We start from the raw sequence: 72,089 nt of genomic DNA, 5'->3' as shown, positions 1-72,089 counted from the left end.
AGAAGATTCCGGTTGTCCTGAGCGTGTTCTTTCCGGTGGGAACAAAAGCTCGGGATAACTGATTAATTGTTTGGTTAGAAATTTTTTGAATTTGTTTTGGACGAATGTGGAAACGAGGTTAATGAGGCAGGGAGCAAATAGTAAAGCCAGAAAAATCAGAAGAAGAGGCGTTAGGAAGGGTAATATTAATTTCCATACAGGGTTTTGGAAAACTTAGGAATTAGAGGCCTCATGCTGTTCCCTGCATTTTTGGATGTCTGATTGTAGCTGCTGGATTTTGTTTCTCACTATACTGGATTCATTGATGTACAAGCAGAATTCTTCTTGGAGAAAAAGGCAAAGATCTTCTTTGCCTTAAGAACACCTAGTCCCTGTCAGTTCTGAAGCACCTCTGCTGCCAGGGAATTGATCTGTCTTTGGAGGGAGAGCATAGTTTGGGTCACTTCTTAAAGACCATTATCAAGCTGGAAAGAGAACTGATTGTATAAGATTAGGGAGGCAGTCAGCCCTGCTGTTCCAGTACCAACACCTATAGTTATTCCTGCAGCAACCAGTATGGCACTATTTGAACTGCCCTCTTGTCATGTTGGGTAGGTATTGTGTCTACAACAGGGATTGGTAGAGGCTTTTTTCCATGGCTTACTCCTAGTTCAGGGAAAAGAAACACCAATGTACAAACTTCTGACCAGCTGGCAGGTAGAGAGTGATTGATATACCTGAGTGCCAGAGAGAGTTGACATGTTCTGGACTGTCGGGCACTGTGGCAGAGATGAGGTATCAAGGTTATGGATCTGTTACAGTCTAGGAAGCAATCTTTAAAGTGACCAGGTTGGGTGACGTTAAGGAGTTGGTGGGCCGAGTTCAGGTTCTGAAGCAGAAAGTGAAATGTTAGGTTAGCACCATTTATGAGGGGGTTGGGGAAATGTTAAGGAAGTAAGGACCTTCGAGAAGTGTTTGATTACTTCTATTTTCCTGATTTCTATTGGTTGGACAATTGAAGCATATTTTCTCTGGATGTGAGTAGTACTACTGGGGACCTAGACTGGTTTTTATGGTACAGCTATGAACAATGCCTGTTTCCCACCTGGGAATCCTTAGGTCTTGAGTATAGAAGAAGAGGGTCTTGCATTTTTGATAGAAGGGGTTGGTCTGCGATCCTAGCACATATATCTGGCAAGACCAATATGGGCAGCTCCCATATTCATCTGGTCATTTTTTACAATCATCTTTCTTTCTTTCTTTCTTTCTTTCTTTCTTTCTTTCTTTCTTCCCTTCCCTTCCCTTCCCTTCCCTTCCCTTCCCTTCCCTTCCCTTCCCTTCCCTTCCCTTCCCTTCCCTTCCCTTCCCTTCCCTTCCCTTCCCTTCCCTTCCCTTCCCTTCCCTTTCTCTCTCTCTCTCTCTCTCTCTCTCTCTCTCTCTCTCTCTCTCTCTTTCTTTCTTTTTTTCTTTCGATTTCTTTATTTATTATTATATGTAAGTACACTGTAGTTGTTTTCAGATGCACCAGAAGAGGGCATCAGATCTCATCATGGGTGGTTGTGACCCACCATGTGGTTGCTGGGAATTGAACTCAGGACCTTCAGAAGAGCAGTCAGTGCTCTTACCCACTGAACCATCTCTCCAGCCCTACAATCATCTTTCAAAGAGGAAACAGACAGGAAGGTCATAAAATTTAGATGGAATAGTAGATATAGGGATGACAGCAGTTTGTATTGGCTCCTGGCATACAGCTATGGAGCAATTTCCTGACCCTATCTGGAAAGACTGTTTGTTATCATTGGGGGTTTCTTGATCCTCGAATCTTCAGACATAAGGAAATGAGAAACTTATATCTAATCAAGTGGGGTCGAGTGTAGCTGTTAGAGTGGAGTCTCATTTTTCTGATTTTGGGGGCAAGGTAGGTGCTCTTGATGTCTTCTGGAGCTTAAGAGATCAGGGTCCTGTTGGAGTTGATGTGTAGGAAGAAGAGTTATTTTGAGGTGGTGGGGTGAAAGGTTTGAGGTGAGACAGCTGGACCCAATGAGAGACTCCCTTGAGTTTAGCAGCTATAGGAGTCACAAGAAATCCTTGAAGGGGTCCTGCCATTTAGGCGAGAGAGGTAAGGGCCAAAGATCTGAAGGGGAGAGAAGAACCTGGTCTCCAATGTTGATTGGGAGTGGGCAGGGGAGAGTGTGTGGCCATGGTAGATGGTGGTCAGCAAAGTTTCATAGGAGAGAGCAGAGGTGGCAAAGTAATGGGGAAAGTAGGTAATCCAGAGGGGAAGAACATTTAGGTGAAAGACCAGGAGTTAGGACCAGAGTCCATACATGAGTTCGAAAGATGAGATGAAAAGAGGTCGCTTGGGGAGAGCCCATAGCCTAAAAAGAGCTGGAGGAGGAGTTTTACCAATAGAGGTGAAGTTCCTGTGACAATTTGACAAGAGTGGTTTTTAGGGAGCAGTTAGTTCTTTCTATCTTTCCTGAAGACTGGGGGTGATAAGGAACATGAAAATACCAGAGGATGTTGAGGGCTTTAGATAGAGTTTGAGCAACTTGTCTGACTGGAGGGAGGCTGAGACACCAAATTATGGAATGATCTCTTGAAAGAGGCGATCAGACACTGTCTGAGACTTTTTGTTGATGGTGGGTAATGACCCTACACACCCTGAGAACATGTCTACCAAGACCAGGAGGTACTTGGCACTTTTGACAGTTGGGTAGAGTCACGTTGCTAGTGGGTTCTAGGAAGGGAACCTCTAGCTTACTGGGTAGGAAAAAAGGTGCTATGATACCTGGAGTTGGAGTCTGACATCTGATAGATTTTGCAAGAGGCAGTGATGATTTTAAGAAATGTAAGTCCTTGGGAGTAGGCTGTAGATGGGTTTTAACAAAATAAGACAGTGGTTGGCTGTTAGGATCAAAGAATTGGTGAATATATGACAGAGTTTGATGAGTGTCAAGGGGGTAGGTGTGGGGATGCCTGTTGTAGTGTAAGAATGTCCTGTGGAGGGTTTCACAAGTCTAGGCTCCTAAGGGTCACAGCTCTAGTTGCCTTGTTGGCTTGGTGGTTTCCTTTGGAGACAATAGAGTCATCATTTGATAGGATCTGCAGTGGACAATTCCAATACCATGGCCATAATTTGGTTTGTATTAGTTACTGATCCACCGTTTGTCATAAGTAACCTGCCTTTCTTCAAGTTAGCAGTGTGGGACAGGAGGATATGGAAAGCATATTTGGAGTCTGTATAGATGTTTAGAGATTGTCCCTGTGCCCATTGAAAGGTACAGATAAGAGCTATTAGTTCAGCCTGTTGATTTGTGGTATGGGCAGGGAGTGCCTGTGCCTTAACCACCTCTGTGTCTGACAAAACAGCATAGCCAGCTCTTCTGGCTCCTTCATGTAAAAAGGAGCTGCCATCTGTATATCAGGTATAGTTGGCCTGGGGCAATGTGCCCTCCTGTATATGTGAAGGATGAGTTAGTAATTCCTTTAAGGTTTCAGTAAGATAGGGAGTGGTTAGTATTTGGTCAAGGAATAAGGTTGGAAATACTAATAGGTGTTGGATCCCATTTTGTCACTGGTTTGGGCCTTAAGGACAAACCTGAGCCTGGTGGGGAAGTGGTTATATAGAAGGTAGAGCTTGGGGGATGGGGGTTGACCCTGCATTAGCTTGGCTGTGTGGGTATCCTAACTGGCATAGTTGTTTGAGTGAAATACTTACCTATGTTCTTTGTTACTTCGGACCTCTTGGGAAGCATTCAGGCTGCAGTGTTTGTGTAGGTATTTATCTGCCAGACTGCTGCTCTCATACTGAGCTTTTAAGTAATGTAATCTCAACTGGCAGTTCTTGAGGCTATTTTCTGTGCTCCTGACATCCTGCTAAGAAAGTTCTTGCCTATGTCTATATTTTAAAGTGCTCCCTTGTATTTTCTTCTGGAGGTTTCAACAGTTCAGGTTTGAAATTGAGGTCTTAGGAATTTGAATTGAGATTTGCAATAAGTAAGATACACACACATACACACACACACACACACTCATCATTGTTCTGTTGGTGGGTGTCAAGTTATTTCAGCATCTTTTGTTGAATAAGCTGTCCTTTTTTTCTTCAGTGTATATTTTGATACCTTTGTCAAAGAACTGTGTCTCCATAGATGTGTGAGTTTATTTCTGGATCCTTAATTTTGTTGCATTGGTCCACATATTTGTTTTCATGCCCAATACCATGTAGTCCTTGTCACTATGGTTTGAAAGTATAGTTTGAGGTCAGGTGCTGTGTCTCCTTGATTTCTTTCTTCAGTGTTTTAATGTTTTCATTGTAAATTTCTTTTATGTCTTTTTTTGTTATTTCAATAATATTGTTTTATGGACATTGAAATTTTATTCTTACATAAATTTTCATTCCATTATTTTCAAGTTTCTAAAGGCATTTAAAACATTAAAATCATTCTAGCTTGCAATTCCCACCAAAACTTAATGTACACTTGATTTACTTTTAGTATTGCCATCATAAAACTACGTTGTGATAGATTTTTCTCTTCAAATGAAATCACATATATAAGAATGTTAAAATTACCTTTAAATAGGAGTTTTCTCTCTTCTAATGAAATTATAGATATAGAAAATTAGAGCAGGGTTGCTTTTGACTTCATAATTCTTTTTAAAAATTTTTTATTTATTTGTTTATTTTACACTCCATATTTTATTCCACCCCCCTATCCACCCTCCTACTGCTCCACGTCCCATACCTCCTCCCCATACCCCTGTCCCCACGTGGATGTCCCCATTCCCCACCTCTAAACTCCTTGGGACTTCCAGTCTCTTGAGGGTTAGGTGCATCATCTCTGAATGAACACAGACCTGGAAATCCTCTGTTGTATATGTGTTTGTAGCCTCATATAAGCTGGTGTATGCTGCCTGTTTGGTGATGTTTGAGAGATCTCAGGGGTTCAGATTAATTGAGAATGCTGGTCCTTCTACAGGGTCACCCTCCTCCTCAGCTTCTTTCAGTATTTCCCTAATTCAACAACAGGGTTCAGTCCACAGAACAAAAAGGTCAACAAGCTGAAGTGCTCAAGTGAGGACTCCTCAGTCCTACTTGAGAGAGAGAAGAAAGCAATCACAAGTGGGGAGGGAGGGACCTGGGAGGGAAAGTGGATGAGGGAGGGAAAGTGGGGGGAAAGGAGAGGGAACCTGATCTGGTATTTGATGAGGGAAAAGAACTGAAGCCCTGAGGGCCAGCAGAAAGAATGGAAACAGGCAACCTCGGGAGGTTGAAGGTTGGGAGGACCCTCCAGAATGTGCCAGAGACCTGGGAGGTGAGAGACTCTCAGGACTCAAAGAGAGGGGCCTTAGATGAAATGCCCAAGAGTAGGGAGAGGGAACTTATAGAGCCCACTTCCAGCAGGAAGACAGGGCATCAAATGGGGGGGGGCATCCTATAGTCACAACTCTGACCCATACTTGTTCCTGTCTGAAAGAATTACAGGGATGGAAATGGAGAGGAGCCTGAGGAAAACAAGGTCCAGTGACAAGCCCAAAGTGAGATCCAGCTCAAGGGGAAGGCCCAAGATCTGACTCTATTACTGAGACTATGGAGTGCTCACAAAAAGGGACCTAGCATGAATGCACTCTGGAAGACCCAACAAGAAGCTGAAAGAGTCAGAGGCAGATAGTTGCACCCAACCAATGGACAAAAGCAGCTGACCCCTGTTGTTGACTTCAAAATTCTAAAGCTTACTTCACTAGTTATTTGCCTAGAGAGATCTGCTGTTAGCCCACCTGAATGTTGCTGAGAGCATAATTCCATGATGTTCAATATCCCCTGAAGGACAGAAGAAACATGAAGAAGAAGTAAGTTTGCTAATATATTAGGTTTATTAGGTTCTTTTTTGTGTAACTGTGATTGAATTATTTTTCTTAAACAAATTCATTTTTGGTATATAGGAAAGTTACTTAATTTTGTATGTTGATTTTATATCATGCAGCTTTTCTGAAAGAATTTATCAGATCTATAAATTTTTCATTCAAGTTTTTTAAGTATAGATGGTTGTGAGCAGGGATAATTTGATAGCTTCCTTTCCCATTAAGTCTTTCTCCTATATTACTCTTTTAACTAAGACTTCAAACATTTTATTGTTTATGAATAGTCAGCCTCAGAAGCCTTATCTCATTCTAAGTTTTAAAGGCAATCTCTGTCTGTCCACATCTTCAACACTTAATCTTGATTATAGATTATTCATACACAACCATCATTATTTCTAAGTATGTTTCCTTTCTTCCTAATTTTAGGACTTTATTATGAAGCCTTGTTGAACTTTATAATGTCTTTTCTGTGTCTATTAAAATGGTTATGTAGTTTCTGTCCTTGGGATTATTTATATATTGTATTATACATATTACTTTGTGTATGCTGATCAAACCTTGCATTCCTAGTATTAAACCAACTTGTTCATTGTTTATAATGTGTTGATTAGTTTTTGTTACCTTGAAATAAGCTATGGTCACCTGGGAGGATGGAACCTTAATTGAGAAATGTCTTCATCATATTGGCCTGTAGGCAACTGTAGCTCTCTCTGTCTCTCTCTCCTTTTTCCCCTCCCTCCCTCCCTTCCTCCCTCCCTCCCTTCCTCCCTCCCTCCCTCCCTCCCTCCCTCCTTTCCTTTCTTGTATTTCTTAAGTCTTGATTTGTGCCTGTGATGTATTATTTTGTTCATTTATTGCTGTGATAACACATCAACCAAAACTGCCTGAAGGAGGAAGAGGTTAATTTCCCCAGATTAGCCTATAGCAAGTTTGTGGGGGTATTTTCTTAATCAATGCTTGATTTTGGAGGGCCATACCACTGTGGACTGTACTACACTGGGTCAAGTGGTCTTGAGTTGTGTAAGAGAAGCATAAACTGGTAAGCAGCATTCCTCCATGGCTTCTGCTTAAGTTCCTGACTCTAGGTTCTTGTTTCAGTTCCTTCCCTGATTTTTTTTTTTTCATGATGTACTGTTAATTATAAACTTAAATAAATCTCTTCCTCTAAAACTTTGTTTTGGTCAGGGTTTTATCATAACAACAGAAAATCAAATTAGTACAGAAATTGGTATCAGGAGTTGGGTATGACAGATCTGATCATATTGTTTGAGGGAGAATTGTAGAATTGTTTGAAACGTTGGCTTGGAAAATACATTACTGTTCAATGCTTGGTAAGCTGGTCTGTGAGAACTTGGATGATATTGCTGAGAGCAATGTAGGTAATAGAGGCCTAAGTTCCGAAGTTTCAGAGGAAAGCAAAGACTCTCCTAGGGCTCTTTATGTTATATTTTGAATTAAGAATCTGTAGTTTCTGGCCAGCTGGGGCTGAAGAATCAGCTATAATTAACTGTTGGGAGCTATTAAGGCAATGCTATTGTCCTGATCTCTGAATTGGGCCTCTCCCCCCCCCCCCCAGAAGAAAAGGGGGTCAAAAGCGGGCCACCGGATGCACCGCTCCGAGAAAGTCAGCACCGGATGTCCTGACCTCAAGATGTACCCTGATACCACCAAGTTCCTGCTTCCCCTTGTAGTCGCCAAAAGAAAAATTTCCGCTGCCCCATCCCTCCTGCTGAGAAGTACTTCCTCTTTTTCAGCTGCCCCATCCCTCCTGCTGAGGTGCATTTTCTCTGCCCCATTCCTCCTGCTGAAAGGCACTTCCCCGTTTGCTTGTGCATTTAAACCTCGGGCCTGGCTAATACATTTGGGGTCTTGATGCATTCCAGAACGGTTTCCGTTTCGTTATTCGCACAAGACCCTCATCTCTCTCTACCCCCCCCCCCATTTGGTTATTAGGAGAAGGTCCCCTTGAGACCCTCGAATAACTGGACCTGCTGGATGGGTCAATTAACAAGAGATAAACATCCCTGAAGTAAAACAATAGACCAGAATCATTGAGCCAAAATTGTCTGAGAAATATTTCCTCAGGATCAGCACACAGAAACTACGGTCTAGAAGGACCAAAGCCACAGCTTATGCTGAAATCAGAACTTGGCAATGTGTAAGAGGCTTCCATGTGGTATTGCTGTTGGCAGCACAGAAGCTGCAGGATTGAAGAGTTTGGGGAGATATTGAAGCTTAGCACGATATGATAGGGTTAGAATCTCTGATGAAGGCCCAGTAGTGACCACTAGTAAAGGTGAAGCTTCAGTTGCAGCGTAAAATTCAGAGATATTCAATATTGGAGATGCCAGCATTGTAGGGTGACTACCAAGAATGGTGGCAGACATAGAATGAAGTTAGCCTGAGTCTATAAGACAACTTGTGTGTTCTGTTAATAGTGCAGTTGGAGAACTGAAGCCTAGAAGATCATAAGTGAGTTCCAGACATCAGATATTGAATTATTAACACTGCTGAATTTTTTTGTTTTTTGTTTTAAGTTTCATTTCTGTGAAGTAATATGATGACCAAGGCAACTCTTACAAAGGAAAACATTTAATTGGGCCTGGTTTACAGTTTCAGTTCAGTCCATTATCATTATAGTGGGAAGCATGGCAGCATGCAGGTAGAAATGGTGCTGGAGAACCTGCTCAGGGCTGTACATCCTGATCTGAAGGTGACCAGAAAGAGACCAGTATCTACAAGAAGCCAGGAGGAAGGTTTCATTCTACACTGGGTGGAACCTGAGTATAAGAACCTCAAAGCTCACTTCCACAGTGATGCACTTCTTCCAACAAGGCCATACTTTCTGCAACAAAGCCACACTTTCTAATAGTGCCACTCACTGGGCCAAGCATATTCAAAATACCACACTGTGTTTTACTTCTTCTTTTTTGGAGTAAGAGAGTATTTAATTGGTTTTTTATTTTGAAGGAGTCAATAGTTGAGAGAGTTGGACTTTTTATACAGACATTGGATTAAGAGACCTTAGATTTTTAAAGGTGTGTTTTTAAAAGAAAAACTAAAATTTAAAAAAGTTGTAATATATATTATGAAATTAACATGAGATCTTGGGGATAAAAAGGAAAAGAAAGGTTATGGTTTAATAGTTTTGTGTTCATGTGTCAAGTTAACAAGAGGTTAATTGTGAGGATTTTGTTGCTGTTGTTTGTTGTTTTTATTTTGTCAACTTGACACAAGCTAGACCCATCTTGAAAGAGAGAACATTAGTCAAGGAATTGACTGTATAAGATCTGCATCAGCAAATCAGCAACTTCTTGATTGGTAATCAATGTGGGAGGGTCTGAGACAGGTAGTATTAGAATATACAAAGCAAATTGAGCAAGCTGTGATGAGATGCAGTAACAGTACCTTGTGGCTCCTGCTTGTTTCTGCCTTCAGGTTTCTTCTTTGAGTATTTTCCCTGACTTCTCTTTATGTAGGACTGACTGTAAGCTTTAAGATGAAGTAAAACATTTCCTTCCCAAGTTGCTTTTGATCATGATGGTTATCACAGCATTTGAAAGCAAACTAACAATTTTATGTGTCTCATGAGCCATGGGAAAGACTGTGTATTCTAGCTGTTGGATTGAATATCTAGTAGGTTCTGATCTGTGAAATATCTCAGTTGACTCTCTCTTCTTTATTGTTTTGTTTTGTTTTTTGTTTTTGTTTTTTTTGGTTTAGAAGCCTTGTTTATCTATCTATCTATCTATCTATCTATCTATCTATCTATCTATCTATCTATCTATCTATCTAGAGACAGAGTTTCTCTGTGTAGCTCTGGCTGCCCTAATGCTTGTTCTGTAGACCAGGCTGGCCTTGAATTCAACAATCTGCTTGCCTCTACGACTTAGTGTTGGGATTAAAGGTGTGTGCCACAATGCCCTGATTGGAAGCTTTAGTTAAATACGAGAGTGTTGTATTAAGGTATCTCACTATTATTGTGTCAAGACCTATGTGACATTTTATACTTTTAATGTTTTAGGAAATTGGAAGTCCCAATCTTTATTATGAAGTTATTTACAATTGTTATATTTTCTTGGTGAAACTTTACTTATATGTAGTGGCTTCATTTATCTCATGGACTAGTTATGGTTTAGAGTCTACATTATAAGATACGAGAATCATTATGATTGTTAATGGACTCTATTTGCTTGGTAGATTGATTCCTACTTACTAACTTTCAGTTTTGAAAATCTAAATGCATTTCTTAGAGACAAAAGCTAATTGATCTTGTTTGGTTTTTGTTTTTCAAGACAGGGTTTCTCTGTGTAACAAAGCCCTGACTGTCCTAGACTCCATTTGTAGACTAGGCTGGGCTTGAACTCACGTAAATCCACTTGCCTTCAGAAGACTGGGATTAAATGCATGTGCCACCAGGTCTGGCTGGATCTTGTTTATTTAATCCATTCAGTTACTGTAGATTTTTAATTGGAGAGTTGAGGTCATTTGTTTTAAAGTTATTCAGAAGGATTTGCTATTTCCTACGGTTTTGCTAGTTGAAGTTATGCTTGGTTGGATTATTTATATTTTTTCTCTGCTTTGTTCATGTTAGAAATTTTTTGTGTTGCTTGTTTGCTGTGTTGATTTCTTCCCTATTCTTTGGTTATCTGTTCATTTCACAAAATGTGTTGTTTTATGTGTACTCATAAATGAGACTGTTTCTTTTCCATTCGTGAGTAATATTTCTTTAATAATTCTCTAAGCAATGCTTGGTTTTTATTAATTGCCTTAATTCATGCTTGTCTTGAAATCTTTTAAATTCATCATAGGGGTGGCACAGCCCATAATCTGTTGGGAGCTATTAAGACAACTCTATTGTTTTGATCTTTGAATTGGGCCTCCCCCCCACCCCCGAGGAGAAAAGGGGGTCAAAAGCGGCCACCGACGCACCGTTCTGAGAACAACCACAGAATGTTCCAGCCCTAAGTCAGCGCCGGATGTCCTGACCACAAGATGTACCCTGATACCACCAAGTTCCTGCTTCCCCATGTAGTTGCCAAAAGAAAACTTTCTCCTGCCCCACCCCTCCTGCTGAGAAGTACTTCCTCCTTTGCTTGTGCATTTCTGCTGCCCCATTCCTCCTGCTGAGAAGTATTTCCCCTTTTGCTTGTGCATTTAATCCTTGAGCCTTGCTCAATACAGAGACACCTTGATGCTACTCAGAATGCTTCCATTGTCGTTCCTGCATTTGGTGTCCGTCTCTCCCTCCCCCCATTTGGTTCTTAGGAGAAGGTCCCCTCAAGACTCTCGAATAACTGGACCTGCTGGACGGGTCACATAATCTACAGTTAATTTTAAGATCCAAGGATCATCTGGGAAAATGGAGTCTCAATTAAGGGGTTATATCTGAGACTATATCTTCAGGGAATTAGCTTCATTGTTGGTTGATGTGAGAAGGCCCAGCCCACTATGGGCAGTGCTGCCCCTGGGCAGGTGGTCCTGAGTTGTATGAGAAAATTGGATGAGTATGAGCCAGAGTTAGAAACCCAATTAGAATCCCTGTAGTTTCTGTTCCAGGTTCCAGTTTTCCCTCAAATATGAACTGTGAACTGGAAGTACAAGATAAAATAAATTTTTTCCTCCATAAGTTGCTTTTGATCATGTTTATCCCAGCGACAAAAAAGCAAATTAGAATAGTATGTAAGTTGGTGCCTTTGTGCCTTTGTATGTTAGCTGATTTTTTTCCCTTGTTGTCTTTAATATTGCTTTCTTTGCTTTGCATTTTTTGACATCTTGACTACTATATATTGAGGAGCGGATATTTCTGGTCAAATATATTTCAAATTCTAAATGAATCTTGTATTTGTATAGCAATTTCTTTCTATTAAGAAAACTTTTTCTGTAATTTTAGTGAATAATTTATCTACGATTTAAAAAATTTTATCTCTGCTTCTTCTTCCATCCCATGGAATCTTATGTTTGTTCTCTTGAATGCATTCTAGAGTTCTAGGTGTATTTTTGGCCATTTTCAGTGATTTTTTTTCACTAATATATGTATGACTATTTTGTCTTGACTTTCTCTCTTATCCCCATAATTTGTTTTATCTGTTGATTATGCTTTATTTATTTGTTTGTTTGTTTTTCATCAATTGTTTCATGTCCAGAATGTGTGTGTGTGTGTGTATGTGTGTGTTTCCTTGATGAACTTTGCCTCAATGTTTTTGAATCTCCCTTTCAAGTTACCAGCCCTTTTATTCACTTTGGTAACTTCTGGCATTTAGTCTAGGCTCTGCCCCACAGTTACCTGGCTAGATGTGCCTGACTCACTATAAAAGGGGCTGCTTGCCCCCTCTGCTCTCTCTTGCTCTCCTGCTCTTGCTCCCTTACCCTCTTTCCCCACTCTCTCCATTCTCTGCCCCCTCACCCCACAATGTACTCATGGCTGGCCTCTACTCCTCTACTTTCTCTGTCTCTACTTCCTCAACTCCACTCCCCAGGCCCTGAATAAACTATATTCTATACTATACCGTCATGTGGCTGGTCCCTCAGGGGGAAGGGATGCCTCAGCATGGGCCTGCAGAGACACCCCTTCCCCCACAGTCGACTACACATCCACCAAACATATTCCTTCTCTCCTTATCTTTTTATAAAATACATTTGGTGCTGAGACTCAGACTTAGAAACTCCCTGATGCCACCTCCTCTGCTGTCACATGGAGAACCATTGCTCAATAGCCCAAACTTTGGAGAACTGGTAAGCTCCTTCCCCCTACTGGTCAGCATAAAAGTCCTCTGGTCCCAGGGGAAAGTTCTTGAGTTTAGAGCCACCCCTGTGCTGCCCTTGAGAATGGAAACATTCAGTCCTTTTGACTTGTCTTTCACGACCCTCACTAATTCTAGGACCTCTAACCCTTGGGTGATTCCCCCTACCTTTTGGTTTTTGTGACCCCCTCCCTCAGGTTCTTGCAACTGTAGAACACACTCCTAAGCTTAGATGGTCCACTTTTTTTCCCCCCATGAGTCCAGGAGTCACCAGCCTTCTAGCATCTGCATTACAACCTGGTACATCTAGACTCGCTACACATTTACATTAGTTTTTTAAGTTTGTTCTCAGGACTCTGGTAGGAACATTTTTAATAACTTTCACACCCAATGGGTTGGTCTTTGCTGCCTTGTTCCTACTTATGGGGCATTTCCAGATCTAATTCACAGTACCCAGCAAGCAATACATGGCTACTTAACTGGCACTTTAAATGCAATTCTCTCACTTGTGATATGTAGGCTTTCTCCTTCTCCCTTCATTCTCTTGCCCTGCCAATTGTATCCACTTGCTCTACTCCTGCCTTACCTCAGAAAAAGCAGGTATCACCCTACCCTGCTCTTGCGTCAGCACCATGCTTGTGCACTTCCCTACCTTGATCCTGCCACTGTGGTGCCCTGGGAAAGGGATGACTGTGTCCCATGGCGCCTGCTTCACCCATGACCCACAGAAGGCTCTAAGAGACACTGAGGTCAGCAGGTGGGGGAGTGGAGGAAATGAATCAAGTCGCCTGTCACGGACTCTGGTGGAGTCAGCTTGTGAGGCTGAATCAAGTCGCCCTGTGCCAGTCAGTCCCTCAGGTGTTAGTTGTTGTCTGGCCTATTGTGGTTCCTCGAGGGTTTCGGGCATGTGTTTCCAGCCCTGGCTTGGGCACGCCTCGTACTCCAGCCACACATATGCATGAACCTGTCTCCTGCTCCCCCTTCCTCAAGTACCCCACTTGCCTAAGGATGGGTGAACTGGCCCATGTCAGGAACAGAACATTCTCAGCTCTTTTCCATGGAATCAGTGCTGCTTTGCCCATAGACCACAGCCCAGAGCCAGGCTGCTTGGTGCTCCCACACCCCCAACACAGTCCCACAGATGGATCCCCAGACCATTGCCAGCTGCCCTGCTGCCTGAGTCACTCTGACACAGGCTCAGAAATGGGCCTGCACTCACTCTCACCTGCCTGAACTCGCCTGGACACACTCACTTTCTGCCCTTGCTCACAGCCCAAACCGCCACTCTATACTTTCTGGTTTCTTTCCATTCTGGTCCACACCAACTCTAAGCCATGTGTGCACTGTTGGGGCCGGCCTGCGACTCTCATGTCTGGGTTTGAGCCTGGATGCATCTTGGAACTGAAAGAAAAGAGGGAATCTAGGCGGGTAAAGAGAGAAATGGAGTCAAGACTGTATTCTGATCAAGACTCAACTTTAATGTTGGCAAACATGCTTTATAAAGAAGAGGGGAGGCCCATTCCCAGTCACGCAAAGTTCCTTTGAAGTTGTCAGATCAGCCTTTTAGTAGGAACCCGCGAAAATCACTGTTCATAGCTAACTCTGGAAGATCTAGGAGAACCGGTTCGGCCTCAGGCAGGCAGCAGGCAGTGTAACATCAAAGGAGAGTGATGAGAAGCAGCACAGCAGGTGGCTCCGCCTAAGTGGTGGATGGTCACAGCCAGCCTTGCTAGGCTGGAAGGAGGTAACAGTGCACCAGACAAAGCTCTGCCATTTGTCTCTGTATGTGTCTCTTCATGTGTTTTTCTCTGCTAATGCAACCTGTCAAAGTCACTTAATTAAGATAAGGTTTTCTTTCTATCCTGCCCTGGAAAGATCACTGTCTACTGGACTCTGGACAACAAGCAAACAGCCAACTCTCCTAAGACTGGACCAACATCCCCATAGCCATTTTCTTAGGTTTCCAAGAGACATGTCTCCCCAAAGTCAGGAGGAAGTAGCTAAATATCATGACAACCCTATTCCTGCTTCATCAGGACATCTTTCTAATTTTTCCTTTTTTAAATTAAACCAAAACAGAGGAATTTGGAATTTAGTTTGGGTTCCACCCCACAGTTATCTGGTAACAACCAGGTGTGCCTGACTCACTATAAAAGGGGCTCCTTGCCCCCTCATCTCTCTTTTGCTCTCCTGCTCTTGCTTTCTTACCCTCTCTCCCTCTCCCCATTTCCTTGCCTCCTCTCTCTCCACATGCTCCGGTCAGCCTCTCTCTCTCTCTCTCTCTCTCTCTCTCTCTCTCTCTCTCTCTCTCTCTCTCTCTCCTTTCTCTCTCTCTCTCTTCCTTTTTCTGTCTTTACCCCTTCAACTCCCCTCTCCATGCCCTGAATAAACTCTATTCTACACTCACTATACCATTGTGTGGCTGGTCCCTGAGGGGGAAGGGATGCCTTTTAATCCAGAATTTAAGAGGCAGAGACAGGTGGATCCCCCTGAGTTTTAGTCCAGCCTAATCTACAAAGTGGCTTCCAGACCAGCCATGGCTCCATAATGAGCCCCTATCCAAATACATACATACATACATACATACATACATACATACATACATACATGAGCTACCATGCTGGGCATTGCTTTAGACATAAGAATATTAATATTTAGTGAATGAAGAAGGAATCAGAAGGAGGAAGTAGGCAAATTATGAGGGATAAAGAAAGCATATCAGTTGAAGACATGAGGGGTAGTAGAGAGACAATTATAGGTACAGAAATGTGGGTGTAGAAAAGTCATGAATGTCTTTTTTTGGTGAGACAGAAGTCAAAACTCAGTAGCTTAATGACTCATGTATAATATTTACATTGTAAATGGTGATAAGATAACAAATTTAGAAAAACAGTTAAACCTTAGGCACATTTAAAAAATTGATAATATAAAATTTAAATACTATGCTTTTAGTATGATTTTACCCCTTATTGGAATGAGTCTCCCTTTCCTCCAAGACTGTCATTTGTACCAGTCTCAGTAGGTTCTGGGGCAGACTGCTAGCCTCAGTATTTCAGAGAAGTAAAGTCAGGGTGCCTTTTCCAGACAGGGGTTTCTCCAAGCAGAAGGGTTTTGCTAGAATTTGCTGACCAAATTGCCTAGTGCCATACTCCAGAGAGGTGCAGTTGTTCTCAATTTATCATGGATAAAACTTTACATGGGCGGGGCTTTCTGTAATCAGTATTATGAAGGGATGTGGGAGACCCTCCCATCTGGATATAATGTGTACTAGCATAGTGCTGGACACACAGCACAGCACTCCATTATACTTCAACTTGGCAATGGTGGTGGTAAGGGGAAGAAGCCATTCTGTCTGATTTGCAGTCTCATGCTCAGGCCCCTTTATATACACCTTCATGCTTTTCTGCTCTGGGGTGCTCTCCATTTGCTTTTCGTCAGGCCACTGCTGCTCATGTGTGCAGTCCATTGGCCAAAAGTTAATTCTGATTTGTGGGATGACTGAGGTGGCTGTGGTAGCACAGTAGCAGTGACAACAGATCACTTGTGGCACTGTCCCACAGGAATTTCATTAGCAGATACATTTTAAGATGATCAGTAGGGTGTGTATGGTAGCTGTGGCCTTGACTGCTGAAGCAGCAGTAGTGGGTACCTGAGCCCTTTTACGTATTAGCTTTTTCTAGATGAAATTTGAAAGTATTTCCACAGTGGTGTCAGTTAGCAGATGCCCTGCACTGGTGCTGTTTACAGTTTCCAGGGTGTCTGATAAGTTATTTATATTTTTATTATACCATATTCTCACATTCTCACTAGACTGTAAAAAGTGTGCAGAGAACAAGATTAATAACAAGATTAATAGAAATGATGTAAGATCATTGAGCAGTATACATTGTTGCCTTGCCTCTTCTATGCTTCCTGATGCATAGACTAGGGCTCTTAAGAAATCATTCTTCAGGCAGATCTCTGTGAGTTCAAAGACAGCCTAGTCTACAGAGTGAGTTCTAGGACAGCCAGGTGGTTATACAGAGAAACCCTGTCTTGAAAAACAAAACAAAACAGCCAAAAAACAAAACAAAACAAAACAAAACAAAACAAAAGGTCTCCAAAAACAAAAAAAGAAAATAATTTTCTTCCACCCTCTTCCTATTATACTCTGCTTTTATTTATTTATTTATTTTTTTCAGTAGAACCCAGGTCTTTCCCGGGCTCAGCAAGCTTTCTATCATTGAAAAACATTCTCAGATATTTGGGATGTTACTTAAAGGCATCAGTGGAAGATTGCAAGGCTACCTGAGAAAGTGAGGATTTAGTCTATCCTGTGAATTCTCATTTCCTTCTGTTTGGCTTTGAGTTTCTGTCACCATCACCCAGTGATGCTGTTATATCCCTTTTTTAGAGAATGTCTAGCCCAGAAGTAGCTCAATTCTATTTGAAGTTTTAAAAATTTTAAAGCCAGCTCTATTATATCCTTTAAAAGATGCTGGTAGAGCCAGCTGGGAGCTGTGCCAGAATTCTCCATAACAGGCCTGTGGGACTCTCTTCCAAGGATCTAAGTTCTAATTATTTCCACTTATTCCTTTTGTTCTTGAACACTTGACACTCTTCTAATGTCATTGTCTCTGCAATGACTTTGAATTCTCTTTTTAAATTAGTTAGTAGCAGTTTTCTGCCACCTTGTTTTTTTTTTTTTTTATGTTAAATTCTTTTTGTTGAAAATATCTGCTTTCCAGGTCCCTCCCTCCCTCTACCTCCTGTGATTATTTTGTTCCCCCTTCTATGTAGGATTGAAGCATCCACACTTTGATCTTCCTTCTTAAGCTCTATATGGTTTGGGGTAGTATTGTGGGTATTCTGAGCTTTTGGGCTAATATTCACTCATCAGTGAGTACATACCATGTGTGTTCTTTTGTGTGTGGGTTACCTCACTTAGAATGATATTTTCTAGTTCCATCCATTTGCCTGTGAATTTCATGAAGTCACTTTCATGTTTTAAATATCTGAGTAGTTCTCCATAGTGTAAATGAACCACATTTTCTGTATCCATTCTTCTGTTGAGGGACATCTGGGCTGTTTTTAGCTTCTGGTTGGGAAGAGAGGAGGGAGAGGGAATCAGGGCGCAGGATCAGGTATTGGAAGGCGCAAGATTGAAGTATAAAGGGCCAGGAAATCAAATAAAAATATGTAGCAGAAGGGATGAGGAACTAGGGGTAGCCACAAGAAAGTTCCAGATGCCAGGGAAGTGAGAGTCTCTTAGGGCACAACGGGGATGATGTTAGCAGAAATATGCAACAAGGGAGATAAAAAACCTTCAGAGACCATCACCAGGAGATAAGCATGGTTCCCAGTTGAGGGTTGGGCCACTAACTCATCTCAAGATTTTTAACCTAGAAATGTTCCTCTACAAAGGAAAGACAGGGACAGAAAATGGAACAGAGTCTGAAGGAAAGGCCATCCAGAGACCACCCCACCTAGGGATCCATCCCATCTGCAGACACCAAACCCTAACACTATTGCTGTTGCCAAGAAACACTTGCTGACAGGAGCCTGGTATGGCTGTTCCCTGAGAGGTTCTACCAGCACCTCACCAATACAGTTGTAGATACTCACAGCCAACCATTGGACTGCACCCGGTACCCCAATGGAAGAGGTAGGGGAAGGACTGAAGGAGCTGAAGAGGATTGCAATCCTATAGGAAGAACAATATCAACTAACTGGACCACACAGAGCTCCAAGAGACTAAACCACCAACCAAAGAGTATCCGAGGAGGAAATCCATGGCTCCAGATACATATGTAGCAGAGGATGGCCTTATCTGACATCAACGGGAGGGCAGACCCTTGATCTTGGGGAGGTTTGACGGCCCAGGGTAGGGGAATGTTAGAGCAGTGAGGCAGGAATGGGTGAGTGGGTGGAGAAGCACCCTCATAGAGGCAAAAGGGAGGGGATGGGAGAGTTGTGGAGGGGTAACCAAGAAGGGGGATATCATTTGAAATGTTAACAAATAAAGTGACCAATTTAAAAAAAAAGTTTGCTCGTGTTAGAAAAAAATTACCTGCTTTCAGTTGGGTGGTAGTGGTACATACCTTTAGTCCCAGAATCCCAGGAGGGAGAGGCAGGCAGATTGCTGTGATTTTGAGTCCAACCTGGTCTACAGAGTGAGTTCCAGGATAGCCAGGGCTGCACAGTGAAACCCTGTCTTGAAAAACCAAGCAAGTAAGCAAACATGAAAGCAAACAAAACAAAACAAAAACAATACCAGCTTTTCATCTTCTAACTGAATACAGAGTAAGACGAGTATTACTCAACTCATTTAACTAGCAATAATTCTAAGCAATGAACAATAACCTAGCAAATGTCTCTTATCTACCTATTTATTTTTAAATCATGTGTTTATTAAACTTTTTATAGATTGGAAGTTGAAGGGTAAATTTAAGCAACTTGTTACATTATATAGATATGTGGTATTTGTTAGGGTTTTACTGCTGTGAACAGACACCATGACCCAGGCAACCCTTATTAAAAACAACATTTAGTTGGGGCTGGTAACAGGTTCAGAGATTCAGTTCAGTATCATCAAGACATGATAGCATCTAGGTAGGCATTGTGCAGGCTGAACTGAGAGCTCTACATCTTCATCTGAAGGCAGTTAACAGAATACTGGCTTCCAGGCAGCTAGGATGAGGGTTCTTAAGCCCACACCCACAGTGACACACCTACTCCAACAGGGTCACACCTTCTAATAGTGCCACGTCCTGGGCTGAGCATATACAAACCATCATAGTGACAGAACTTGGATTTGGACCTAGGTTGGCTAACTATGCATTAGGTGTTCTCAAACCCTGGGCTCAATGAGAATTTCAAATTCCGCGAGACTGAGATGTAATTGAGAGAAAGATGAAAATAACTTAGCAGGCTTGTAGTTGTAATGTAAATGGGAGACATTGGCCAAGTTGTCTCTCATGATTAATGCTCGAAGAACTGAGGCTGAAAACCAGGGGACTCAAGGCAGCAGAGCACTTATGTGCAGTTTGCACAACAAAGCTGCTTGTTATTATTACAGCTCTTTTGAAACATAGCTGTGAGTGTACAGATTGGCAGGGAAGCCTGCTTCTCAGGCAGCATACTCAAGGTTGTATAAAGGACAGCAATGTTATCTGTCTCCAGAAACATGTTTGGGGTATGGGAACATCTCTTACCCTAGCTGTATCTAGAGGGTGAGAAAGGCCAAAAGCATTCCTGTTTACCTTCTCATTGGTGGCATTCCAAACACCCTTATTTTTTTTTAAATTGAAAATATATTTTTTCATATAATATATTCTGATTGTGGTTTCCCCTCCCTCAACTCTTCCCAGATCCTCTTTACTGCCCCCCAAAATCCATATTCTTTCTTGTTCTCTTACTCTTTCTCATTAAAAAACAAGGAGACATCTATAAAATATTATAAAAAGAAACAAAACCAGATGCAACAAAAACAAACAAATCTGAATAGGAAACAAACAAATAAATAAAAACAAAAAGCCAAAGATGCAGAAAATGCATATTTATACATATAGAAATCTCATAAAAATATAAAACCAGAAACTGTAATATAAGCAAAAGACCTGTAATGAAAAAACATCCCCAGACTAAGCATTATGAGACAAAAAGCCACCAAATATACCACTGAGTTCATTTTGTGTTGGCCATCTACTGCTGGGCCTGGGGTCTGCCCTTAAGTATGTTTGTATACCCAGTGAGACTGTTTCCTCTGTGAGCAGTTATTAGTCAGAGATAGCTTTTAGGTTAGGGATGGGGGACTGTGTCTAGTTTCCCTGTCAGTGCTGGGACCCCATCAGGCTCACACCCATGGAGGCACTGTGAATGCTGCCACAGTCTCTGTAAGTTCATTTATATATCAGTCCTATTGAGTCTGGGAGATGCTTTTTCATTCTTGAAATTATTCATTCCTTCTGATTCTTAAGCTCTTCATGCCTACTCTTCCACACAGCATTCTGAGCTCTGAGGGGAGGGGTTTGATGGAGACATCTCATCAGGATTGAGTGCTCCTGCACATTGTCCAGCTGTAGGTTTTGGCATTTGTTCCCATTTACTGTAACAGGAAGGGGTGCTTGGTAGTTTTATTTCAACTTGACATAAGCTCAAGTCATCTGAGAGGAGGGAATCTCAATTTAGAAAATGTCTCTATGAAATTGGACTGTAGGCAAACCTGTAGGGCATTTCCTTAATTTGTGATTGATGTCCAGCTCATTATGGATGGTGCCATCTCTGGAGCGGTAGTTCTGTGTTTTATAAGAAATCAGACTAGAAAGCCACGATAAGAGCCAGTTAGCAGTTTACTGCCTCTGCATGAGCTCATTCCTCCAGGTTCCTGCCTTCATTGAATTCTTGTCCTGACTTTCTTTGATGATGACCAGTGAAGTGTAAGCCAAATCATTTCTTCCCAAGTTTCTTTAGGTCATGGTATTTCATCACAGCAGTAGTAACTCTGACTCAGGCAGGAAGTTTCCTGATGATGGCTGATCAAAACTGATTTAAAAATATAGACGAATGTTGTTAGGAGTTATCTTATTGCTATGTTCCTCTAGCAGAACAGTAATATGTTGTTTTCCTCTAGGCACATGATCTACCTAGGCTATATCCTTGGCTACCTGAGCAGCATCAGGAATGGGTTCCATCTCATGGAATGGACCTAAAAAAAAAATCAGATAATGATTGGTTGCTCCCATACCTTTTGTGCCACTATTGCAACAGCTTATCTTACAGGCAGGTCATGATTGTAGGTCACTGGCTTTGCAGCTGTATCAGTATTTATCTTTCTCTTCTGGTAGCATGCAGAGTAAGTACCTTCCAGTAACATGTATACTAGTCAGTAGGGGAGTAGGGGTGAAGACTCTAGGTAGGTACTGGCTCATTTGCTCAATGTTCATTGACTTGTATAGGTGCTGTCTTTAGCAATAGGGCTTTACCACTAATTCTTGGGTAACAATCAATAGCTTTGGCAATAACCTGGGCTCTTTGGGCTGCTTATATGAGCCCCTTTTGACCAAGAGCTCAATTAGATGTACCCCATTCTTAGAAGTTTCATTTGGTGGCAAGAGATATCTAGTTGGGGCTTTGTCTCCCTGTTTTGTTTTGTTTTGGTAATTACACTTAGATTTCTTATGAAATGTCAGCATCAGATGGTCCCATGTCTAAAGTTTATTAATTCTCTCAAACCCCAACAGTAATTATCCTTTTTAAATTACCCCATTGGACTAAAATTTGTCAAGTGTATATTGTACAGGAAAAGAACTAACCTCACATATATGGGGGGATATTTCAGTTAAGAGTATGTCATCTATATGATTATCATTAGCTCTATCTTATAAATGAGAAATCCAAGACACTGAGTTTAACTGACTTGTCTAAGGTCATACTAAACAATTGATAAAAATGAGTTTTAAACTCAGGCATTCTGTCTCCAACTGATTTTCTAACTCATTCTATATTATTACATCTCACAGGAACTGATATGTGGGAGAGTTTCTGTGGATATTAAAATTAGATTTGTCCTTAGAAAGATTGGTGCTTCTCTCTGTGCTCTAGCTTCCCTATAGGAGTCCCCTAATATCCCCCATGAGGATTTTCTTGCAGGCCAATCCAGTAGCATGCTGCAAACGGTGTTACAGCTCCAGGTGCCCACTTTCTGAGTTTTTATTGTTCTGAAATAACTAAGTTGAAGAACAGTATAAAGTTTTAAAAACATATCATTAAAGATTTTGCCTTAAAGTGTCAATAGAATTTTGGACTTTATTCCCTGCTATAGTTGTCTGAACATTCTACATGTGGAGTTTTTCTGTCTACATGTGTGTCTTATGAAGTTGGAGGCCTCCTCCAGTGAAAGGCTTGGGTGAAATATCAATTCATTTCTGTGTCTGCACTGCAGAATACACAGCCTTGACATTTTGTAAATAAAATCAATTAAATTTAACTTTTGGAAAAAGACCAACTTGAAAATCCCCTTTGTTAGTATTCTTTTGTACATGCCATTAACCCAGAAAGGATCCCAAAGATGAAGAAAAAAGGGTACTGTGGTGAAAAGGTTGTATTGTCTAATTTAGACACACAAATGACTTTCTGTAATGATCTCTCATGGGGGTTATTAGGTGAGAAGTTACTATAGAACGTCCTTGGCACCTGGCATAGTAATACTCAATAAATAGCAACTACTGTTAAACAATGAAAAATTTAAATCATATGGAAAAAAACCAAGCAGAGGTAGAAATTCCCTGTAGACACACTGAAAACCATTTTTTGGTACTGGCTGATTGACATGTAAATTACTTTTAACGTTCTTAAAATAATTTTCTTTAACAAAAAGTCATACTGATAAGAAAAACCAAACATTAAAAAATTTGAGCAAATCATCAAGGCCACAGTCTGATAATACAATAAACAGGAGTTAAATTCACATTTATGTGAGTCTAGAGTTTAGGCCCTTCCTGATAGAGCTTTGCTTCTCTGTTTCCCCATGCCTGTGCTGGACCCCTAAGCTGGGCAATGGATTTCAAACTCTCTCTTCCACACTAGGTAAGATTCTTCCCCCAGATACAAACACTTAAAAATCTCAAGTATCCTCTGTGAAGATGATGGGTAAATTTTCTAATCTCAGATAGAATAAAAAATATACCTTCACTTCCCCCTACATGGAAGTAATTACTGTATCATATTTACTATATCAGTAAAGTATGGAGTCTAGAAATACTTCAGTTATTTCAAATTCAGGAATCTCTCAGTAAAGTAGATCTTAGCCTTGTGGATACAGATGACATGGAGAAATAGAAAAGCAGATCTTATTGCCCATTATTTTCCTTGTTTCTCACCTCTTATCTAGAGGCATGCTGCTGACAAGCAGTAGCTTGAGATTCAGTGGACTTGATCACCTCTCTTTCCCCTGGCTGAAGTATTTTAAGGGCGACAGGCCACCTGTCTGTTTCGCAATGAGACTGAGTGGAAGTCCCCAGTCCCTACCTCCCAACTGTCTCCTGGACCCTCCTCTTACCTCACCTGAGCAGGGCCATGGCATTACTGCTGATGTACACCAAGAATGGCCATTTCTATGGCCTTCTTGTACTCAATTGGACCTTTTAGTAAGATTCAGTGTCAGTGGCAAGGTAGTGGTGACAACAAGCACTCTATGTTGTCACTTTTTGAAGCTTCATTGCTTTGGGTCAGTTTTATACTACTAATCAACGTACTGGGGTACTTTGGGTAATTTGTAAGAAGCAAGAATGATTGGTTTGTGGTTCTGGGGGGTTCAAGAGGACGATGTTGACATGTACCTGGCCCTCACCAGCCTCAGGGCAGGTGATATCACTCTGGAAGGGGAAGGAGTACCAGCAAGAGTAGTCAGCATCACTAATCCTCTGGAGGGGATTAGGGGCAGTGTCAAGCTTATACAGAACAACTTGCTCTGTGGGGGCATCCTGAAAGAGTGAGAGCATATTTCCTTCAAGAAAAATATTAATCTTTCAGAAAGACCTACTCTTTACACACTAAGATTTCCTCGGCCATGCTGTAACCTGTGTTCATCTTGACCCTTTGAGGGACAAATTATATACAAACCATGTTATGGTCCATGCTGGATATTTCCTATGATCCTTATGCAACTCCCCAAATAATTTATTTTTGAAATATTAAAGGAGAGTCTAATGAGTTTAGATTTATCTGCTGCTTTTTCTACCTGTGTAAAATATTTTTGTTTGCTGAACCACTTGAAAATAAGTGGCAGATATCATGGTGCTTCACATATTTCTTTAAAAAAGAAGCACATGAGTACCATGCCATCATTGCATGTTGGAAACAGAACATGGATAATATCATGGAGTATAGTCCACTTTCAAGTTTTCTTTATTTACAAATGTGCTTACTAGCTACTTTTTAGGCAATATAATCAAACCTCTATGACTACTCTCATGCATAAAATCATCTTTGTGAATTTTAAATGCTCCAAGATTCAACTTGCATTAAGGATACTTCTAAGGTCAGTGAGCTTTCTTTGGGTTACTTATAAGAGTATGGATGAGGAGTTACCCACAGGAGCAGAAATGACTCAAAGACAGCCAAATTACCAAGTCCCACTACAGCAATCTTCAGTTTGTTGAAAGGGCTGGAGAGTATCTTTTCCAGGCAGCTTGAAGGGTCCTTGTATCTTCCAGGCCACTCAGTTGGCCTGAGATTCTTCTAGGTCAATGTATCTCAGCAATCCTTACTACCTGTATAAAACTGGGGAGGGAGGGCCTGGTGTATCTGCTCAGTTTTAGAGACTTTCTAAAACTTATGAGTTGTTTACTTTTTGAGCTTAAGGACCTTCCCTCTGAAGGATGGAATGTTTTACCTTTTATTAGAGCATCCTCTTTTCTTAAGATTCTTCCTTCTAGCTCCTTGGCTACTTTCTCTAGCTCCTCCATTGGGGGCCCTGTGGTCCATCCAATACCTGACTGTGAGCATCCACTTCTGTGTTTGCTAGGCCCCAGCATAGTCTCACAAGAGAGAGCTATATCTGGGTCCTTTCAGCAAAATCTTGCTAGTGTGTGCAATGGTGTCAGTGTTTGGAAGCTGATTATGGGATGGATCCCGACCCTATAGGTAGAACAACATTATGAACTAACCAGTACCCCGGAGCTCTTGACTCTAGCTGCATATGTATCAAAAGATGGCCTAGTCGGCCATCACTGGAAAGAGAGGCCCATTGGACACGCAAACTGTATATGCCCCAGTACAGGGGAATGCCAGGGCCAAAAAGTGGGAGTGGGTGGGTAGGGGAGTGGGGGTAGGGTATGGGGGACTTTTGGGATAGCATTGGAAATGTAAATGAGGAAAATACCTAATAAAAATATATATAAAAAGAAAAACATTTCTAATAGCTTGGCTCACTAGCCTCACCCTGATTATTGTGATAAAAAAAAAAAAAAGATTCTTCCTTCTAAGATAGAGGTTTTATCTCAGAGTAAATTGCTTAACAACAGGAGCTGAATATTCTAACATCTTCTTTGCAGTTTTAAGATGAGGTAGGAGACAAGGGCCTGTCATTGTTTAGTGCTACCATAGCTAGAAAGAGGATAACATAATGATTATACAATATGGCTTCAAATTCACTATTACTAAATTATTTTGTCTTCAGATCCTCTTTCTGTTTCTTTTTTAAAAATCCATTCTTACAAGATACTTTATTTTTGCTTTTAGTTTTTTATTTTATTTTTTGAGATACAATTTCATCACTTTTCTCTTCCCCTTCCTTTCTCCAAGCCCTCCTATGCACTCCTCCTCACTTGCTTTCAAGCCCATAGCTTCCTCTTTTCATGAACTGTTGTTACATATATATGTATGTACATATATATTCATAAATACATAAATACAAACTGCTCAGTCTATACAGTGTCACTTGGATATATCTTTTCAAGATTGATCATCCTGGAAGTGTAAAGTTCATGTACTCTACCCTGGGGAAAACTATTTCTCCTACTCTCAGCATTCATTAGTTGCTTATAGTTCTTTGTGTAGGGTTGAGGTTTACTCATTGCTGAGTGAATTTTCTGCCCTAAAACTGCCTGACCAGTTTTTATTTCCTGTTTTTATCACTCCTGTCTCTACCACACAGTACTAGAATTACAGATAAACACTACCACACCCAGCTCCCATGTGGGTGCTAGGGATGTGAACTTAAGTGATTCTTGATCTTGACAATTTGATGATCAACACTAACCATCACAGCTACCCACTTCTATGAGAACAGAGTCTATTTCACGTGCGTATCATAAAGCTAACTGAGACAGAAATATATAGTTAGAATATCTACACAGTACTAAAGTTTTTGCTAGCTAGACATGGTGGCACACACCTTTAATACCAGCACTGAGAAGACAGAAACCAGTAAATCTTTATGAGTTCCAAGACAGCTGGGTCTAGAGAGCAAGAACTTGTCTCAAAAACTAGCAAACAAACACAACAAACAGACAACAAGCTTTTTGCTAGTGGCTTTTGTATTTTATTGGAAGGGCCTTGTCCTTTGGGCCAGTGAACCCACCTGAGATCAGCTTCTAAATAAACCTGCCTTTATTATACTCTAATCTGGCTTAAATTGGCTTACTTCACTGGAAGAGAAATAATCTATCAGTGCTTATAAAGACTGAACTAGTTAATGATGAATCTTAGAATATATTTAGGTTGACACATGTCTTAGTTAGGTTTTACCGCTGTGAACAGACACCATGACCAAGACAACTCTTATAAAAGATAATATTTAATTAGGATTGCCTAACAGGTTTAGAGGTTCAATCCATTATCAGCAAGACAGGAACATAGCAACATCCAGGCAGGCATGATGCAGGAGGAGCTGAGAGGTCTACATCTCATTCCTATCTGGCTACATTCATTTTTTTTTTAATTAGATATTTTCTTTATTTACATTTCAAATGCTACCCCGAAAGTTCCCTATACTCTCCCCCCGCCCTGCTCCCCTACCCACTCACTCCCACTTCTTGGCCCTGGTGTTCCCCTGAAATGGGGCATATAAAGTTTGCAAGACCAAGGGGCCTCTCTTCCCAATGATGGCCTCATTAGTAGTTTTTAAGGCATGTGAAAAATAAATATAAAACAATAAGGAGTTTGGTAGATACACTCATGAATGAGAAACTGAATTTTATTTTATTGTGTGTGTGTTTGGGAGGAGGTAAGGAGCTAGAGCAGTTTTGGCCTTATGTCTATAATTTGAGAGAGTATGGTATAAGTTGTCATGAAGAGGCTCATGTCATTGTGTATTGTTTTCAGCATTACCAGAGGATATAGTTAGAAGCATTTTTATGATTTGAACCTGAAATGTCATGCCATAAGCCTATGTCTTGAACGTTTATTTGTCAACTGGTGTTATTAGGGAGGCTATGGAACCTTTATGAAGTACAGCCTAATTTGTATAATTAGGTCATTTAGGGGAAGGCCTTTGAAGGTTACTGGTACCCTTCTGAGCTACCACCATGTGAACAACATATGCCACGTGGTGTTATTGTTGGAGACTGACCCACTATCCCATCCGCTTCCAGGCATAGTGGGCAGATATCCTGGACCAAAATAAATCTTTTGTTCCTTAAATATTTTTTCTGTCAGATAATATGATCAGAACGATGTAACTAATACAGAAGACTGATACCAGGAGTATGGTCATAGCTTTCATTAAATCTGAGCATGTGATTCTTAGGCCCTTGGAAATCATTTGCAGAAGGAAGATGGAGAAATTTGAAGGTATGTGTTAGAGAAGCCCTAAAATTCAGAAAGAAAGTTTATAGGGATATTCAGAAGAAAGGTAAGGCTCCAAAGGGGTCTCAGATAGTGGGAGACAGAGAAGTCCCCCTATGCAGTTCCTCTCTGAAGTCTTAGTTGTTGATGCAGGTATAAGTAAACAGATAATAACTGGAAGCAGAGGTTTGCGTGAGGTGGGAGAGGACTAAACCGTACTCCCGGGAGACACAGATAAGCTACCTTCCCCCCCCCCCCCACCCCCACCAGATCCCTGATCTACGCACCCACTCAAAGACATTCCTAACCCTGTGACAGTCCACAGAAAGAAGAGGAGGAGTTGGTGGTGTTTGTAGTAACAGGATGAGAAAGTGTGAGACTTCCTGTTATGTATGTGTGACAGCTGGTGATAAGTGGAGGGGCCTGTGCAGGAAATCCGTTCAGCTTCTGCAGTGTGACCTCCCCGAAACTTGGCAGCTCCTTTAGTCTAGACGTTGATGGCAGGACAAAGAGGCGCCTGCACCATGAGCGATGTGGTAGAGAGGAGCTTGGAAGGACCCTTAGCACTGACTACAGACAAGTCCTCCCAGAAAAGGGGAGACTTGGTGGAAATATTAACTGGGGAGAAGGTAAAATTTGACGACACGAGACTTTCTTTAATTCTTCAGAACGGCCTGGAGACGCTGAGAGAGGAAAATGCTTTGACAGACGTCATCTTGTGTGTGGATGTTCAGGAATTCTCTTGCCATCGAGTGGTGCTTGCTGCAGCCAGCAACTATTTCAGGTCAGTCTGCTTTGAATCCGAGTCAAACTGCATGTATATTGCAAGGAAAACATCTGTAGATGCGAGAGCTCTGTAATCTACAAGACTGAGCAAGCTCAGTCTGATTTGTTTGCTGTTACATTTATGGTTATATATATTCTTACATAGAGTATGTTAGGTATCATGTTGTATTATATATTACCTTATGTACTATGTATAATATAAATATGTATGCTTATACACTAAGGTTTGTGCCTACTTAAAATGTAAGAAAGGAAACTATCAACCTTTAGAATTTTGATTTAGGTCAAGAGAAACTGGGACCATTTAGAAGCAGTATTTTATTATTTATTACTTGGAACCTTTCATCTCATCCTTGGTCTGATTCCACCATTCGGATACTTTTCTTTGAAAGACTTAATTCTCTGTCTTAATATCCTTTATCATCTCTTAGAGTCAAGCTAACATACTTTAAAAATATGTTTTGTTATCTTTTACCTTGACAAGTGTACTTTGGGAATGATAAAATTGAAAATATGCTTTAAACACACACACACACACACACACACACACACACACACACACACACACCACACTATGTCCTTGATTTTAAGGGTGTGACGTTACTTAAGCCAGGGGGATTTTTTTCCCCTCTTTCTTCAGTTTGACTAATGTGTTTAAAACATGATGTTGTCTTTGTTCATCAGTAGAGGTAGAGAAAAAAATGTGGCCTCACTCTTGGAGTTATCACATAACGTGCTGAAAATTAGGGGTTTCTGGTGTACAAGGAGTGGTGGGAAGGACAAACAATGCAAGAAGCCTCTGGATGTGAAAGGCTCCTGAGGTGTCATAGTGAGATGACACTATGTTTCCATGTCACTTGAGCCCTTTCTTGGCCATGAGATTTTAGGCGACTCTGAATTTCAACTGGTAGATGGGTATAGTGACAGTTTTCTTTTATCATTGTTGTAATGATCCTCTTAGTGAAAAGATCTCACACAGTGCCTGGTAGATACATTTGCTCATAAAATCTTTGTTGAAACCTTGTATGAATACAGCTGGACCAGCATTGTCAACATTAGTGTGGTAATGACAGAGAACCAGTGAGTAAGGATGGTGTGGATAAGGGAGGTGTTTTGGAAAGTAGGGGGAAAAAAATCACTTTATTTTTAGTGAGATTTTCCTACCTTTCAGTTCTGGTTGAGGATTTTAAGAAAATAACATGTGAATATATATAATATTTTCAAAAATCACATATTTCAAATAAAATATGATTATACATAATCAAATATATAAACATCAAGCAAGTACATATACATATATAGCTCAGATCATTCATTCATATATGTATTTGTATTTTATTTGGGGTAGTTAGGAGAAAGTTTTTCTTTAGAATTCAAACAACAGAGTTAGACAGTTGTATGTAAAGAACTCCCATATGTTGACAAGGCCAGAGGCAGAGCCTATGTGAATTGAGGGAAGTCATGACTGCTTTCTACCACAAACAACGGTCACTGGTTTCGCTTTGCACTGGCATGATAGAGGTGACAGATGCCCCCTTTTCAGATGTGGAAATGAAAACTGCACATTACTTACCTGGCCATTGCAGGAGCAAGGATTCCACACATTCTAAGAGTCTTTGTTTTAACTGACGTATGAGTTGCCACTAAGTATGGAGCATCATTCTATCTGCAGCCTATCTTGGTAAAATATAAGCATGGTCATAAAAATGGGTTGACACAAACACACTGCTTAACCTGCCCCTGTACTGGCCACTAGATTTCCCATTCAGGAGGGAATGAAAGTCAATTTGTCTCAGTGCCCTGGGTATTCCTTTTCAGTTTATTCTTTATGTTTTGAGTCACTGAGAAATTGCTATCATTGGTTGGTAGTTTCATAGATGTGTTTGCTTGCTTAGAAGACAGGACTATTGGCTGGCTTCCCCTGAGACATCAATTTTTTTCTGGTTCTTGGGCTTCTCCTCATAAACAGAAGGTGCTTTAGTTCAGATATGTCCTTGCCAGTGCAGAAAACACTCTGTTGGTCCTCAAGGCCAGTATGGCAGTAAGAAGCTGGAACACACACAGGTGTAAGTGTCTGCCTGTGGATGTAGACTTTCTTAACCTTTCTTTTGATTTACATCTAGGTATTTCCAATGTAGTTTTCATCCTATAATGGATACAGGTCTGGCTATAGGACTCTGTTTTCTGTTCATTGAGCAACTGTGTGGAATAGGCTTTGTATCACATGCACTTAGCCCATTTAATGTGTACAAAATTTTGTGTTCAACAATTTTGTGCATAATAATATTGTGCTTGTCTTACACATGGTGGGGGCTGAAGTCTAGGTGCCAGTTAATTAAAAAAAAAAATAGTCAACTTGAATCCTAAGACCAAGGATCAGCATTGGGTCTGACAGTGACTCACTGCCTCTTTGCTTTGTTTCTAAGGTTTTGGAAGGGGTGAGACATCTGTTAAAGTCGTGACACCACTGAAGAACAAAATTAGCAACCTCTGTATATGGTACAGAGCAGGCACCACTTGCCTCAAACTCTGCCCATGGCCTTGTCAATAAATATATGGGAGTTGTTTAACTCACAACAACCTGCTCTTCCTGCTCATCGCACACATAGAAAAGCAATTGCAAGAATTTATTTGTGCACCAGAAGAATGGTAGGGTAGGAATGTGTCAGCCAAACAGGGACAATATTAGTCATCCAGACAGTGATTTCCCTTTGTGGACCTATTTTAAAGTCTTGGGAGAAACAAGGAAGTTGGAGAAAAATGTGTTTTGTGAAGATTGAGAAATGAACAAAGGAGAGTAAACCTCAAAAGTTAGCTTCCTGGCTCTGTAAATCGGGGAGGAACTGTTTGGCCTCTCTAAGACCCAGCAACCATATCTGCAGCTAAAGATTTGCAGGTCTACATTTGAAAGTGAGTTGTCATAGAATGCAAATAATAAAACAGTTCATTTATTCATCTGTTTGTTTAAAAACACATTGAATGTGGCAGTAAGTCAGATTTTTTTTTTTAGAAATGCCTCTGGCTTATTTGAGAAGATAAATGTACATGTGTAGTAGTATGTATAGTCTTGAAAAATCCCCTCCCAAGCAGTGTAGAGAAGCAAACCCAGTAAAGAAACAGGTGCAAGGAGGTCAGGCAGTAGTTGAGATCTTAACCGTTCAGCCTGTGTCAGGAGGAGCTCAACGTCTACAGAATCCTGAAGGCCATAGTACAGAGCAGAGGTTCTCAACCTATAGGTCATGCCTCCCCTGGCAAATCTCCAATTCCAAAAAAGATTTATATTATGATTCATAACAGTAGTAAAATTACAGATTCCAAGAGGTAGGAATTCAAATAAGGTCAGCTTTAGCACATTACTAAATCATAGGAAGACTGGAATGAGGCAGAGACCAGGAAAGGCAGAATTCCAGGCCTTCAGGATGCCACCTCTTTCTCTCTCTACCTCTCCCCTGGCTGTACCTCCTGTTGGACTTCTCAATTCAGACTTCTGCCACATGGTTGAAGTTTGCTTTTTAATAGACCCGAGACTCATTTCTTGCAGCTTTGACTGCAGAGGAAACTAAGGGATTTTCTCTGCTTTTGGTTTAAAAACACCTGCGAAAGATGCTGATTGGCCTAGACTTCAATTACCATTCCTAGACCAATAATTGCATCAAGGAGTTAGGACACAATGATCAATGGCCAATTTAGGATCTTGGCCAAAGAGATAGGGGTGTGTGTGTGTGTGTGTGTGTGTGTGTGTGTATACGTGTGTGTGTGTGTGTGTGTGAGAGAGAGAGAGGGACAGGGTGAGGGGGAGGGAGAGAGAATATTCACATACCACATGAACAGCATAGTCTGAGTGAATTCTGGCTAGGAGAGGAAATGTCCCAGACAAGTTAACACTGAACAAAAAGAAAAATAAATATCTATTAAAGACAGATAGTAAATTCTGCTTTACTTCCTTTTACTGGCCAATTTACTGTAACTTTGTATTGCTTTGGCTGTCTGGAAGCTCATGCATTAATTACCTTATCCACACTTTCAATGCAAAGGCTGTACTAATTACATGAGTAATGATACCATTACGATTTTAAAACACGATGAAACTGAAAACTAATGGCTTGCATGAGGGAGCTATGAAAAACATAATAGATATAACGGTCCATGTCTGGGGTCAAATAAGGACTGAAACCCAATGACTATTCTGGAAAAAGGGATTAATAGACAAAGGAACACGCATACACACACACACACACACACACACACACACACACACACTGAAGTGAGCACAAACAGGAGAGATGAGAAGAGTGTCAATGTACTTAGCAGCATCATAAGACTCAGGATGGCATATTAGTTTGGCTGACCCATCGTGGTCCCGGAGTTGAACAGGAGAACCTTCTGGAGAGGTAGCATGCACACCCACATGCAGATCACCAGAAGTAGAGTCGATGTGCAGTAAAGTACAGCTGAGAGACTCCTAGGATCAGTCCATGAAAGGTTTTGTTAGAACTGGCTATGGAGTAGAATGTATCTTACTGGCCTGGGGAGGACATGGAATAATCGAGTATTAAGAAATGACATTTTGACCCCTATGTAAAAATGCCCTGTTAGGTTGTAAGTAGGGAGAGCCACATCAGAGAGACCCTCTAGAAGTTGCAGCAAGTTACAGTGTAGTTGGGAGTGGTGACACAGGTTTTCGGGAGGCTGAAGCAGGACATCCAGCTCCCTCTTCTGACCTTCTCAGGCACCACACACACATATGGTATATACATAAATAGATGTAGGCAAATACTCATACACAGAAAATAAAAACCAATAAATCTTTAAAAAATTAAATCAAATAAAACGTGGGTTGTTGTTGGCGTTTTGATGAGGTGGCGGTTTCTGCATGAACCGCTGGCAATATGGTACGTTGCTCCAAGAGCAGCACTAATCTACTGACATAAACATGGGAAGTTAGAAGGCAGTTCCACATGACTGCTTAGCAAAACAATAGTTGTAGTTTCCCTCCAGGGCCTAGCTTTCTCCCCAGCCATGCCACAGAAAAGGAGATGGCAAGATTCTGAAACCCAGAGGAAGGGGAGATGTGCAAAAAAAAAAAAAAAAAAAAAAAAAAAAGATGTCCCAAGACACGATGTAGCCTTGGGACCCATGAACCCACTGCAGTTCTGGTTGTCTGCACAAGAGTAATCTCCTCATCGTGGATGTGGGAGGGGCCATGAGGCCCCGCCTTCCCTGAGGTCTGCTGTCAATTAACAGTTGCTGGAGAAGAAGATAACCACTTTTTTTTAATTGGCGTAGCCACTAATAAGATGCTTATACTCCAGTAAATACCAATCTACACCCCCACAGTTGTGAGAGCAACGGCTGTTTAAGTCAGTGGGCCACACCCACAGGGAGGAAGCATACAACTAAGAGGGGAATTTGGGAATAAGAACATTTCAGCCTGAGGAGAGGGGTGAGGGAGGGGAAGGAGACCACAATCTACTATATACGTGTATTAACCATGGATGAATTAGAAACTTTAGATCAAGGACTGACACAGTTGTTCTGTAAGGGGCCATGAGGCAAATGTATTAAGCTTTGGGGCCATATGGTCCCTTTGCTAATTGTTCAACACATAAGTTAATGTGTGTTGCTGAAACTTCGTTTCCAAAAAAGGGTTTTGTCGTTGTGCCACAGGTGTGGTTAGACCCCTGGTTGAAGTTGGCTGGCCTCCAGATCTAGATAGGTGATTAAATAACGACTTAGCAGATCTAGAAGCCTCCAACTCACACCTTTCCTTTTCTATTGTCTTTAAACATTGATGGTGTTTCTATGTCAGGAAAGCAAACATTGTGTTTAAGAAACTGCTGGGTTCACATTGACATCATCCGTTTGCTCTGTCATCTCCCCTCTTCCACAGCGCTGGTCCTTCATTGGTTCAGTTTTTACTTACCAGAATCCTCCTGGGCAGAAACCTGGTTTTGTATTTTATATATTTTCTTATACCTACCACAGAAAGTAATCCTAACATTGTTTTTAAAGCTTGTTTTCTATGACATGTGGAAGTCATATTGATTAAGGCAAATCTGGGAAAAAGAAGAAATATTTAAAGACTAATAAATATGTACTGAACGTTCTTATGTATCGAGCTATAAATTTACAGGAAAACTACCAGAAGTATTTTATTGACATTTAAACGTACTATCAGTTCTTTCTTCTAGGCACAGATGTTAAAAAGTCATTGTGCTTGTACCACATGTTGTCACTTATTCTTTATTTCCAACTCCATTACATAGTGTAAGCATTTTCCCTGTCATTCTATACTTTCTATGGGCATAGTTTAATGATTTCTGTCAAACTGTGGATGCATTGTAATTCACTTACTACTCAATTGTGAACACTTCCATAGTTATTGTAACAGCTTTTTGTATAAAGTTAAATACTTTGAAATTGGCTAGGTAAAGTTCTAGGTGTTGGCAAAAGGGACAGAAGAACTTGCTTATTCTGGAAGCAAATTTGAGAGACCATAGCCTAGGAACATAGAATACAGTTTCTTCCCGAGTTCCATGCTCCAATGAGGTAGTAATTTCATGAAGCTTCTATAGAAACAGAACAAATGAAGTAATGGGTCCACATGCTTGCACAATACACTGATGGGTACATTGGGTCAGTATGTTCTTACTAAGGTGAGAAGCCACAGCTATATGCCCTGGATACTAACTGTTGAAATTCTTAGCCTTTCTGTTGGAAAAAGTTACATTCCAAAGATTACCTAATAGTCACGAAGACATTAGGTTATACACAGAAGAGGGCCATAAATGGCTATTGAGGGCACTAATGATACTGCAACATAATTTGGGACTGGCAACATTCCAATCTCTCCACAGTGACTGATGTTCTAACCAATCAATCGTCCCTTGTAGCCACAGTTTCTTTCCAGCAGTTCTCATTCTCACAGGTATGGAGCAATGGACTCAAATGATATCAATATTTGAAGACAAATGAAGCCTATAGCTTAGTCATCACAAAAGGCTTGCCTGCTCCGAGGCTCGCAGACAATCAGAAGTATCCCAGAAGGCTTCTGTATGAGTTTCCTCCCACTGCTCAGTAACCCTGAAAACTGTATTGCAACGTTTGACCACAGTGCAGGAAGTACTATAGCTATTATATTCAGTATCCTGTGTCACCTAGATTAGCTTAGGCTTTTGGGGTGCTGTACTTTGAATTTTTAAAAAGTTCTCTATGAAGGAAGACCAACTAGAAGTAGAGATTCTTTCACTGTGTACTAAAGAAGTCTACATTCAGCGCCAAAGCCTGGCAAGTGTCATAGGTGCTGATTGGAGCCCCAGCCTTGGCACCTAAGCACAAGAAGAGCCTGCATAACTCCCTCTCTTCCTCATCCTGCCCTTCCTCCCTCTCTGGTTTTGCTATTGCTCTCTAGCAGGAGTACCCAACTTTCTCCTCTTGCCTTCTGGCTTCTGTATCATGGACAGCAAAATCTCAGGCTTGTGGTCCAGATCAGTCTGGCAGCTGGCAGTGGGAGCACTCTGGAACATTCATATGACTAGCACTGTGCTCCACAGTAGGGATACTCTGCTACTAGCAGATTCTCTACATCTTGGGATGGAGATGTGGACCAAAGTCTATGTGTAGGGAAAGCTCAGTTAAGTCTGAGGCTGGTCCCTATCTTCTAGATAATGAAGTGGCCATCACAGCGAGCTTCTACATGGTCCTGTGTGAGTTTGGGACGGAACATAGTAAGAAGAGCAAGAATATGGTATTGGATGCCTAGGGTTGGAATGTGGTGGTAGACGACAAGCACCAATGCTCACCTAGTCTAATTAAGTGCCACTCTAAGCAGACCTCATGGAAGTGGTCTGGGAGGCAAATGGTATTTGGTTAGGGCAGTGGCTCTCAACCTTCCTTATGCTGCGACTCTTTAATACTGTTCCTTATGTTGTGGTGACCCAACCATAGCATATTTTCATTGCTTTTCCATAACTGTGATTTAACTACTGTTATAAGCTGTAATGTAAATAGCTGTGTTTTTTGATGGTTTTAGGTGACCCCTGTCAAAGGGGTCATGACTCACAGGTTGAGAAACATTGGGTTAAGGGCAGGCAGGCTACGTTTCCAGTGGAGGGTGTGAGATAAACTGAAAGGCAAATTGAGTCAAGCAATAACCACCATGTGCATAACATAGAAGCGCAGGTAGGAGAGCAGAGTTAGCATCAGCACCTTGGAGGTCTGATTCTAAGAACCAAGTTCTCATCACACTATTACATGTATCTGTGCAAGATCATGCTGTAGTTCACTGTTGTTTACACTGTTGTTATAATAGAGTGTAGGTCAGAGTGTGGAGTGGAATAGTTTAATCTTCTTAAACTGTCCATGTGGGTGTCTTCTCATGTCTCTGTCCATCTGACAATTATTAAAAAGTGCTTGCCATGGCATTTAAAAAAGACTAAAGTGTACTTACTCATTTATGTTTTAAAAGTCTAGGTATATTGGTTTTAGGTACAGATGGATCCTTGTGTTCAAGTTAATCTCTTTCTATGTGTTTCTGTCTCTTTGTGTCTCCTTTCCCCTCCTCTTGCCTCTGTTAGAGAGGAGGAGGTCACAGATATCTTTGTATTTTCATTTCTACCAGCTCAACAATTTCAATGGGAAACAAATTTCTTATAGTAGTAGATCCAGAGAAGTTTCTGAAACTGGCTTTGCTTGGATCCACTTTGTTCTGCACTCAGCCCTAACTAATCACTAAGGCTTGGGAGATGTATTATATGGACTTGGACTATGGTCACCACTGGCCCAAGAACTGAGACATTCAAGACTATGTAGGGGGAGGGGTGGGTCACAGTAGGAAACCTGATGCTCCTACTAAACAGAATAAGAATGATAGTGAGCAAGAAAACAAGAATGGCCATCAGATCTGTGTCTGGATCATCACCGGAGTCTGTATAGAGTATTTGTTATGTTCTATTGGGTCTGATCTTGTAAGACAGAACAGGCCTTCCTGTCATAAATTTGGATGATAAGAATCCTATGGCTTGCTGAGTCACCAGTATTGCCCTAGTGGGGTTTTGAGGGTTCTGGTTGCACAATAAGCAAGCCAACTTCTGCTTCCCCAAAGCCATATGTAGTGACTTTGAGGAGTGGTCAACTTGAACCAGAAGGTTGGCAAACAGAAGTTCTTTTAAGATCTGATACTATTTAAAGTCAGTGAAGGGAATGCTCAGCTTTAAGCTCCTTTGTCACTTTAGTTCAAATGCTTGTTCAATGGCTAGAAGTGTTAAATAACCTGACTTTAAACTCAAGAGAGAAATGTGGGATGCTGTCTATCAGATATGTATCTGGAGTTGAAAGAAAGATGTCTATGAACTTTCAAATGCTACTCTGAAGATACATGTTAGGTGTTTTTTTTTTTCTATAACAAATATCTGAGGCTGTGAACTTTAATAATAATAATAAGGGGTTATATAGTTCTGGTGGTGCAAAGGCATAGATAGTGATAGCATTTTGGCCTGGCTCTGGCCTTGACAGTCAGTTAATAGGTTATAAGCTGGGAGTATGTCAGGGAGCAAGGTCCCATGGTGAGACAAGAAACCAGACAGCTGTGGGGGTAGGGCCAGTCTTCCTCTTTCAAATAACTCTTTTTGGACAACTGAGCAGTGTCCCATGAGAACCACATTGGTTCTTAGGATGATTATGTCCTAACAGACTAGCTGCCTTGGTACTTGGTTTTTGAAAGGTTCCAGCACATGTACACTGCTGCATTGAGGACCATGCTTAGAACACACAAACCCTTGGGGAATAAAACCACAGCAGAAGTTGCTCTTCCAAATGTGAGTGAATTTGCATGCATACAACAGACAAGAACACATCTCATGTTATTATTAATAAAGCTTTTATATCAGGCTGTTAATGGAAACTCTGAGCTCCAGTGAACTGTGCTACCTGAGTACAGGCTGCAGTACCTTTTCTCAGTCTGTTAGCTAGAGACATAAGAGGCCAAGGCAAGGCCTGGTAGCATGAGCTTTTCAGGCTGAGAAGATGAGGAGGTTGCTTGTCCCTCTTTCCTTTGTGAAGAATCCCTAGGCCTGATGGGATCCTGGGAGTGCTGGATCTCAAAAGATGTAAGAGAACCTCTACAACAAAAACAAACATGAATTTCCAGGTGAATATTTGTCCTAGCCCTAGCCAGTTATTTTCTTAACTTTGATCTCTATTATATCTTCTTGTTAGGTGGGAGCCCAAAGGGGTCTGTGCTAGGGGACCCCCCACCGCAGGTTCTCTTTTGGTAGCTGTGCTCATTTGAGTGGGAATATCCCTATGGGCTCACATACTTGAATGTCTGATCTCCACTTGGTGGAACTATTTGAGAAGAATTAGGAGGTGTGGCCTTGTTGGAGAACTTATGTTGCTGGGTGGGTTTTGAGGTATGAAAAGCCTATGCCACTCCCACTGAGTTTTCTCTCTTTGTTTCATGCTTGTGAATTAGGATGTAGGCCCCTAGTCCTATTGTTCCAGTGGAGTATATTGTCAGGCTACCTGCCATGATGGTTATGGACTCACCTTCTGAAACGCTAAGCTCCCAATAAACTTTTTCCTGTAAATTGACTTGGTCATGGTAACGTAACACATCAATAGAAAAGTAACCCAGACAGTAGCTCAGGCTTGCCTTAAATGTATGTTGCTTCAGCTTCAGTTTGGAACTATAGGCAAGCTCTATCCTGCTTGAATTAGGGCAGTGGTTTTTATGGTTTGGTTTGCTAAGGAATCATGAGGACCAGAATAGAGTCTAATAAGATGTCTCAAACAAACCCCATCCCCAAAGATTTTAACTCATTTGGTTTAAGCCTGGTAAAATTCAGGATTCTGTTCTTCTGACAGGCACATACAGTATTCAGATGTGGCTGATCTTGGAGCTTAAATTATGATTGATCCATTAAGGTTGTTAGGAGAGTGAGGCTGAGTGTTAGGAGAACAGAAAGCTTCCCCTTCTGAGCTTGGATTAGGCACAAACTGCACCCAAACATAGCATCAAATGATCTTTCAGGTGTAAGTTTTAAGAAGACAAAATGGGGAATGCTGTGTTAGAATGGGCTAGGATGAGGTGGTATATTTAATTGGACATGTTAATTAGGTAAATCGAAGAGGGTGTTTGATTGCTGGATTTAAATACTTTAATAGCTGGACCTTCATAGTCAGTCTCAGGAGGAGAAAGTGGCCAAATATAGGAATAGATCTTTGTGGCTAGCTTTTGGAATGTAATTAAATGGTTTTAGTAGAGAGAGGGGAATGGGGGAGAAGGGCAAGGCCTGCCAGAGCCATGCTGACCAGAGTCCTTTCTCTGAGGGTGTAAGTAGGACTTCAGAGAATAACTAGAGACTAGAATTTGGACTAAGATGAATGTCTGTAAGCTTTGTTTCGTTAGAATTGGCTTGGGGAAAAGGTCAGAGAGTTAAGAGCACTGGCTACTCTTTTCAAGAACCTAGGTTCAGTGCCCACATGATAGTTCAGTACCCCCAATGCTTCTCATTGTGCATGTGTGTGGAGTACACACCATGCATGCAGAGAAAACATCCACATTTTAAAATAAAGGAATTAATTGAAAAAAAAAAGGAATTGGGTTAGGAAATAAAAGGTTTTGGTGCTTGCAGCTCAGCATTTTTGGCTGCCATAGACAGCAAAACCATGTTACCTTCCATCACAGCTGGATCTTCTGACTCCTGATTTCTTGCAATGGAAACTCCTTTGATTGACTACCCTGAAACCATATTCCTTTCTTAACAATGCTTCTCATTGTGCATCACATAATGAAACTAAAAATAATGTCTTAACCCAATTGCATATATATATGAATCCACACACACTTGTGTGCTCACACACCACACCACACACACACACACACACACACACACACACACACACACACACACTTGCACACATACACTCGCACGCACACACACACTTTGAAACACAGTTTAGATTGATCTTGATTTTAAAATCCTCTTGCTTCAATTTTCTGAGCACTGGAATTGCAGGCTGTAATTCTGTGCCATCTACAGACAACTACTTGTTTGTACACTCGAGTTGAATTTTATCCACTTTGTAGTAAATGTTAGTACCACAGCACAGAATATCTTAGTGAAGCAGAGAAGTTAATCCTTCATATGAAGAGGATGGCAAAGGGATTAATAGGGAACTAAGTAGGGACAGGCATGGGTTAAAATGTGTAGGACAGTAGATGTGACTGGGGAGTACTTGTTTATAGGCCTGGTGTTGAGGCATACAGGTCGTAGGTCATTTGGAATTGGTGAAACGTTCCACCCGTGACATCTCGGGATACTCAGGAGCTTGCAGAACTCATCAGAGTAGAAAGTGGAGTGCTTGTGGAGATTTATCTCTTTCAAATTCCAAGTCCTGAGTGTCTGATTTCTTAGTGGGAGGAAGGACTCCTCCTTATCCTCTGCAGGATGTTTGACAATTTTTGGAGTGGCAGATGACTAACAAGAAACAGTTCTATGGATCTCGGAAAGAACATACATCAACTAGTTCACTCGCTCATTTATTTACTTATTTTCTCTAGAGACCGAATCTCTACTGGGTCTGGATCATTGTTGTAGGCACTGGGGATTCAGCGACAGTCAGTTCATTCTGTTCATATAGTAGCTGGGAGGGTGATCATTAAATTAGTGAACAAGTAGGTATATAGTGCAATGTCAGGTTGTGAGGATCTACAAAGAAAAGGAAAGGAAAGGAAAGGAAAGGAAAGGAAAGGAAAGGAAAGGAAAGGAAAGGAAAGGAAAGGAAAGGAAAGGAAAGGAAAGAAAGGTGGAGTGATTATTTTAGGTTGGGTACAGCATGAAGGAGAGCATCTTTGAATAAAGGAAGTTTGAGGAGGGACCTCAGTTGAAGGCTAAGCCCCATGGACACTGGAAAGCTGTGTGATCCAGGCAGCGTTTTTATCTGGGTCTGACTTCATGTAGATGAATCATGGGTCTGTGGCTCCATCCATGGCTGTGATGGGAGACTCGAGTCGTGGCGCATGGCTACGTCCATGTGGTAGGAGATATGCTGAATGACTCAAGCTCTCCACTGAGATATCATTGATTCACTGTATTGGGCAACTGTCTTTCTGTTCTGAAACTATTTTTGTTTTAAAATGAGGATCTCATACAAGTTGGTTCACATCTTTCTAGAAACTACTTTTTATTATGCAATGTTTTACTTATATGCTAAGGGGTACATTTTTTATTATTTTTATATTTGTTATTGAGAGAGGTGGGGGCATGGGAGAACATGTGTGTGGGCTCATGCATGGAGGTCATAGGACAATTTCTGGGAGTTGGTTCTATTTCTACCTTATGGAATTCAACTCACACCTTCACATTTATCACTAGTCCTCCTTCGGCTTCTTCTTTTTCTTTTCTTCCTTTCTTTCCTGTTGGATTTTCCCTGTCCAATTATATTAGGGTAGCAGGAGGCCTGTGATCAGACAGGGAAAAGGGAGGCAGCACTAAGAGTTGCAGAGATGGAGAGCATAGCAGGGAAAGAGAGAGGAAGGCAAAATGGAGGTGGACGTGAACCAGTGTACCTTGATCCAGCCACAGGTAGTTATGATATCATAAGGTTAGAATAATTGGGATAAAGCTTTTATCATTATCAATTGGCTCTGAAATTACTGAATTGGCATCTTGTAAATTTTGATTTTATTGATACATAAATCCGATAAGTTAACCATAATTATAAGTCTTAAGAGTTTTGATTCTACCAGGTAATTGAGTGTTGGGGTGGGCGGTCATTGCATGGTAGTGAGAGGAACTTGGGACCTGCAGTCTGGGGAGTTGGTTGGTTAAAGACAGAGCCAGCGGGACCGCAATGGTGGCACCATGTGTGGGAATGTGCCAGTTCTGCCAAGGGACATGGGAGTTCTGGAACAGAGAGATGACTGAGTTGAGATCACCCAGCTGGAGCCATGTGGCCCAACAGTGCAGATGCTAGAGTGGGAACATGCTGGCTCACTTTTTTATTACTTCCTGCAACTAACTCTCTCTCTCTCTCTCTCTCTCTCTCTCTCTCTCTCTCTCTCTCTCTCTCCCTCCCTCCTTCCCTCCCTCCCCCTCTCTCTTTCTCTCTCTCTTTCTTTCTTTCTTTTTTTCTTTTCTTTTCTTTCTTTCTTTCTTTCTTTCTTTCTTTCTTTCTTTCTTTCTTTCTTTCTTTCTTTCTTTCTTTCTCTTCATTTTTTCCTCCTAACTTTTTGTCATTATTGTTGTAAAACAGGCAAGCCTTCAACTCACAGATATTTGACTGCCTGCTTCTCAAGTTCTGGGACTAAATGTGTATGCTGTCACATTTAGCCTAAAAAAAAAAAAGGGAAATATATCTATGTGATCCTCCTATCTCTGCTTGTTTGACATATCCTACTGGCAGGTACCATCACAGCCTGCTATTATTCTTAATTATTCTTATTTCTTTAAGTTAACATACAAAGAGTGGGGTTTATTATGGCATTTCAATCCTTCCCCTTTGGCTTTTTTTTTTTTTTTTTTTTTTTTTTTGTGAGATAACTTCATTTATCCCAGGGTGAGTTTAAATTTGCTATATAGTGGGAGGGTGGTTGGCCTTGAGCTCATTATCTTTCTTACTTTACCTCCTGTGTACCCGGATAACAGGCATGTGCCACATATGCCTGTGCCATTATTTATTCTTATGCATCACCCCCTCTATATCCCCAGTCCCCCCCACTAAGAGGTAAATTGCTAACAACCAAGCTGGCTGTGCTACCACAGAACAGACCCAGTTTAGTGGACCCAGTGTTGATGCTGAATTAATTCCCTGATGTTTGACTTTGCATCCTACTGATTTTCTTGAGTATTGTCCCTTTTTTAGGCTCCAGGTAAGGGCCCTAAGTTCTACTTATAGTGTCTCTTCTGTGACTGGCCACCATGGAGACCAAAATTTGTCCATGCATGTGTGAGTATGAGTCTCTGGGTGCAGCAATAGCTGCCTGGGGGTTCAGCCGATGAAGAATTTGTTGGCTTAGTTTTAATTCCCTCTTACTTGTGTTCAACATGGTGGTCATGGCCAAGGGCAATGACAACATGTCAGAGGATAGCAAGGAAATGCTGAGACTTTGGGAGTCAGATGTGCACAGAGACCTGGAAAGAAAGGCACTTTTCTTATACTTCTTTTTTTGTTTTCTTTCTTGTACCCATAAAGGGTTTAGGAGTTAGTGTCTTTAGAGTGGTGCTAATATAACTGTGGCTCCACTTTTGCTATAGATAAAGGTGGACAATGTGCAGAAACCCTGAAACTGGGGACCTAAGAGAGATCAGGACACATGCTGGCAAGTCAAGGGCTGAAGTTGTATATGACCTACTCAGAATTTGGATGTCAATTGTCCCTAACATGCTTGTGTTTTTGAATGCTTAGTTCTTAGCTTGTGCTTAGGTTGTGCTGTTTGGGGAGGATGTGGGACCTAGTTGGAGGAACTGGGTATCTGGGAGCAGGCCTCCTTACTTACTGCCCAGCTTCACTTCCTGTCCTATCTCTGCTTTCTGATTTGAAAATGCAAGGAAGTGGCTCAACCTCCTGCTGCCACAACTGTCCTTGCTGCTGTGCTTTCCCTCCCATGTGACCTGTGCTTTCAAGGCAGGAGCCAGAGAATTCTTTTTCCCTTACATTGTTTCTTGTTATCTTTGGTTGCAGCAACAGGAAAATTAATTAATTTATCCACCAAACACCATGTCTCTCACCAGCTAAAATCCCGCCAATCTGGCCTGGAATGTCATACTTGTTTGTGTTTTTAACTGATGTATGTGGTCTTACATATTCTTCAAATACTTCAGGAAGGTGGGAATTTATCAATAACCATTTGCATTTTCTCATTTGCATTCTCATTATGCCATGATGTGAATGAGTCTAAGGTTTGAGAGGGCTCCAGCCTTCTGCCTGCCACAACCATTGGGCAGCACTTTTTAATTTTTTGGCTTTCTTCTGGGCTTTTGAAAAATCAGGTTGCTTGAGAATTACCTGTTCTTAGAGTCTCCTTGACTGTCTCAAACAGAAGGCTGTATGTGATACTACAGTGCCAAAGCAATGTCTTTATCTTTTGTTGAGGCAGATGTGAAGTGTGTCCTCCAGTCCTCGAAGGATTAGGCTGAAGCAACCTTCTCTAAGCATCTGGTCTTGTTTGGTTTCCTCATGTACTGCTTCTTGCATGCCCAATTCCCTTAATTTTCTGGGAAATCCAAGTGTGGGCTAAACTGGAGTAGAATATCATCCACTGAATGTGATTCTAAGAGAGAATTCAGAAACTACACTTAGGAATGTTGTTCAGTTAAGAGTACAGATGATCCTAGAGAGACTAATAATATGGCACCTTGAAATACAGTGACTTCATTTAAGAACTTTTCTTTGTGTTAGGTGTTGAATTAACATATTCAAGAAGAGACAAAGAACCAAGAGGGACGATCTCAAGAAGTCCGCAAGTGAAATGACTGTTTCTATGTTTGCAATCAGTTCAGGTCCTGACTTTGGGACTTCACTGTTGCAGGAGGGCAGATGACTTTAAGGGGGATATGTTCAGGTCTGGAGCACAGGGTCCTGAAAAGATTCACATCACAGGTCTCTCTTCTAGGGCCATGTTCTGCAACGACTTAAAAGAAAAGTATGAGAAGAGGATCATTATTAAAGGGGTGGATGCTGAGACCATGCACACTCTCCTGGTCTACACATACACAAGCAAGGCTCTGATCACCAAGCAGAATGTTCAGCGGGTTCTGGAGGCTGCCAACCTTTTCCAGGTGTGTGACCAAACACTTTCCATTCTCTTTGAAATGAATAAAAGCAGGGAGCTCTCAGAGACCTGCTTAGGGTGGCTGCCAGACCTGTATCTGAGATTTGCACATGCATGCATGCACTCCTGTGGATGCACGCATGTGCGCACGCGTGCGAGCACACACACACGCACACGCACACGCACACGCACACGCACACAGAGAGACAGACCCACAGAAAGAGAGATACATGTATACAAAGACAGATAGACTGACTTACTGACATAGACACAGAGATACACACACATACACACACACACACACACACACACACACACACACACACACACACACACAGATAGGCAGACAGAAAGACAGACAGACAGGCAGGCAGGCAGAAAGACAGACAGACATGTGTACACAAAGACAGACAGGTAGACTGACAGACATATAGACACAGAGATATATACCCAGAGAAACAGACAGAAAGACAGCAGACGTGTACAGAAAGACAGACAGACTGACAGACATATAGACACAGATACATAGAGACAGAGGAGACAGAGAGAGACAGAGACACAGAGAGAGGGAAAGACACACAGAGACACACACACATAAGTCAAGGTTACAAAGATATTTGTTTGGATATTTAGTGGAAGGTGATGCGATGAGGCATTGCCTACTTCATTAGATTAAGGGAGGAATGTAGTGCCTGGCTCTATACTTGGTATCTAACTGCAGCACAATGGCTGCCAAGTGTAGCAGCCCAGTTAGAGCCAGTGGTGGAGCTCATGCTTCCTATACAAAACATCTGATCTGAGTATGAGTTGGACAAGAAATTAAGGCAACACAGAATATGACTGAAAGTGCTGTGATTTGAAACTGGGTTTTATGATGGAAGAAAGTACTGCTAGCCAACACACCATGCAGCTTTCAAGTGATGATGCTGTCTAAATGTGGGGGCATGAAGATACATGTGACAAGCACTTGGTGGCTGTGAAAGAAGAACATTGAGAAGTAAGTCGTGTCACAGAAGAGAGAAGACTTCAGAATTATGATTTATTTTAAAATAATATATTGCTTCTATTCGATATTTGCTTCAATATGATTGTAGCAATTACACTAGCTTCATAAACTAATTAGACTACGAATAATGTCAGTTGCCTCTATAATTATATCAAGGGTCCCATCTAAGTTATCATCTGTGGCCAGGACTAGGATTTTACTGTTGATGTTGATTTTATCGTATTCATGTTGTCTCATTGCCTAGATGTGTAAGAAACAGAGTCTGGGGATAGGCCACGTCATTCCTAGGGACCATAGATGAGCATCAAATCTTATGTATGACTTGGCTCTTGTGGAAATGATTCCTGTTTGTGTCATAATTGGCTTGGTAGTTGAAGGTAACAGATCCCAAAGTATGGAAAAGTATGTATCCCTGAAGGGTTCAGGGACCAAGATAGTTGGTAGGAGGATTAGCTCTGTTGAAGTTGGGGTTAGGGAGGGATTTATATAGTCTGGCAAAAGACAGGATTGTGGAAAGGAAATCCATTACAATGTAGCCTTGATGAATTTTGAGTAATAGGTTGCTACTAGTTTAGTCAATTTCATTGGCTCGGTTTCCTGGGGCATTCTAAAGATGCCAAGCCAATTATTTCTCTCAGGGCTGCTTTCCTGGTGATGTCCCCAAGTCATGCTCCTGACATGCTGCCAGTGCTCACCATCTGCCCCTTTGACTGGCAGGAAACTATCCCTCCTTATGGGAGGGTGAAATCACTAACTTTATGCCCTTTGTAACTCATCTCCTCCTTCCCACTATTTTAACAATATGACTTTCATTGAAGCAGAAGCGTGTCATGTAAGTGTGTATCTGAGTAGGGTACCTTGCAGCCTCTAACTTCACTAGCTGGGATGTATAAGGAGCATTGTGCATGCTCCAGCTGTCAGTAGACCTCATTCTCTTATTTCCTGGATCAGGAGTTTGCCCAGCAGCAAATGTGTGTACTTGGGAGGTGTTGACCCACTTCTCTTGCTTCACAACCTGGGTATAGCCAAGTGAGGGAAGTTATAGAGAGGTAGGGAGATCCTGAGAGCTGTGGCCTCGTGGTTAGATTGGTTTTTCTCTTTAGTCTGTAGGTTTCCTTCAAGGAGTTTCTTAGAACTAGATTAATGACTATAGATTCTTTTAACTTATTTTTATCATGGAAAATTTTTATTTTTCCTCCCATTATAATAGATGGCTTTGCTGGGTGTAATAGTCTAAGTTGGCACTTATTGTCTATAAGAATTTGAAATACATTTTTTTCCAGGCCCTTCCAGCTTTTACGTTTTCATTTGAAAAAAGAAAATCTGTTGTTCTGACGGAATTGCCTTTATATGTGACTTGCTGCTTCTCGCTGGCCACTTTCAGTATACTTTCTTTGTTCTGTACATTTAGTGTTTTAATTATAATATGACAAGAGGAGGTTCTTTTCCGGCTTTGTGTGTTTGGTGTCCTAGATCCTCCTTTTATTTTAAGTTCTAACTTGGGTAACTTTTCTGTTAAGATTCTTTTTTCCTTTACTTTTAAGAATTATATGATCATGTGTGTCTCCCATTTTGCCCTTTCAACTTCCTCCAAGTTCTCACATCGCAGCCTTCTGAACTTTATATTCCCTCCCCTTTTGTTATTATGCCCACTAAGTCCAGTCAATGCTGCCCATATGTGCATGGGTGTGGAGCCATCCTCTGAAGTATGCAACTCCTACTTCCCTACCAGTGGCCACATCTTTCAAAACTAATGATTCTTTCTCTTTCAGCAGCTATTAGCTGTCAGTAGCTCCTCAGGAAAGGGTGGGGTTTGGAGAACATTCACCCTATCTATTACATAATTGTCCCTGGCATGATCTTAAGTAGTTCTTGTTCAGCTAACGACTATTACTAGGAATTTTAAGTGCAACTGCCACGCCATGTCCAGAAGATGGCATTTTAGGCTATGGTTATTTTATGTTTGTGTTCCACTCTATTCATCATCTCTTTCTTTCTGCCTCTTCTTCCACTTGTTTTGTGAGCCTTGATGGTGGTGTGGTTAATGTAGATGTCCCATTTAGGGCTGAGAACCCAGCTACCCACTCTCAGCACTCTGCCCAGTTATGCACTGCTCCACTGACTGTTGCCCACTGCAAAAAGAAGCCTCTCTGACCAATGTTGAGAGCGGCCCAAGTCTGTGGGTATAAGGATAAATATTTAGAGGAAAAGTAGACATCATGAACATTTAAATAAATAAAAACAACAGGTTCAACCCTGGGGTGACCCAGACATGAATTCCCTCTTGTGGAATGGGCCTCAAGTCCAACCAGGAAGCTGTTTTCTCATAAAAGTCAATCCACTAAGCACCATTAAGCATATCATGTTTGGCAAGTTGATATTGTAGCATGAAGGGTCAAGTGCTAGATAAGATTATTGATGTCTTTTCTCCCCCAGCAGTCGGCACAGGAGGATCCTAGCTTGTTTGTGGTTCCTTCCTTCCTTCCTTCCTTCCTTCCTTCCTTCCTTCCTTCCTTCCTTCCTTCCTTCCTTTTTTTAAATTTTTTATTTTTTGGTTTTATGAGACAGGGTTTCTCTGTGTAGCCCTGGCTGTTCTGGAACTCACTCTGTAGACCAGGCTGGCCTCGAACTCAGAGATCCGCCTGCCTCTGCCTCCCGAGTGCTGCGATTAAAGGAGTGCGCCATCACGTCCGGCTTTCTTTCTTTCTTTCTTTCTTGCTTGCTTGCTTGCTTGCTTGCTTGCTTTTCTTGCTTCCTTGCTTTCTTGCTTTTAAAAAAGATTTATTTATTTATTTATATTTATGAGTACACTGTAGCTATCTTCAGACACACCAGAAGAGGGTGTCGGATCCCATTACAGATGGTTGTGAGCCACCATGTGTTGCTGGGAATTGAACTCAGGAACTCTGGAAGAGCAGTCAGTACTCTTAACTGCTGAGCCATTTCTCTAGACCTCTGTGGTTGATTTCTATATGTTCCACAACCAAAGTGCATGGTGTCTTCAGCACTATGGTCTTACAATGTAGTTGTGATGGGTAACCAAGGAAAATAGGAATGGCTCATACTGTTTTGTAGACCTGTGGTACTTAACTGGACTATAACTCCAGGGAGGTATCCCATGCCTTGTACTTTCAGAATTCTTTTAAAACTGTATCTTATATCTTCAGAACTATATTCTTCTGTGCCTGTTATCTATAGATTTATCTTTTTCAGAGTGTCCCCTATTCTGCCCTGCTTGAATGTTCCACTTCTTCCATGTCGTCTTCAAGCTAAGCTGTTCTAGCCTCTGTTGATCTATTCTATTGATGTAACTTCCATAGAGCTTTTGATTTGACTATGTTTTTCATTTCCAGCAATTCAGATTCATGTTTCTTCATTATTTCTCTCTTCGTGGAATTCCTTTTTTATAATTTGCATCAATGTCCTTGTTTCATTTCAGCTGTTTATGTTCTAACCTAGGTACTTCTTTTCTTCTTTAAGCATACTAATAATCATTCATTTGAGTTCAGTGTCTGAGATTTTATTTAACTCACTCTCATTAGATGTTATCACTGTGGAATGTTTGACCGAGTTAGTTTTCTTGGCTTTTCATATGTTACCTCATTGGTCTGACTGTATCTGGTGTTATTTCTTTGCTTTTTTTTAAAATCAAATATTAGTTGAAGTATTTGCAGTGTCCACATGAGACTTAGGTGTGGTAGAGTTGAGTGTTCAGAAAATAGTTCAGTAGTCTAATAGCTCCATGACAGCAGAATGCCTGGTGTTAAGTATACATTACTCTCTGAGTAGGTAGGTTATTAATTATGAGAGCAACCATGTTGACATTTTGATGTTTGATATTACCGCTATGCAAATGTATTACACACATGTACACATACACAACACACACACACACACACACACACACACACACACACACACACACTGAAAGGCTTCTAAAATGAGTAAAGACTCTGAATAGATACTTCTCAAAAGAAGACCTACAAACGGCCTCTCTAAGGCAGGCACTTATTATGGGAACTGTGGCCCTAAGTCTTTGATGGTATTTTAGGAGTTCCTGTGCAGCCACATCTCTTTGGTGCTATTTCAGGAGTTCCTGTCAAAGAGTCAGGCGCTTACTGTAACCTTTTACTCACTTATCCCTCTATACAGGAAATTGGCTACCTGTTGCCATTGTGTGTCATCTCTCAGTTCTGAAAACCAAGTTCATGGAGCAGTATGCTGAACACTTATCTAAAGGCAAATACAGGAAAAACAATTTCTTGTTCTCATGGCTGTCTTGCATGCCAGCAAATTCCTTGCTGCTAGTTAGATCACTCAGAAATGCTTGTTGATGCATATTTTGGGAAAACTTAGGCAATCAGAGAAACCCACCTTCCCTCCTTGTGATCATAAGGTCTTTAGAAATGCTTCTGGCATTTTGTTAGCTCAACAATTCATGCCTGTAGCTGTAATTAGCAGCCGTAATTAGCAAGCAGGATTATCTTCGCAGCTGCTATGTGACTTCAGGCAGCACTGTTTACTCTGAATTCTCTATTTCCTCCTCTCTACAAATGTAATGCGAATATTTTCTTTTTTGCTAATTCAATAAAATGGATTTGTTGAAAAATACTTTGTTGCATGCAGTGAAAGATGAAAAAGTGCACAGGTCTTACTTAGTGCATCCCAGATGCCTAAGAGATCTTTTATTCCTCTACCTTTTCTAACTTCTTCTGTTATCAGAGTTTGGAGAAGGATTGGCTGGAAACAAAAAAACCAACATTGTAACCTAGAACCTGAGTTGCTAGCATTAACTGAGGAGAGCACGGAGCATAGCTGCTACGGGGCTGAGGAGGGGATAAGAGTGGTTCATTGGAGAAGCCAGTGGGAAAAGTGGCTTTTAAAAAGGAGCTTCTGGGAGAGGTGGAATTTCTCTACTTTCCCTATCCCTCTTTTTCTCTATACAGTCATTTACCTAGAACTGAAATGTTCATGATGAAGTAGATACTTCATTATATTGCCACAGCAGTAAGTAGCTCATAGAGTTTCCCAGAGCTGGGCATAGTGGCACAAGCCCATTATCCCAGTATTTGGAAGGCTGAGGCAGGAGGATTAAGAGTTTGCGGCCACTTTGGGCTGCTAAAATAAAAAACGAAACAAAAATGAAGCAAGTGAGCAAACAAACAAAACCCCTCAAACCTAAACCAAACAACAACAACAACAACAACAACAACAACAACAGAAACATTTTCTATATAATCAGTTGGAAGATATGGTCTGATAGGAAAAAATCATGTTTCATAATTGAACAAAACCCTGAAAGTAGGGGATGTGTGCCACAGGGTACTCTAGTATAAAGACTGGACTCCACTTAACTCAGTCTATCAGTTCAAAACCACTAAGGCCACTCCTGCCCTGCCTGTTCCTTCATCCCAAGAGCTCCTTCACCTCCTCACCAGAACTTGTACTTTGCATACTGTGCTCCACCTGTCAGGTCTGTCCCCTTATCAATCAGCACCTGCCTTCAGATGGGCTTTCTTTCCTGTCCTACCCTGTGATCTCCTTTTTCTTTCCCCTTAAATGGTCAACTCAACTCAAGCACAGGAACAGTATGACCCTGTGAAGCCCAGTGGACAAGGAGAGGTCAAGGAGACTGGACTTATTCAGGGTAAAGCTCCAGAGAACAAGAAAGACTGAAGTGAACTGTTTTGTGAGATGTTATTTGTGAAATGAGTATTTATCATAAAGGCACTGACAGTGCTTTGGAATTTGTTAAATGCTATCCAAACATTAAGCTCATATTCTCTTGAAGAAGATGACAGTGTTAAGATGGGATATGGGAGCCGATCGATCCTTTTTAATTCATTGGGTCCTTTGGTGGCAGAGTTTGCATCATGGCTTACTCTGGTCAGCTGAGTATGAATGGCAACTGCATAGGCTGCCTCTGAATCTTTCAGAGAGTTTGTGTGTCCCTGCCATGGTTGGTTCCTCTTCTGTTTTGGGCCAGTAGATTTCAGTTAGGGCTTTCCTGCTTCCCTGGGTCCTGGAATGAAGAGTCCTGTAAAAGTCAGTGGGAGATGGACACTAATGACTAGTTCTTGAGGTTTGGGCTCTGTGGCTTATTTCAGTTTAATTTGCCACAAGATATGTGACAGACAGAGATTTATACACAGAATAGTTTAATTTATAACCTTTTAGTTCTTCTCTATGCTTATGTAATTATGTGATCATTCTTCTTTGCCCACAGTACACAGCTACTTTTTCCGGCTATGTCTTTAAAAGGCAAAGATTCTTTTTAAAAGTGTTATGAGGGAGAGGGGCAAGGAAGAAGTGAGGGAGGGAAGGAGGAAGAGAGGGAGGGAGGGAGATATGTGTGCATGTCCTTGTGTGTGGGTGCAGGTGCATGCATGCTCTAGCCTGAGTGTGGAGTCAGAGGACAACTTTTGAGTTTTGGGCCTTACCTGCTACCTTGTTTGGGATAAGGTGCATTCACTGATACGTTAACCAGGCTGGCAGGCCCATGTGCTGCAATTCATCCTCCTGTTTCTGTCTCCCATAGGGAGTGCTGGGATAGCAGATGCTTTCATCACTAAGCCTAGCTTTTTTATGTGGGTTCTGTGGATCATCAAATTTGATTAACAGGTGCTTCTATTTGCTCAGACATCTCCATAGCTCAAAAGATAAAGATTCTTATTTAAAATAACCACAAGGTCATTATTGATATTAAAATTAATAATAACTTTTTTATGTTCCCAAATATTAGTGCTTGTAGACATTTCTCTGACTTAATTTGTTGCTTAAATCAGTGATCCAAATATGGCTCATACATTGAAGTAAGTTGATATTATCTCCTTAATCTCTCATCTTTAATATCATATTTTTATTCTTTGATAATTTATACATGCATATAATGTCTCTTGATCTTGTTTACACCCCACTTCTTCTCTAACTCCTTCAAGATTCACCCTGATCCCTCATCCTTCCTTCAAACTTTATGATCCCTCTTTTAAAAACAACCCACTAAATCCATCTTGTGCTGTCCATAGACTTGTAGATGTAGGCAGAGTTCAGGCTCTTACATTCTTTTCCTTCTTTTCTCCCTTTTTTCCCCTTGTAGCATATTCACAGAAGAAATTAAATTAGTTGTTCCATGAAGTGTCCCACCATATAGGTATGGGTGAATGTATATTTATGGTATCATTTAACATTTATTTACTTCTATATCATTTCTGTAAATTGATGATTTAATATACAGGCTTAAATGTAGGAAAAATAGCTTAATGGCAGAATATTTACTTAGCACATGTGATGATGTGCTCAACACTACAAAATAAAATAAAATAAAATAAAAATAGAGGTTTGATCAGATTTGATGAAGAGATTTGAAAAATCTCCACATTTTCATATGACTTAAGGTAATCTTATAACATGTTTTTAAATTATTTATAGAGTTGTTGGCTATGGGAATGTATTATTTTTAGACTCTTCCCTTACTGTTGTACGTTTAGGATGTGTCTGAGTTTGGCTGGCACACACAACTCACTGATGAATGTTCTTGTGGGATGATCACTTTCTGGTCTGACTTTCTTCCCTTTTGTTAAGTTTTTACAGCTGGTGGATGCCTGTGCCAGCTTTCTCACAGAAGCATTGAACCCGGAAAATTGTATTGGAATACTGAGGCTGGCAGACACACATTCTTTGGACAGTTTAAAGATGCAAGTCCAAAGTTACATCATTCAAAACTTTGTTCAGATTCTGAATTCCGAGGAGTTCCTTGAACTTCCTGTGGACACTTTGTACCACATCTTGAGGAGTGACGACCTGTGTGTGACTGAAGAGGCTCAGGTGTTTGAGACTGTGATGAGCTGGGTCCGGCACAAACAATCAGAACGACTCTGCCTGCTCCCTTGTGTCCTCGAGAATGTGCGTTTACCACTTCTGGATCCGTGGTACTTCGTGGAGATGGTTGAAGCAGACCCTCTTATTAGACAGTGCCCTGAAGTCTTCCCGCTGCTTCAGGAAGCCAGGATGTACCACCTTTCTGGCAATGAGGTGAGTTGGACTTGAGAGGTATTTCATTTTGTTGGGAATGTAAGGCATTATCCAGGGACTCTTGTCCACAAGTCCATCATTCCTGAATCTGGGCATTCCTGATCTATATAATGGGGATGATATCATATTTTCACACAGCTGTTGGGAGGCTTAAGTGAGACATGGACACCCATGGCCCTGTGCCTGTCACATCCGTCCTCTGCCCAGTTGTGTGCAGTCTAGTCAAATCACCATTCTAAAGGGGTTCTACTTTCTCCCCTTCCTCTGCTCTTGTGAGAATTTGCATCTGTTATTCTTTTCTGACATTGCCTAGATTCAGAGTCTCATCATTTCTTCCCAGATTTCAGGAAATCCCTTAGACCTTATCACTGTGTTCCCAGTCTGTCCTGCCTCCAACTCATTCCCACCCTGGTATGGTGGAAGTTGCAGGTGTCAACTTCACCCCTGGTCTGACCTTTTTACTGGCTCTTCATCACTTTCAGAAAGATACCCATTCTTTCTGCTAAAGCTCTCTAAACTCCACTTTGATGAAATATCTCCTTCCCAGGTCTCTGCCATAATTTACCATCCACTTCTATTGTGTGTGTTTGTGTTTTATTTTTCAATTAAAAACAAATTTAATTTAAACACGTATTTTAAATTAAAATATAATTATATAATTTCCCCTCTTCTCTTTTTTCCCTCCAACTCTTATGATCAAATGCTTCTGTTTATTTAATTGTTGAAATGTTTAATTGTTTGTTTGTTTGTTTTGTTTTGTGAAATGTTTAATTGTTTGAATGTATACATTCTACTGTGGTTTTGATGGACTGCATCTAGTTCTTAAACAAGCAGATGCTATCTAAATGTCTTCTTTTTTTCTTCCTCTACTTAACTTCTGCTTCTACTCTAAAATTCAAGCTAAGGTCGCCTTCTCCAAAGAACCCTTTGTTTTCTTATGGTCATTGGTTCAATATTTGGTCATGAAACCAAATACCACCTGGCAACCATTGAATTCATTATCTTGTAAATAGTCTAAACTTGCAACTTGTTATAGTAGGAACTAGGACCTACTGAACTTTTCATCTCTAGATTTTAGAAATCCCTGGTGTGTTGAGAATGTTCAATATTTATGATTAAATGGGCACCAAGATAGCATTTATACCTATATATTCTCTTTTGCAATTTCTGAAGATATCTTTTACTTAGCATCTTATAAAGACACGGCAGGGTTTAGTGAAGGGACAAGCTAACAAGAAAACTATATTATAGGCAGAATTTGCTATTGATTTACACACATGAAACCTCCTGTGTACCTATCGCTGTGTGAAAGCTCTAAGATTAGCCAGAAAACCTCATCTGCAGGCTACGGTAGAAACCTCAGCCAAAAGTCTGGAATGGTACCTGTCTGGGAGTCCTCTAGAAAATGTCCCCTTATTGGTGTGGATCTCTCTACTTTTTAGTTTTTCTTAGACCTGTCACCTACCTATTCTTCACAGGTGTCCTGAGTGTTTGGTATTATAGCATTTCTCAAGCCTCAGATTTTCTTTGAGAGAGGAGGTTTTCACTTCAAATTGCATCACGTTAATGCTGGTAGTATCTGTTTCTTTTCAAATGGAGTTGCAGAGAATTTCTCCATCCATAAAAGTAGCTGGATTTAGTGGCATAAAACTGTTCATAATTTCTCCTCATCATCTGTACCATAAATATTTGGTTAGAGAGACTGGACAGTATGGAAGGAACTACATGTGCTCTGAGTCCTGGGAGGAGGACATTATTTGAAGCCATTTTGGAGACTAGGTACTACAGTGATTTACATCATAAAAAGTAGTTCACACAGAGGCCTTGATTACCTGTCTTGCCCATCCATCCATCCATCCATTCATCCATCCAACCATCCATCCATCCATTGACTCATAGAAGACCACAAGATCCATGTACTGTTTTTCCTGGTGCTAAGGATCCATTAGAGAAAAAGGACTGTCCTTATAGTAAATTACAAGACTGTCCTTGAAGCATTGCCTACAGTATTGAATTCCTCACTGAACAAGGATGCCTGTTTATGTTGTAGGTTGGGGACAGAAACCAGGCTGATGTTGGGAAGAAAGCTGCAGAGAAGCGAAGTTTATCTTTGGTACCAACTCATTGCATAATACTTTCAAGTGTCTCCAAATTCTTTATCCCTCCTGTCCCATCCTTACTCTATGGATTTCCTACTGTTTATACTCTCAGGCTTTGAAACAAAGGCTTTATTTCTGTCATACACACACTCACAGAGCCACACACACCTTTTAGGCTATGTTATGGCTGTCTGTGGTCAAGGAGCTTTATTTCTTTTAAGGAAGTTCCTCTTTGGATCTGAAGGCTTGCTGTTTCCTGCAGGGCTCCCTTTCCTTATAAAGATCTTCTGCATGGTGATGTATGTCTCTCTCTGTCTCTGTCTCTCATGCATACACACACACACACACACACACACACACACAGATGCACACACACATATATATAACTGTATATGCATATACAGAGGGTCTCTGTGCCTCTGTCTCTCTCATATGTATATATAGATATACATATTCTCACACACAAGTGGGCATACACACACACACACACACACACACACACACACACACACACACACACCCACCCTTTCAAGGCCACATTATGGCTGTCCGTGGTCATGATGCTTTATTTCTTTTAAGGAAGCTCCTCTTTGGACCTGAAGGCTTGCTGTTCCCTGCAGGCACCCCCCCCCCCCAATAAAGCCCTTTGGAAGGGTGATGTGTGTCAGTTCTTTCTCATGGATTTGCTACCCTGTTCTTTCTTTTTTACATTATGATAATAGGTATTGAGTAAATGTTAACTTTGACTTTCATTCCAGGAGTTTAGGTTTCAGACAAGGTAGTAAAAGAGGCAGGAAATGCATTTGATGGCAAATAAACTCTTGTCTTAAAATAGCAACAAAATGACAGGTAACATTTATTCAGTACCTATTACACAGTAGGCCCTGGATCAACACATTCTGTATCTTATGCCATTTAATACAACAAGCCTAATGGGTTGTTAAGATCAAATAGTCATTACACAAATGATGAAATCATGGTCAAGGAGGTAAAATCATGTGGCCAACGATGGTGGAGTGGAAACTGTGGCCTGCTTTTTTGTGGTTCCGCAGCCTGCACTTTGCACTGTCATGCTGTGCTTCCTCTGTTTACATGTCCTCTTCTTGGTTTCTAGATCATTTCGGAGCGCACCAAGCCCAGGATGCATGAGTTCCAGTCTGAGGTGTTCATGATTATTGGCGGCTGTACAAAGGATGAACGATTTGTGGCAGAGGTAACCTGCCTGGACCCCCTGAGGCGCAGTCGCCTGGAGGTGGCCAAGCTCCCACTGACAGAGCATGAACTGGAGAGTGAGAATAAGAAGTGGGTGGAGTTTGCATGTGTGACATTAAAAAATGAGGTCTACATATCAGGTAAGCAGGAGGCTAGCACTAAAGCACTTCCCTAGTAGAAAGCATCCTTCCCTTTCCTAAGTGGAAAACCAACCAACTACCCTGTAAGAATATTTGAGTTCACAGAGGTCTCGCTCTGTCTCGGTCGGAATGTGGAACCAGGAGCTCAGGTGGTCTTATTCTGGAGAAAATATTATCACTTAATAAATAATGAAATATGAGCAACACTGTATTAAGATATGTGAGGACAGACAGCTCTAACCCTCATGCAGGAGCAAAAATGAAAGTTATGTTGGGGCTTGTTCAGTCTGCTACAAGCTCAGGGCACTGATGTGGATGTAGTACTAGAGAAATCTTTTATCTTTCCACAAACCTTAGCTTCCCAAATTTCATAGACATTCTACAATATACTTCTCCTGAAGTACTGAGGAATACAATACCTTTTTATTACTAAGTTGTTGCTTAATCATTAATGATTATTTGTGCTTGTCTTCTTAGACTTAAAGTTCCATGAGAGTTAGCACTATCTTTCTCACACATAGTAATGCTCAATAAATATTTTTGAATGACACAGTCTCCACCATTGTTACTTTATAGTAGGTAAATCTGTACTTTAACAATACACAATTACCAATAACATTAAGGGAGGGTATATTATGAGGTTGGAGAAAACAGAGCTCAGAGATATTCTAGAATGTAATGAAGGTTACATCCTAGTGTTGGACAGGGTCACAATCCAGAGGCTAGGCCCAAGTCTTAGTCCTCATTCAGATCAAAAGGAGGTTGCAAAGACTCTCTTCTTTTTTCTATGTATTTAGTGTCCTTCAGAGGTTATTATCAGCTATTCTTTAGGTCTGTTCATAATATTGACTAGGCTACATGTTTCATTTTATTATTCAAATGTTGTAGGATTTGAACAATACAGAGAATAGAAAGTAAAATATGGCAGTCTTTCTGTTTCCCATGTTTTAATTTTTTATAAAATATTTTTATATTCTGTTAGGATAAGTAATGTTATTTCTGACAAGACTTAAAGTCCCACTTAATGAATGAACACAAGGATGTGTGGGAGTGGTGGTGTCAGGAGTCCATTGCTCAACTTAGGCATTCAGGGACTCAGGTTTCTTCTGTCTTTTGATTCTGCCATCTCCAACACTTGGCCTGAATGAGAAGACACATCTATTCTAGAAAGACTTAGCCTGGAAAGGCCACAAAGAGTTCACTGGGAAGAGCCATCAGTATGCCCTTCTTTCACAGAATAGATGTGGGGTTAGTGTGTTCCATCACTCACAGCACAGAAAGCTTTTGCCAGTGAATGTTAGGATTGTCTTTTAGCTTCCCTAAGTGCTCTTAAAATAATGGAAAACACAAATACCTGAGTGAGGTTGGACATATATAGTTGCAGCTCTTCTCATATGTGCACACAATATACTTCCCAAACTACCTAGGTGTTAAGTCCCTAAATAAACATAACAGTTGTTTTCTTTTAATAAAGATCTCACTGAAAGTTTACATAGTGTTTTATAATCTTTAGTACTACCCAAAACGTCTCAAATAGAGGCCTTTGAAAGGTACAAAGCAAAGGCAGATGCTCAGGGAATATGAACACAACACTAAGAAAGGAAGTGCAGCCCTTTGCAGTCTTAGGACTAAACTCAGAGGCACAGCCTGGAGAGACAGGCTTGCCCACACGTATACTCAAGAAACCAATTAAAATAGCCAAATTAATAGCAAAAAAGCAAAAAGAGGAGATTTGTTCAATGTGACCATATTGGAAAGAAGAATATCCTGCGACCCTGTTAAAGTTCATCTTTGGGAACCCAAATTGAAATTATAGGTTTTTGATTTGTTTTGTTGAGACATAGTCTCATTATGTAGATCTGGCTGCATTAAACTCTCTGCATAGGCCAAGTTGGCCTCAAGTTCATAGCGATTCCATGCTTCTGCCTCCAGAGTGCTGCAGTTAAAGACATAGCATCACCATACATGCTAAGATGAATGTGAGTAGAGGGTCAAGGATCTGCACTTCCAAGCAGGCCTGGTCAAGTTTGTGGTGCTGCCCATCACAAGCTCATTCTTGTCTTGGCTTTGATCTTGTCTGACAAGGTGTTTTAAAAAGTTGTTAGAACTCCATGAAATCTCCTTCTGGCAGACAAGTTCTTGATTTGGCTGGTGCTAGACACTTTCTTCCAAGATGAGATCCCTGGAGTAATTCTTGGAATTACCCCATTTCTTGGGGTCCATGGTTTCATTTCAGTAGTAAGACTGAGGGTCACAAGCGTCTCTTCAGATTATCTTCATTTCTGGCATACTGGTTACATCATTATAAGGGGGGTGGATGGGAGTTGGGCAGTCTTGGAGGACTATTAGAAGCATCTATACAAATTCACAAGCATGTGTCTTTGAGCTAGATATCACAATTTTGTGTTCCAAGAGAGTTGTAAAGAAAATATTGTCCATTTCATTTTCAAATGATCAATTGTCAGCATTTCATATTTTAATAATAAAAATTAATTAAAAAATAGGACAATTCCTGCTGCTGTCTCGGGGGTGCAGGAACAGGTTCTTTTGCTCTGCCAGCTAAAGAAATTAATAATAATAATAATAATAATAATAATAATAATAATAATACCAAGAGGTGCTGCTAGAAATTTTAGAGAGCCCCAGAAGAGCCACCAGATGGCACCCAGGAAGTCAGTGGTCTCTATTTGGGATTCTTGGTTTTACTGATAAAAGATTTTAAGAACAGACTCAAATGGAAGCTAAGGACAGTTTATTAGAGTCTAAAAGAAACTCCAGGAGAGGAAAGCAGTAACTCTCACTGTTCCCTGGAAGGGAGGAGGAGAAAGGAGGAGAGAAAAACCAAAGCCTTGCTGCTTTAGATAAGGCATCTGGAGGACAAACTGCTGAGCAAAACAGCTTCCAGGCAGGCAGGCAGGGGAGCTTTAGAAAGAGTACAGAGTCCCACAGTGTTGGTTAGGGACTTTAAACCTTTAGCCAGCATCTGAAAGAAAAAGACAAAAGCACTAGAACGAGTTGGGCCTCAGATGCAGCCTCATCTAATGGTGACTTGGCTTAAGGGGTTGCCTGACTGGGAAGGCACGGGGGTGGGGTGGGGTGGGGTAGGGTGGGGGTGGGGGTGGTGGAGTGGGGGTGGGAACTCTGGAAAGGAAAAGGCACATTGTCTTAAGGTAGAGTGGCTTTCCTGGGAGTAGCCCATGGCCAGATTCCCGAGGTGCTCCACTGGATTAACCCTCGAGAAGAGGCAAAGGCTCCTCTCTACCTAGAGATGGATTCCATTCTTTATCCCATTTACTCTTTTATATAGATTGAAGATATAAGCTTGAATAATTTTGTAAGATCTCTTGAAAATTTCTTCTATACTGTTTTTTCCCCCTTTTATAAATAAGTACACTTAGAACATAAACAGTAGTTTAGGACTGCTGTTTATGCTCTAACTTTCTGGGTGTCAAGGCCCTACTTGCCCTACCCAGACTTTTGGGGGCACAAACCTTAGATTAGTGGGTTCCCACCCACCAAAAGGCCATCCTCACTGAAGCCTTTCCTGGATCCTCTCTGTTTGCTCTCCATCTTGAGTGGTATGAGTACTGCTCATCATCCCAGCCTTTGTGGCACAGCTCCCACCCCAACCAGCAAGGCTTCCTACTGTTTTGAGTTTGTTTTGTCCCTCCTATCAGACTTTATCTCCCACTAGCTTGGACTCATCTGAAAATTTAGTACTTTTAGAGTTTGGGAAATGTTGTGGAAAACTATTTTGAGACATCTAGTTGGTGTTTTTAAATTCATTGTGTCTCTTGTAGGTGGCAAAGAAACACAGCATGATGTTTGGAAGTACAATTCCTCCATCAACAAATGGATTCAGATCGAATATTTAAACATAGGTCGCTGGAGGCATAAGATGGTCGTATTGGGTGGCAAAGTCTATGTACTTGGGGGTTTTGATGGCTTACAAAGAATCAACAATGTGGAGACATATGACCCCTTCCACAACTGCTGGTCAGAGGTATGGGAGATGGTTTCTATAAGTAATTTCAACAAAAGTACTGCATGTGGTGGTGGCAGGCTTTTTGCCTACTTTGTTCCTTCAGGTGCTTTGACCTTCTCTCTTCCTAGTAGCCATGGCATCAACGTTACTAATCTAGATCCAGTAATAACACCCGTCTAGATGACAGGGCTCTGTATAGGCATTGTTCTGTGCTAGCCAGAGTCTCAGCTATAGAGGGAAGGCTGAGCCTATCCCTAAGATGGTTTAGCTCTGTTGGTGGCATATCCTGGCTGAGTCTGTCTCCTCAGATGCTTTCTGTCCTGTTCCTCTTCATACCAGAAACTCCAGGATCCATTTCCTGCACCATTTGTGCACCCAAAGACACTTGGTTATGGCTAGAAGTCAGCCACATTTATTTTCTCATTAATAATGATCCATTTATAGGCCTTGGTGTGAGTCTCAGCAAAGCCACTGCTGGTTAAAAACTACCCCAGGACAAGGAAACCAACTTTAGCTCCAGTGTTTCCAGATAATTCTCAAGTGTAGATTTTCTTTCTTACTATCAGATCACGTTCCAGCTTCAGAAAGTTTGAAAGGTGGTCACTTCGGGCCCAAGGAAAAGTTATCATCACTAAAGCTGGTGAACCTGTGGGGGTTGGGCCTAAGCAAGATCTTCACTCATCAAGTCCCATCACTTAGTCCCCAAAACTAAAGGATTATGCAAATTGACAAGAGGTTCTTGGAGGTCTTCCTTAGTATCCTGGGGATCACAAACTTCAGAAACACAAATCTGCCTTAGTCCCCAAATCTGCAGTGTTTCCCCAGATTGTGAGTATCTGTATATGTGCATAACTTTAAACCATTGTTGGCACCTCATATTCAGTTGCCATTGAATGAATATGAATATGTTGACTTCATGTATATAGACATTTGGTCTTACCTGTATTCCTCTTTCCCTGGACTCCAGGATAAGCAAGCCAAAACAGCCAATGCACAGCTTGCTCTAGGCTTCCCAGAGCCTAAAAAGATGGTGGGCTTTTTTTCTCTTTGCACTTTTAGGGGAAGCCATGGGCTTTGTCATTTTTGCCAAAGCATGTCCAAGTATGTTCTGTGAGCTTTTCCAGCAATCTGAGTAGCACATTGACTTCTTGTGCCCTCTGCCTCCACAGGCTGCACCCCTCCATGTCCATGTCAGTTCTTTTGCAGCTACCAGCCACAAGAAGAAGTTGTATGTCATTGGAGGAGGACCCAATGGAAAGCTTGCCACAGACAAGACTCAGTGTTATGATCCTTCCACCAATAAATGGGTTTTGAAGTCAGCCATGCCAGTAGAGGCTAAATGCATCAATGCAGTGAGTTTCCAGGATCACATCTATGTTGTTGGTGAGTCAGGATGACTTCTTACATATCTGTAGCCCCTCACCCCTCACCTCACCCTGGGAGACCAGATATCCTCTTGACAACAGCTGAGTGATATGGATGGGGATGCAAAGAAAGAGAAGATGGTTTTGGCCTAGGCCTTGGTGGGATTTCCCTAGAAGTCCTGGAGATAGAAACAGCCAGACAAAACATAGTTACGGTAGTTCAGAGGAAGAGGCCAGAAGTCACTGCAAGAGTCAAGTTATATTGCAAAGGTAACAAATATATGGAAACAGAAGCATTCAGTGAAAAAGTGCTCAGCAAGTAGGAAACATTTGTATCTGTTAGTTTGTGATCAAGGGAATGTTACTCTCCTGCTTGGTTTTAGGGACCTGAAAAAAAGTGTACTTAGTTGAGAGGAAGCCTGGCCAGCCAGACCACAGGTGGCACGTACTTGTTAAAGATGGTAATTATCAGTCCTGATAGTGCTTATGATTCTAGTGCTTATGACTACAGATGATCAGAAAGTAGCCATGCTGAGGTACCTGGCATTCTCCCAGGGAGCCAGTCTCAGGGTACATTTTGCAACAGTGCTAAGTCATGTGCCTTTTAGACTCAGATTCCCAGTGGATCAGCATTTAAAGGAGATGAAGTTTCTTCAGCTTAGTAGCCTGGGAATACATTCGGGCTTTCTTGAAAGAAAGCCATCAGGATACTGTGTAAGATGGTAGATTTGGCTTAATCGGAAGTATAATTCTTGTGACTAATGAGAAAAGACCCAGAAAGATGACCAGCATGCATGTTCTTTCTTCGCAGGTGGTGCCATGAGAGCACTCTACGCTTATAGCCCTCTGGAAGACAGCTGGTGTCTGGTGACACAGCTCAGCCATGAGCGAGCCAGCTGTGGCATCGCACCCTGCAACAACAAGCTGTATATCACGGGTGGGAGGGACGAGAAGAATGAGGTCATTGCCACTGTGCTCTGCTGGGACCCTGAGGCTCAGAAGCTGACTGAGGAATGTGTGCTGCCACGAGGAGTATCACATCATGGCAGTGTTACCATCAGGAAGTCATATACTCACATCCGGAGGGTTGTCCCTGGAGCAGTGTCTGTGTGACTACCCCTGGAGTCTCTGAGCACCTATACCCTAGCTTGCCCACGTCGTTCCTTGTGAGCCATAGGCTTGGCTTGGGCTTAAGGTTCATCATGGGGCACCTAGGAAGACAAAGATTGGGATATGTGAGACCAGCCAGGAATGCTTGTGTGAACTACCTCAGGATGAAGGGTAATGTTTAACATTCCATACATGCCTACTGTGCCAGACACTTACCCATTGTAATTTACTTAACTATGGTAATGGCCTGCTGCCAGATAGCATCATGCCTGTCTTAGAGGAAGGGAAAAGGAGTTTCAGACAGACCAGTTTTCAGTGGGTCTCTCAGGAAGCAAGAAGCTAAGCCAAAATAAATCCAGGTCTTTCCACGCCAGTCAGTGTGTCTCCCACCATACTGCCTAATTCAGAGAGGAAAACAGGAAGCCAACCACAAATTCGGCTGGTGTCTCTGTCTGGCAAGTTTGCTAAAGATAAGGGAATAAAGATATTTCTCTGTGCTGTCTCCCTTTTATTCTTTGTACATAAACGACAAGAGAACTCTGGTCTTGGAGTTTTTCAGGCCACTGTGTGTCAAGAGCATTTCCTAAGATCTCCCACTGGAGAGGTCTGTTGTGACTAGTCTGGGCAGGCCCATTTGTTTTGAAAGAGGTGAAAGTTGTGTCCTGCTTTCCCTAGATCTTAAGTGTAGTTTTTGATTCTGCCACTTTGGACTAGAACTCTCACTGCCATTTACTGGCTGGGGTAGCTCTGTGGATAAAGCATTTGCTGTATAAGAATGAAGACCAGTGTTGGGAGCCCTAGAATCCACACGAAATCTAGGTAGGTGTATTAGTCAGGGTTCTCTAGAGTCACAGAACGTATGGATAGTCTCTAGATAATAAAGGAATTTATTGATGACTTACAGTCGGCAGCTCAATTCCCAACAATTGTTCAGTCGCAGCTGTGAATGGAAGTCCAAGGATCTAGCAGTTACTCAGTCTCACGCAGCAAGCAGGCAAAGGAGCAAGAGCAAGAGCTAGACTCCCTTCTTCCAATGTCCTTATATTGTCTCCAGCAAAAGGTGTAGCCCAGATTAAAGGTGTGTTCCACCACACCTTTAATCCCAGATGAAAGGCATAGCCCAGATTAAAGGTGTGTTCCTTAACTCGGAGATTCAATCTTCTGGAATCCATAGCCACTATGGCTCAAGATCTTCAAACCAAGATCCAGATAAGGATCTCCAAGCCTCCAGATAAGGGTCACTGGTGAGCCTTCCAATTCCGGATTGTAGTTCATTCCAAATATTGTCAAGTTGACAACCAGGAATAGCCACTACAATCCACCCCTTGTCAACTTGACACAAATAATATCTCATGTTCACATGAAACAATAACAAGGTTGTAAATACGCCTAACATGATATAACTATCCCTCGTACAATCGCAAACGCATTAGTAAATTTACAATGGGCATTCATATTACTTTATAATCCTCGTTTCTGCAACTGGTTACGTGGCCTTAATTGGTATTTATAACTACCTTCCTCTACTACCCATTCTGTATTTCCTTCACCTTCAGCCAGCACCTCAGCAGGTCTTGGCTCTTTTCCTGGAGGATTGACCCATACCTTCATTCCTGATGGGTCTGCGTCCTTTGTCATCCTGCTTGGATTAGGCTGTTGTAGTTTCCCATTGACTTTAATCACAGGACATGGTAGTACTAAGAGACGCCCTAAGGGATCTCCTGCACTCCAGACATAATCTTGCTTACCACCATTGTGAAGAGGTAATCCAATTTCCCCATGGTAATCTGGATCTATCACCCCTCCTAACACTGTTATTCCTTTTTTAGCCTGTTGGTTTAAGGGCATTAGAAGCCCAAAATGACCAGGGGGAAGTCTGAGCTTCCAGTTCAATGAAATGTTTGTTGTAGCTCCTGGTAGGAGCACTCCCCTCTCTGGAGCCAAAACTTCTAAGCCAGCAGAACCTAGAGTTATGGGGACAGGAAGCAAAAATTTTCCTAGAGGGTCACTAGGAGTGATAGTAAGTGGAACTATTCCGTTTTCCACCCCTTGATTCCTGGACCCATGAATCCTGGCTATGGGTGAAACTGTACCATATATCGAGCGCTGATTCAAAGCATATACTGCCTTCTGAAGAACTCTGCCCCAGCCTTCCAAGCTGTTACCACCTAATTGGCGCTGTAACTGCGTCTTCAAAAGGCCATTCCATCTTTCTATCAGCCCAGCTGCTTCAGGATGATGGGGAATGTGGTAAGACCAGTGAATTCCATGATCGTGAGCCCACTGTCGTACTTCTCTGGCTGTGAAATGAGTTCCTTGGTCAGAAGCAATACTGTGTGGAATACCATGACGATAGATGAGGCATTCTGTCAGTCCGTGAATGGTGGTTTTAGCAGAGGCATTACGTGCAGGAAAGGCAAATCCATAACCAGAATAAGTATCTACTCCAGTAAGAACAAAACGCTGTCCTTTCCACGAAGGAAGTGGTCCAATGTAGTCAACCTGCCACCAGGTTGCTGGCTGGTCACCTCGAGGAATGGTGCCATATCTGGGGCTCAGTGTTGGTTTCTGCTGTTGGCAGATCTGGCAATCAGCAGCAGCTGTAGCCAGGTCAGCCTTGGTGAGTGGAAGCCCATGTTGCTGAGCCCAAGCATAACCTCCATCTCGACCACCATGGCCACTTTGTTCATGTGCCCATTGAGCAATGACAGGGATGGCTGGGGAGAGAGGCTGATTGTCCACAGAACGGGTCATCTTATCCACTTGATTATTGAACTCCTCCTCAGCTGAAGTCACCTTTTGGTGAGCATTTACATGGGACACAAATATCTTCACATCCTTTGCCCATTTGGAGAGATCTATCCACATACTTCTTCCCCAGATGTCTTTCTCACCAATTTTCCAATTGTGATCTTTCCAAGTCCCTGACCATCCAGCCAATCCACTGGCTACAGCCCATGAGTCAGTGTATAATCGTACATCTGGCCATTTCTTCTTGCAAACAAACTGTAATACCATGTGTACTGCCCGAAGTTCTGCCCACTGTGAAGATTTCCCTTCACCTGTGTCTTTCAAGGTTGTCCCAGAAAGGGGTTGTAATGCTGCAGCTGTCCACTTCTGGGTGGTGCCTGCATAACGTGCAGAGCCATCAGTAAACCAGGCTCTAGTCTTCTCCTCTTCAGTCAGTTGATCATAGGGAACACCCCATGAGGCTATAGGTGCATGCTTGGCAGCAGATGGCATTGTAACAGGAGTAGAAACCATAGGCATTTGAGCAACTTCTTCATGTAACTTGCTTGTGCCTTCAGGACCTGCTCTGGCCCGATCACGTATATACCACTTCCATTTGATAATAGACTGCTGCTGTGCACGTCCCACTTTATGACTTGCAGGGTCTGATAGTACCCAGCTCATGATGGGTAGTTCAGGTCGCATAGTGACTTGGTGTCCTATTGTCAGACGTTCAGTTTCCACTAAGGCCCAATAGCAGGCCAAGAGCTGTTTTTCAAAGGGAGAATAGTTGTCTGCAGATGATGGTAGAGCTTTGCTCCAAAATCCCAAAGGCCTTTTCTGTGATTCACCTACAGGGGCCTGCCAGAGGCTCCAAACAGCATCTCTATCAGCCACAGACACCTCAAGTACCATCGGATCTGCTGGGTCATATGGTCCAAGTGGTAGAGCAGCCTGCACAGCAGCCTGGACCTGTTGAAGGGCCTTCTCCTGTTCCAGGCCCCACACAAAGCTAGCAGCTTTCCGAGTCACTTGGTAAATAGGCCTAAGTAACACACCCAAGTGAGGGATGTGTTGTCTCCAGAATCCAAATAGACCCACTAAACGTTGTGCTTCTTTCTTGGTTGTAGGAGGGGCCAGGTGCAATAACTTATCTTTCACCTTAGAAGGAATATCTCTGCATGCCCCACACCACTGGACTCCTAAGAATTTCACTGAGGTAGATGGTCCTTGAATTTTGGTTGGATTTATTTCCCATCCTCTGATACGCATATGTGTTACCAATGAGTCCAAAGTGGTTGCTACTTCCTGCTCACTTGGTCCAATCAGCATAATGTCATCAATATAGTGCACCAATGTGATATTTTGTGGAAGATCCAAACGATCAAGATCCCTTCTAACTAAATTATGACATAGGGCAGGAGAGTTAATATATCCTTGAGGCAAAACTGTGAAGGTATACTGTTGGCCTTGCCAACTGAAAGCAAATTGCTTCTGGTGGTCCTTATGGACAGGTACTGAGAAGAAGGCATTTGCCAGATCAATAGCCGCATACCAGGTGCCCGGAGATGTGTTAATTTGCTCAAGTAAGGAAACTACATCTGGTACAGCAGCTGCAATTGGAGTTACTACCTGATTTAGTTTTCGGTAATCAACTGTCATTCTCCATGATCCATCTGTTTTCTGCACTGGCCAGATAGGAGAGTTAAACGGAGATGTGGTGGGAACCACCACCCCTGCATCTTTCAAGTCCTTGATAGTGGCAGTAATTTCTGCAATGCCTCCAGGAATACGATACTGTTTTTGATTCACTATTTTCTTTGGCAGAGGCAACTCTAAAGGCTTCCATTTGGCCTTTCCAACCATAATAGCCCTCACTCTACAGTTCAGGGAACCAATATGAGAATTCTGCCAATTTCTGAGTATATCTATCCCAATTATACATTCTGGAACTGGGGAAATCACCACAGGATGTGTCCGGGGACCTACTGGACCTACTGTGAGTCGGACATCAGTCAAAACTCCATTAATCACCTGCCCTCCATAAGCCCCTACTTTAACTGGAGGGCCACAATGTTTCTTGGGATCCCCTGGGATCAGTGTCAACTCAGAACCAGTATCCAGCAGACCCCGAAAAGTCTGATTATTTCCTTTTCCCCAGTGTACAGTTACCCTTGTAAAAGGCCGTAGGTCCCTCTGGGGAAGAACTGGAGAAAGGGTAACAGCAAAACCTTTGAGTGTCTTATCAAGATCCTTCCTCAGAGGAACCTGGCCACCCCTTCATTCAAGGGGTTCCGGATCTGCAAACTGTCTCAAGTCTGGAAATTGATTCACTGGCCGAGATTGCTGTTTACCACGATCTAATGTAGCCTTTCTTTCATTTGTTTGAGAATTTTTCTGCTTATACAGATCAAACAAATATGCAGTAGGCTTCCTATGTATTTCATTCCTGGAAACACCATGATTGATTAGCCAGTACCAAAGGTCCAAGCGAGTCATGCCATTATAAATTTCACCTCTCCTGTGCTGACCATTACTGGGTATGTTATTATAAACATTCTTTTGTCTACGCTGTCCATTATAATAACTAGGATCACCTTGTCTCCGGCGATTCAATGCTGCCACCTGGCCCTTGTTACCTCGGGATCCAACTAAACCCAGTGAATTTAATTCATCTAATTGAGCAGAAGCATCTCCAATGCTAAGATCTGGCACAAGGAAAAGGGAAAGAACAAAACCCTTCAAATGTGCTGGTGCCCCTCTCACCAATTTGCGTCTTATAGAGCTGGTGAAAGGCATATCTTCTGGACCTTCCCATTGTGGACAATTATGCTTTACACAATATATCCACTCTAGCATTGCAATTTCCCTAAGTCTTAAAATCCCTTCATCAACACTAAGCCACGGAATATCAGGCATCTCCAAGTCATTTCCAGTAGGCCATCTTTTGATAAACACCTCAGCCAACCATTCAAACAAACTTTTGACACCTTTTTTAACTATGCGAGCTTCCGTATTAAACCTAGAATCTCTACTCAGAGGACCCATGTCAATAAACTCAGCCTGCTCTAGTCTTATGTTCCTTCCACCCTTATCCCACACCCTTAAAATCCATTCCCACACATATTCACCAGGTTTCTGCTTGAATGAATTAGCAAACTCATTAAGCTCCTTAGTAGTGTAGCGAATTTCCTCATGGACTACACTTTCTACCTCCCCTCTAGGAGCCTGTTTTGCTTTGAGTCTGGTTACAGGTCTAGAAGAAACTATTGGTGGGCCGTGAGCAGACTCTGCAAAATTAATTTCCTCATGTGGGGAAGGCATTATTTCAAGGGGTGGGGCTGAGGGTACTACTTCCTCAGGTGGGGAAAACCCTTGAGAATCTGAAGATTCAAAATTCTCAGCTTCAACATGGTCTTCCCACACATCCCCGTCCCATGTTGTAGGATCCCATTCTTTGCCAATTAGAGCCCTTACTTTAACTGTCGACACACTCTGAGGCTGAGACTTGAATTTTCGCTGTAGTTCAGCCAACCTTACAATGAGAGTTTCTGTTTGATTTTCTGCAACTTGAGCTCTATTGCTACAAGAGAGAAGATTCTCCTCAAGGACACACTTAGCAACTTTTAGATCGTTTACTTGTGTCTGGAGCCTTTCGATTTTATCACACAACTCCTTCCTTTCATTCATCATTTTTTCCACAGATACTAAGAGCAGCCAGCCAGTAAAATCATTTTTCGATTTTTTCCCCATCTTGTAGAAAGCTTTGTGCACTGAATCACCTAATTCATTAAGAAAATCAAGGGCATTAGCTTCTTTAAGTTCGGAATATAGTTTCAACCATGGGTCTTCAAAATTCTCTGAGCTCCCAGGAGGGAGAGAATCTGGAGAGGTTTCAATAGTTGAAAGTGCTGGTGGATCAACAAGCCAATTCCAGAATTTTAAAAGATTCATCCTTGTACTTCTGTTACTCTAGAACCACTCCTGGTACCAACTTCTGTATTAGTCAGGGTTCTCTAGAGTCACAGAACGTATGGATAGTCTCTAGATAATAAAGGAATTTATTGATGACTTACAGTCGGCAGCTCAATTCCCAACAATTGTTCAGTCGCAGCTGTGAATGGAAGTCCAAGGATCTAGCAGTTACTCAGTCTCACGCAGCAAGCAGGCAAAGGAGCAAGAGCAAGAGCTAGACTCCCTTCTTCCAATGTCCTTATATTGTCTCCAGCAAAAGGTGTAGCCCAGATTAAAGGTGTGTTCCACCACACCTTTAATCCCAGATGAAAGGCATAGCCCAGATTAAAGGTGTGTTCCTTAACTCGGAGATTCAATCTTCTGGAATCCATAGCCACTATGGCTCAAGATCTTCAAACCAAGATCCAGATAAGGATCTCCAAGCCTCCAGATAAGGGTCACTGGTGAGCCTTCCAATTCCGGATTGTAGTTCATTCCAAATATTGTCAAGTTGACAACCAGGAATAGCCACTACAGTAGGCATGGTAGCTGCCTACAGTCCCAGTACATGGGAAGCAGAGACAGGGCTTTCCCAGAGCATGCTGGGCAGTTAGCCGGAGTTGATGACTCCAGTTCACCCCTGCCTCAGTAAATGAAAACGGACAGCCATTGCTGGGAGAGTGTGGGTCAGCAGTTTAAAAGTGGAGAATGACTGGGGAACTCATTTGGTAAAGACTTTGGACCTTCATTCTTGTGACACACAAATAAACCCATGCCACATACACATTTAAAAAATAAAATACAGTGAAAAGTTGAAATGAAAATGTTTTTGTAAGTATTACTTTACTTTTTCAATGGTTTGGTGTCCTGGCCTCTCAGAGTACAGCTTCTGTTTGATTTTTACTTTTGTGTTCTCCCGAGCCCCTCCATCTTCAGATATTCACCTCACTCCCATGATACCTGCCACAGACCCTCTAGGTCCCTGGTCTGTGAAGAACAGGATTTCTTAGGCAGATGGGCAAAGAAGTCGGATGAAAAATGACAGAC

At 41.6% G+C, this 72,089-nt stretch overlaps 1 protein-coding gene across 2 annotated transcripts; it reads left to right on the top strand.

Annotated features, from left to right (window-relative positions):
- The first annotated feature begins 28,302 nt into the window (after window positions 1-28,302).
- On the top strand, window positions 28,303-64,860 carry Klhl6 (kelch-like 6). 2 transcript variants are annotated; one of them, NM_183390.3, is made up of 7 exons: window positions 28,303-28,635; window positions 45,253-45,418; window positions 53,999-54,448; window positions 57,662-57,899; window positions 61,700-61,902; window positions 63,054-63,267; window positions 64,060-64,860. In NM_183390.3, the coding sequence occupies exons 1-7, from the start codon at window positions 28,349-28,351 to the stop codon at window positions 64,359-64,361; spliced, it is 1,860 nt and encodes a 619-aa protein (NP_899246.2). In that variant the 5' UTR covers window positions 28,303-28,348; the 3' UTR covers window positions 64,362-64,860. The 2 variants fall into 2 exon arrangements, with proteins under 2 accessions (NP_899246.2, XP_030104967.1); XM_030249107.1 differs by lacking the exon at window positions 45,253-45,418 and having other exon boundaries at window positions 28,330-28,635.
- Window positions 64,861-72,089: the final 7,229 nt, after the last annotated feature.

Source organism: Mus musculus, chromosome 16 (genome assembly GCF_000001635.26).
Source record: "Mus musculus strain C57BL/6J chromosome 16, GRCm38.p6 C57BL/6J".
NCBI classification, from domain to species: Eukaryota; Metazoa; Chordata; class Mammalia; order Rodentia; family Muridae; genus Mus; species Mus musculus.
Note: the sequence above shows the minus strand (reverse complement) of the source record. Positions and strands in the feature narration are given on the sequence as shown.

Excerpts from the sequence above, each read along its gene's own strand:
- Klhl6 (NM_183390.3), top strand. The coding sequence starts at position 28,349 with ATGGCAGGACAAAGAGGCGCCTGCACCATGAGCGATGTGGTAGAGAGG. Across the intron at positions 45,419-53,998 it reads AGGCTGCCAACCTTTTCCAG|TTTTTACAGCTGGTGGATGC; the intron begins GTGTGTGACCAA and ends CCTTTTGTTAAG. Across the intron at positions 61,903-63,053 it reads TCCACAACTGCTGGTCAGAG|GCTGCACCCCTCCATGTCCA; the intron begins GTATGGGAGATG and ends CTGCCTCCACAG.